The sequence below is a fragment of the Stylophora pistillata genome, chromosome 13, assembly GCF_964205215.1.
Source record: "Stylophora pistillata chromosome 13, jaStyPist1.2, whole genome shotgun sequence".
In the NCBI taxonomy this organism is placed as follows: Eukaryota; Metazoa; Cnidaria; class Anthozoa; order Scleractinia; family Pocilloporidae; genus Stylophora; species Stylophora pistillata.
This window is the reverse complement of record NC_142531.1, coordinates 18,095,479-18,167,567: the sequence shown is the minus strand read 5'-3', so window position 1 is coordinate 18,167,567 and position 72,089 is coordinate 18,095,479. Positions and strand designations below refer to the sequence as shown.

Genomic DNA, 72,089 nt, shown 5'->3' with positions numbered 1-72,089 from the left:
TTTATAAAGCAGCTCTGAAAGACAAAACAGAATCATTAGAGATGTTTGCCTGGGAGGATACTGAGACACACGATGCTGAAAAATGCCAGAAAACACATCCTCTGCCTAATGAAGCGAAGAGTTTGGAGATAGCAAAGGAGGATCTTACAATCGGAGTTGTGACATGCAAGCTTTATTGGGACTACTTCAGAAGTGGAGCACATCCTTTGATGATAACTGGAATGGTTGGTTTAAGTCTCATTACTCAAGGTAAACTTATTCTTATACTGAGTTACTAGCTTTGGCAAAGTATTCCATTACAACTGTCGTTTTAACCAACGTTATATGTTAAAAATAATAAATGGAAATGAACTTGCAATAAAACCTTGCTTGACACCTATAAAAAAGGGGGCTTTTTGAGGTTTTGTGAAGTGCAAGAACGAGTGTGAGGCGCGAACGAGGATAACGCGAAGGGCGAGACACGCGCGATTGGAGAAGCACCTCGTCTCGTTTGCGTCGTGCAGGCTTGTAATAAAAACACAAGAAAAGGCTGCCTGTTTTGTGAGCTACCTTACCAGCATTAGCTTCCCAGGGCAGTTTTCTTCTAATGTTTGCCATGATTAACCAATTCATCTACCCTCACATACTGCAGTGAGTACAGATACATTCTCAACCTGCAAACTATTAGTAGTATTTAATCCAGGCAGCTAATGTCTATGCCAAATAAATCTTACGGTGTTCAACTGAATGATCACATAGAAATACATTTCAATTACCGCATCTTGATGATGTCTTTTTCAGCCGTCATAGTTGCACCGGACTTTTGGCTCTCCTTTCTCGCAAGGTTAACCCCAGAGGATCAGAGGAACAAAACTTTTCTTTCTGTCTTCGCCTGTCTGGTTGGTGCGTGTTTTATATTTACTATCATTCGGGCTTATGGATTCCTCTTACTTTGTCTAAAAAGCGCCAAGCGTCTCCACAATAAAATGGTTGTGGCCATTTTACAAGCACCTGTTCTGTTCTTTGATTCAAATCCTGTGGGAAGAATCCTAAATCGCTTCTCGAATGATATTGGCTGCGTGGATGAGTTGTTACCCAAAACATTCCTGGCAGCAATGCAGATGCTCTTGCTGATATTTTTCCAAATTCTGGTTACAGTTGCCACAAATGTTTGGCTCGTTTTTGTTGTTTTTCCAATTTCCGTGCTGGTCGTTTTTTTATCCAATCATTACTTGAAAACGGCCAGACAACTGAAGAGGTTAGAGTCGATATCCCGCAGCCCAGTGTTCGCTCACTTTTCGGAGACTCTGGTTGGACTGGACACGATTCGTACAAGAGGAAGACAGACAGATTTTTTGCAGACACTGTACAGGTACGTTAGAGACATTGACTCAGGATGTGCTGCAAGAGCTGATTAATCCACAGAGCACGAATGAGTTTTTAATCTCAGTATTTCCACCTTAAATCACCAAATTGTTTTCTTTCTGACGTGTGCGAAGACACTGGTCAATAAGTGAACCTTTTAGCCCGGAAGCTAGGACTGGAAAATTGAGGTTTCGCGCAACCCACGAGTTAGAAAAGGCTTAATAGCAGGTTTTGATAGAGGAAGACCCTCTGATTAACGCTAGGTAGTTTTTAAAGTCAAATTGTGTATAGGTTTTGCGTTAAGAGGGTGTTTTCGTGGACAAACCACTGTTCAGCATGAAAACGAGGCTGACTTATAACACGGGATTCTCGGGCCTTTTGACCATGATTTTAAGACTAAACTTCTCATGTGAAGTCAGTTTCATAACAGGAACTTTGCTTACTCTTTAAATCCGTGAAACATGTACCCTGACTGGTCATGTGACTCTGAATATGCGAAAACACTCCTAGGTAAGTACTAATCACTATAGTTTACTTTCATTTACAAATGCTAGCCTATCATCTCAAGGGAAGAACGAACATTTTGTGTTAGAAAAGATAAATTTGCACTAAATTCTTATGTAAAAACTAGAATTGCTCTTTTAAAGTAAAGTTTAAATGGATTTTAAATAGTTATCCTCTCAGCATGAAAACGAGGCTAGATAGTGGGTAGCCCTTGTTCGCTCTCTTTTTCGGATTTCCTTAAAAGAGTTGCTATATGAACTAATATTAAAGCGACATACCTATCAGCATAGGTATTTTTAATTTACTTGGAGCTATTTTGACTCTCGAGCAGTCTATCAACGCGGATTCGAAGTCCAAGGGGGGGCATAGTAGGAATCTCCCAAAGCCCAGCTGCCCTCAAAAGGTGGTTCCTTACTGCTCATGAACGTGCTTCAGTCACAACCTCCCTAGGAGAGATGTGCGGTGATATCAAAGGCAATCAGGCTATTCATAAGGAGGCTGCTCCACAAAGAGTAAAGCGAAACGAAGAGGATGTAAGGAGGCTGACAAGTTTTTCATCAGGTCTGATGACCAACCCCTTCAATGTAGAAGAAGTACAGTCCCTTGTAAATATTGCTACGGGCTTTGTTTTACCACAGAAGATTGCAGAATCTCTTGCTTGCCGAAGAAAAGGTGAAGAACAGATGACGGAGTTTATAGAGGAGCGATTGAATACCAATGATGCTAGGTTTTGGGAACCTATTCTCAAGCTAAAGGTAAAGACCTTTAGTTCTCTGGCGAAGAAGGTGAAAGTGAAGGCCTCAGAAGATAAGATCACCACAATCAGTGCCGACAGGGACCTCTTTGGAAGGCTCCTAACTGTTGCCATTGCGCGTCAAATAAATCTAATAGAAGCTATGACCTATGAGTTGTCATCCATACCATGTGCAGTCGCCCATCAAGATGGGACTCATAGAAAGAACGCCAAGTGCTAATTAGCTAACATCATAGAGAAGCTTGTCAAAGTCGTCCGTCGACTTCTAGCAGCTCCTGAGAACACGGTATACATTATAGATAGAATGGCTGTTGCCGAGATGACAAAGTCGGGTGGGGCACCTTCGTTGGCGAACTGGCTACAAAGGATTACAGCATCTCTTCTTCACTCCTGTCCACCCGCAAGTGTGACTGCGTTTACCTCGTTTTTGACCGTACTTTGAGATGTCAATCAAAGCTGATGAGCGATCAAGGGGGGTACATCAGGTGCACTGGAAGTAATTGTTGGTGGACCTTCGACGCCAGTTCCCAAGCAATGGGCCAAGTACATTAACAACCCCAAGAATAAGGAGAACCTGTGTGACTTCATCTCAAAGTTTATGTGCATTCTTGACAAGGGGAGGCTCCCGGAGAATACCAAACTGATCGTCGCAGGAGGATTCAAGAATGGAAGGCGATGTGTGGCTATCACTAGAGATTCCCATGGTGATGTTGCAGATCTTGCATCCAATCACGAAGAAGCAGATACCCGGATGTTGTTTCAAGCTAAGTACGCTGTGAGCTCGGAAACAAGAATTATCATCCAATCACATGACACACACGCTCTTGTTTTGAGTGTGTTGATAGCGTGGTGCTCTCGTTAAAGTATTCCTTTAGTTGGGAAATGTCAAAGTGTTAAGTAACAAGCTAGATATGCTAATTTTTTACACATTGCAAATGCACATGCACTAAGCTATGTATGCTAATTTGTTGTGATTTACATGTGAACGTGCAACAAGTGCAACCCACTTTACGAGCATTACACGTCACCGAAAGAGCTGAGGTTCCGCACCGTTGTTGAAGATTAAATGGCTTTTGTACCAGTTCATGATGTTTGCCAGAAGCTTGGAGACAGGGTTCTTGCTGCTTTACCTGCTGTAGTACACAGCGGTTAAAATGAAATCGGTTTTATTCACGTACCTAAGAGAACTAACTAAATGCTTAAACACATGCTGTATATATGCAGGTCTCGAGGGTATTACATCACACATCACGCATCACATTATATCGCGCATATTACATGCTCGTTGGCATCCTATACACTACACCTGCCTTTCATACTCTCATTGGATGTGACATCAACAGTCCAATCTCAGGGATTGGTAAGACAAAAGCATGGAAAGCAATGATTCGAAGCCAAGTGCACCAGGGAAGTCTTGGTCTTCTGGGACAAGAAGAGCAAGAAGACGAAGAGACACTGAGAAAATAGGAAGCATTTATTTGTAACATCTATCCAGCCTCAAAGAAGAGACCACAGACAACTATCAGACATATATCTGGAGAGTTCTCTTGATGGCCTGGGAGAAATCCCTTCCCCAGTGGGACATGGATGGATAATAGAAGATGGGGAGCTAAAAAACCACACCTTATGACAAAGGATACCGTATCCAGCAGTTTACTAGAGCTGACAACTTGCACTTGCAAGATGTCTGAGTGTCGAAACAAGTGTTCCTGCAGCAATGTTGGTCCTTCCTGCACCGAGGCCTGTATTTGTATGGCAGAGGAAACATGTTCCAATCCACACGGGATACAATGGGAGGAATATGATTTCAGTGATTCTGATTGTGATGATTGAACAATGAAACTAAGTTTAAGTTCGGTAGATTTCCACTGTTCCATAACTTACAAAGCAGCAGCTTTCAAAAGAGACCACTTGCTCCATGAAGTATTAGTTATAAGTTAAGTGTAAGAGTTATCGTGATGTATCCCATAATACTAGTATGGGTAATATCTCAATTTGTTTTTAGAGAAAAATTCTCCTTTTCCGATTTTCTGATAAAAAGAATGAAATGAACGATTATAGACCTATCCAAAACAATAAGGATAACCCTCAGATGATTTATCACACAATTTGATAATTCTTAACGATTACCTTGTGTAAAAAGAAAACGAAAAGGGTTTACCCATTATTTAGCCTCGTTTTCATGCTGAGAGGATAACTTTTTAAAATTCATTTAAACTTTACTTTAAAAGAGCAATTCTAGTTTTTACATAAGAATTTAGTGCAAATTTGTCTTTTCTAACACAAAAACGTTCGTTCCTCCCATGAGATGATAGGCTAATGTTTATATATGAAAGTAAACTATAGTAATAAGTACTTACCTAAGAGTGTTTTTGCATATTCAGAGTCACATGACCAGTCAGGGTACATGTTTCACGGATTTAAAGAGTAAGCAAAGTTCCTGTTGTGAAACTGACTTCACGTAAGAAGTCTAGTCTTAAAATCGTGGTCAAAAGGCCTGGGAATCTCGTTTATAAGTCAGCCTCGTTTTCATGCTGAACAGTGGTTTGTCCACGAAAACACCCTCTTAACGCAAAACCTTTACCACAATTGGACTTTACGAACTACCTGGCATTAATCAGCAAGTCTTCCTCTATCAAAACCTACTATCAAACCTTTTCTAATTCGTGGGTTGTGCGAAACCTCAATTTTCCAGTCCTGGCTTCCGGACTATTTCGGGAGTTTCCTGGAGAGGAGTGTTGGTGGAAGGGGAGGGGGGGAGTGGAACTCTTTACAAGGCTCTATTCTATTATCAGGCGAAAGGGCCGTATTTTACCCAAGATATTCTCTTTAGAACGTTTTTAGACTAATCTCGAACAACAAAACCAAAGTAATCCCAACAAGCCAATCAGAACAAAAAGAAAAGGTCGCAACTTGTTAACGAGAACTAAAAGTAACAACAAGGTATCGGAATTGAGTGCAGGAAAACGGGAAGGACCAATAGGGCGGTTGGTTGCTTTTGCATCAGATCAATTTTGTTGAAAGGTGCGCTCGAGCTTTTTGGGCTAGTCACAGAACAAAGTAATACAATGCTAACGTAATGCATTTTTTTTGACAGTCATCTGAAAGTGTTTCCTTTATAAAAGCTAACTGTGATTAACTCTCGTCCCCTCAGATATCAAGATGTTCATAATCAGGCATACCTTATGGTGATGGCCAGCGGTAGATGGCTCGGTACACGTTTGGATTGTCTCGCTTCCCTGTTAGTCGGTGCAGTTGCTCTGGCTGCAGTCTTGGTATCTCAAGATGCCGGTAAGCTCAAGATTCTTAGGAACGTTTTCGAGTCTTCGTACTTATCACGAATCTGTATAGTCGTGTATTAACACAGCGTGCACTACAAAACTATTGAGTAAGTGACACTATACGCGCACTCTCATTGGTCGTTAGGTGTGTACGGGCAAGAGGTTGGACACTCCAGATTCGCAATAGTTCTTGGGAAATATTTTATAAATGCAAAGCGATAGAGGACTTTTTCTGCGTCTAAATAGTCTTATGTAAACAGAAGAGTGGCTGGGAGAGTAGTGTAACCGAAAGTTACGCAAACCCATCTGGCATCCAAAACCTAACCGTGGGTACTTTTTAAACACGAAAGAAACGTGAGGGTCACTCGGGCAGCTTTGGAGCTCACCAAACGTTCACGTGTCTTCTATGGTTGAGAAGTGAAATTTGGGGTTTTAACCTTAGGAAGACTAAAACAAAGAGCTGGCATATAATAATAATATAAAAAGTTTCTATATTTCCCATTAACTGATTGCCTTGACAAGACAAAGTGACCAACACCTTTTAAAGTTTCTCTCGAAGGTTCAAGCCAGCAGGAGACTGGTCTAGATTTTATGGAATAAAGTTCCAATTTTTTTTTTTTTTTTTTCAGGTTATGCTGGTCTCGCTCTTGTTTACGTCATCCAAACTCTGAACAGGACTCAATACGCAGTTAGAAAAACCTCTGAAGTAGAAACCTACATGACGTCAGTTGAGCGAGTTATGACCTACACCAAACTCGAACGGGAGCCTGGATACGAGGAGGAGCGACAACCTCAAAAAGATTGGCCTCGTAGAGGAAGTATTGTATTCAGAGATGTATCTCTGACTTACTATCCGGGAGGACCTCAAGTGCTGAAGAAAATGAATCTTAGCATTAAAGGGGGAGAAAAGATCGGAATTGCTGGCCGCACGGGAGCTGGCAAGTCATCTTTCGTAGCAGCTCTTATGCGCATGCCTGATGCTGATGGAGAGATAATCATCGACGATGTTCCAATTAAAGAGATAGGCCTCCAACAAGCCCGACGAGGTATCTCGGTTCTTGGCCAAAGTCCCGTTCTTTTTAGTGGATCATTAAGAAAAAATCTCGACATTTTAGACAAGTTTCAAGACGCCGAATTATGGCAGGCTTTGGAGGATGTGCAACTGAAAGATTTTGTTGAGAGACTTGAGGCCAAGCTCGATCACGAACTCCTGGAACATGGCGCTAATGTCAGTGTCGGAGAGCGGCAGTTAATATGCTTGGCTCGTGTGCTGCTACAGCGAAGTAAAATCGTCGTCTTGGACGAGCCAACTGCGCATGTAGACCCAGACACTGAGCAGACGATATGGAATGTAGTGCGGGACAAACTGAAGGAGTCCACTGTCATCACTATAGCTCACCGTTTGAACACGATAAGAGACTGCCAGAGGATTTTGGTGTTAAAAGATGGAAAAGTTGAAGGATTTGACAAATTTGATTCAATAATGAACAATAAGTGAGGTGCTCTCTAAGGCGAAAGACCTCGATTGTCAAGTTAGATCTGATCCTGTAGAGGTAAAGAAAAAGTCTTTAAATCTCTTGCAGGGCTCCTATTCAGCACTTCGTTTAAAAGAATGAGATCTGCCGCTTATTGTTCGGTTTTGGCTCCTATATTTTTTAGTGTTAATGAATTAGGGTTTAAATAATAGGAACCATCACTAGGTGTAATGTTACGTAAGATGCATGACATGAGAGGTCCCAGAGCGTAAACCCAAAGAGCTAAGTTACATGCATGTTTAGGTTCTGGGTATATTGTGTAACTTTAGTTTAGTTAGTGATTATTGAAGTTCGGTCGGCCGTTTTAACGAAGGATTGGCGTCACTTTTCGGCATTAAGACACAACACTATACACTCCTAAGCATCATGTTTCTAGGTGTCACGCGACGTCCATTTTTCCGCGGGTCTCTTCAGTAATTGATCACAGATAAAGTCATTATGTGGTGAGAACAAAAAATGCGGCACGCTAAAATCACTTCTTTCTCACCACACTCTGACGTCCTCTGTGATCTATTATTGAGTTGACCCACTGTGACGTAGAATACATTTGTTTACGTTGGGACGATAGGTTTTTCGGCCACAACTGAACGCTCGCAGGATAGGTAACAACAACGGGGGAAAACTAGGTCGGTAGAGACAAATTGGCAGCGGAAACGGAAACTCGTCACGTTTTCCTAGTACACGGAGATCTACTTCAAGGGAGCTTGTACGTCTCTGAGGATAACAGCGTTTGGTTCCAAAATAGTTTATTTTTAGGTCATCCCAACAAGCAACATGACCTTTAGCATACACAACTTCGCAATCGAATGTTTAATCGCAGGATGTAATCGCGGGATGTAACTCGAAAAAGACTTGCAACGTACTTGCTCAAGTACGAACCGGTGTGAGGTTCTATTGTGACACAAATTACAATATTTGTATAAGGACATAAAAGGTTGGAAAAAAAAAGCCTCTTTGAAGTTTGGCGATTCCCACTTAAATACTTCATCTGTTTCTACGGCTGAAAGAATGTCAAAATCAAGAAAGCGGATACAGTAGATTCTGGGCCAACCAAACTAAAGCGCGTGCCCTGATTGGTCAATTCAGTGTCCACCATTTGCCTATGGGTGTACGCTGCTGACGTGAGGAAATGCAAAAACTAGGTTTCCGCGCGCTTGTTTTTTTTTTTTTTTTTTTTTTTCTGGCACGCAAGATTTGTTAAATAGAAGAAAATTCTTTTGCTACAATGTATCAACGTTATGTTATGAAACAAATGGTAAACGCCACAGTGTACCACAGCGTACACTACTGAGTTATGGATGCACTTGGGAGGTTTGCTAAGCACTCAAGAAGCTAGAGTCACTCTCGGCTATCTCCTCGCGTGACTCTTACACTTCTTTCGTGCATAGCAACCTCCCGCGTGTATCCATAACTCAATAGTGTACGCTATGGTACGCTGTGGTGTTTCCCATTTGTTAAATGAAAATCCACAACTCTGATATCACAAATATACCTATCTTTATTATTTTAGAGTTGCCTAGGAAATAAAAGTGAGAAGTAATTAGAAATTTTTGTTTATCTACGCGATGTTGGTGTTAAGTTCGGTAAAAGGAAAAAATATCTTTTGAAAGGAAAGTAAAATGTACTAAGAAGGCAAGCAACAAAGCAAAATATATTAGTTGAGTATTTCAAAACTACTGTGGCTTTTTCTAAATTTTTTCAATTACTAAAAGGAACGAACTTGAGTGAACTCGAATAGATCAGAAACGTTTTAAAAAGTTTGTGACTAAATATATCCCAAAACAAACCCTCGGAAAACTTACTAAATTTCCCCGTGACAATATAATAAAGAAATGCACGTTTTTCATGTTGACGTCCGTTATCCGTCTGTCCCCCAGCTGATCATAAGAAAAAAAAAAACAATGCATGGAGATACCCCGTGAAAGACTCGTGTACGCCATTTACCACGCCAAAGTACCTTGTTTTTAAGAGGCTGTCCGTGTAAGAACCGACCACTCGAATTTCGGCCCATCACAGAATTCCCTCAAATTTTTACTGTGAGATATAGGTGGTTTGCACGTTACGTCATTGCGCCATTTTGGTGGACGTGAACAATAGATATCTCAGCTTCTTTTGTTCGTCCACCAGCATTTGTTCCTTTCACCATTGTTACCTTTGTCTCTAGAGATTGGTTGCAAACCACCTATTTGATCTGTTGTATCGCAAAAATTGCATTTATTTGGTTCGTAATGCTATTTTATCAAATTTTTGGCAACGAGATGTGAGGACAGTCAAAAACAAAGAAAATTGTTTATTTCAGCGTTCATTTGCAGCGTTTCGCTGGAGGCTCTAAAAACTTACTAATAGACATTTATTCAAAAAGCATGAATCGGGCATAGGTATTGTTTTACAACTCTTCTGTCGATTAATAGCAAAATATGTAAATTTTGACCAAACAATTAAGAATTACGTTATTTTGAAAATACAACACAAACCGCACTTTCCAAGTTTGAGCGAGTGTGCTGTTGTTCCAAGAAGCTTTTCTCAAAAGCATAACGGGATCTGGAGTCCTCACCACTGTCTGTGTTTAGTATTAGGGCTGGTGTACCGAAAACAACAACAACATTTTTTGCAACTAGTCTTTTATAGCTACAGGAGCTCGATGAACTTTACTAATTTTCAGCGATCAAAGAGCATGACTTAATTTATGCATATTTTTGGTTACTCCATTCCTCGCTAAAAATCAATATTAGGGACTTTAAGCAGTCAGGACGGCAACGCCACGGAAGACGTCGATTAAAAAATGAGTTTTTTCATTTAGTTAGAATTTCGAAAATGGCTGCATGTGTTTACCGTCTCAAAGGGCCCCAGACCTCAAACTCAACATAACGCATAAAAGTAGTGTTGATTTCCAAATGTAAATTAAAATAATTTGCCGCCGCGGTTTCGCTTCGCAGACGACGCAAATTTTGGTGATTTCACGTTGTTGTTTTGCAAAGGACGGCTAAGAAATGTACAAAGTTTTAAAACGCACGTGCTGGGCTATTGTTCTGCTGATTAGATCTATTGTTTTTCCATGTTCTCGTTGCCGTACCCGTCGTGGTTTGCTTAAAGTCCCTAATATTTCAGGCAGTGCCTATTTTCAAAATTAGCACGGTTGTTTTGTTCAAGTGCTACTGAGACCAAATTTAGCGTTTGCCTGATTTTTCACTTTTTAGAATCCTTACCGGATACTTACCACTCTCACGAAATTTGGAATGAAAATTCGAAGTGGAAGTCTGTTTTTTTTTTTAGACTTGTTTTCGTCGACGCAACGTCCGCCATTACTCAAACTGCGAAATGGCCGCGCGTTAGCCTGTGACGTCATATTATCCCCTTGACTTTTACGCAGGCTCTTAACCAAGAAATGGATAGAGATTGTTGTACTTGAATAGTTCTAGGAGAATCTATATCGTCGTTTTTAGGGCCGGGGTAGCATTAAATTATAATGAAGTTTTGCATACCAAGCAGATCAAGCATATCAAGCAGATGCATACGAAATTTCATAAATGCTTCCCTGTAAAAACAAATGTCATCATGTGTGATCAGACTCCTTTTTTTGTTTTCTCAATTCATTATCTTGATACATTCTGTAATTGATAACCATATCAACAGAAGATATTAAAAAAAGGGGCCAATGAGCTTAAAAAGTAGTACACCAGGTTGGATTTACACCTGATGCTTGACAAGGGGCCAGAGTAGCAAGCCATACAAAAGCTTTAATGATATCAATGAGTGTTCCAATGTACCCTGTGTAAACAGTGGTACTTGTACTGACTGAGTGAACAGTCATGTTTGTACTTGTCAGCGTGGATTCGATGGACTCCGTTGTGAAACAAGAAGCAAAAGAAGACTGTGATTTGTTGATAATGGTGATCTTGACAGTATTCCTTCTGAAGTTTTTCTCACTACACCCATCCATTACTGGTAACCCCATAATGTAGTGGATAAACAAGTGTTCAAATAAAAAAACAAATGAATGACTCAATAGTAATATTAGAATTGTCCTGCCCCACCAAATATTTAGAAACGTGATTACCTTAAAGTAAAATTAATTTAACCGCGTTGTTAAGATTTATGTCCTCTCATCTAAATTTTTGGAGGCACCTTCAAATACAAATAATTTGTAGAAGGCAGACCACCTGGCATATCTGAGGTTAGAGAAGGTGGTGAACTGCAGATTTGCAGCAGGCCATGTAACCACACTGTTTAATTACTTATTACTGTGAAACTAAGAAAGCTACAAACACTTTGATTTGATTCTCACAGGACAGTTGTGTATAGTTGAACACAAAATTCAGGAGTGAGCAAACTCCCTACTGCTGCTGTTTAGTTGTCTTGAATTGCAAGGACATTACATAAGTACATGTATTTCTGGAGTTCACAGTTTCTGGGTGTCACAGTAAAAGTGTGGAAAAAATAATTTTGTTCCCTGAGAATAACAAAAAGTAGTCCTTTGTAAAAGTTTTTCAGCATTCTGATTTTTTCCAAAGATAAAAAGCTGCACAAACACGAGTCCATAGTAGTAAGTTTTACTTATCTTTACCTATCCCTAAGTTTTACTTACTACTATAAGAGTTAGTAGAGGGGACTGCCAGTCCCCTCTACTAACTAACTAACTCAGAGTTAGTACTGGGGACTGGCCATTTCCCACTACTAACTAACTAACTCTGGTAAAACACAATTCATAGAAATAAACAGGCTATTGATTTTCTTCGAAACCATGGTATACCACAGTTTAGCTAGGAAAAGTGTTGCATAACGGCCTAAAGGCATTGCACGACAAAGGAAAAATATTTGAACTTCCAGCGAAATAAGAACAAGGGTAAACTGGCTGGAAGAGTACTGCTCGAAGACAACTTAAAACAATAAATATAGCCTTTCAAGAGATATTTTCATCTTGCTACAAAAAGCTTAACTAAGAACATATGTGCTAAAATTTGTATTATGAACTTCTTCGTCGCCAGTAAGCCACTTTTGAAGCTCTAGCTCCCTCATTTCTTCACTTAGTTAGTTAAGCCCCCTGGCTCCAGGTTGGAGCATGGGCCATCGACAAACTGCCGCCACTGACGCCTCTTTTCTGCCAGCTGTTGCAGCTCCTTCCAGTTCTTCCCGAGGACCTTCATCTCTTTTTCCGTATCCCTCCTCCAGGTATTCTTGGGGCGGCCCCTCTTTCGTTTTCCCTGTGGATTCCAAAGCAGGGCTTGCCTCGTAATGTTGTTTGAAGGTCTTCTCAGCGTGTGGCCTACCCACATCCATTTTTTCTTCCTCACTTGCTTGACCATCGGTATTTGACCTGTCCACTCCCAGAGCTCCTCGTTTGTGATCTTGTCTGACCAATGTATCTTCAGGATTCGATGCCAACAATGATTGACGTATGATTGTAACTTTCTTGCCGTTTTGACTGTCATCCTCCATGTCTCTGCCCCGTATAACAGCACAGCTTTTACATTAGAGTTGAAGATTTTCAGCTTAGTTGTTGTAGATATGCTGCCAGAGCTCCAGATCTTCTTAAGGGAGTGGAAGGCTCCTCTTGCTTTATTAATCCTGTTTGCAACGTCTGCGTCAGTTCCCCCACATGTGTCTACTACGCTCCCAAGGTCTTCTTCACTAGCCACGTTTAAATGTTTTCCTAAAAAGCGACAGCCTCTTCCTCGGTTGCACGTGGCTCTACTTCTTCGTCGCACGGAGCGTGATATATCCAATATTTCTCCTAGACACTACAACAATCATTCATAGACCCCTCATTGGAAGAAACAGAACCATTACTGTCGTTTAAAACAAACAGCAGCGACGATTTTCGAGCAAGATAGCCACTGAATTTGCTATTTACTTCGACAGAGCTTCGATGAAAGAAATAATATATAGATTTAGCCAAGCCTAAAAGCGGAGCTCCCAAGTTCGTAATATTAATGATAACATAAAAGATGTGCATTTGCCAAGACTCGCCTGAGACACCTCTCCCTTCGTTTTGATAGTCTCCCCTACCCTACCCGGCAATCTGAAGGCACGTACGTACGTACGTACGCTCGGTCAGTCACGTGACAACCAAACGAAAAGAGGTTCAATAATTCAGTTTTGTCTTTATTTAATTTAAGGCGATTAACCATCATCCAATGATTGATTTCATCCACACAGCTCTCGATGCTAGAAACCGCTAGATCCCTATCACCCAGTACGGTTGGTTTGAAAGACAAGTAAAGCTGTGAGTTGTCAGCATAAAAGTGATAGCTCAGGTTAAATTTCTTTACGATATCTGAAAGCGGTGAAGTATAAAGCAAATACAAAATGAGTCCTAAGACAGATCCTTGTGGCACTCCACATTTAAGGTCATGTTTCGTAGAAGTACCACCATCAACGGAGACATATAGCGTGCGATTCGAGAAATAAGATTGCAACCATAATAGAGGCTTTCCAGCATTCCCAAACCGTACACGTGAACAAGAGAGGAGGATGGTATGATCGACTGTATCGAAGGCAGCGGAAAGGTCTAACAACAGTAAAATTACGATTCGACGATTATCAATGGCAGAAAGAATATCTTTGTGAGCACAAATAAGTGCAGTTTCAATACTGTGATATTGCTTGTACGCCGACTGGAATGTCTCAATTAACTCATATTCATTAATGTAGGAGATAAGTTGATTAGCTACCAATTTTTCAATTGCTTTGCTAATAAATGAAAGATTCGATACAGGGCGATAATTGCAGAATTGAGTATGATCCAAAGAAGGTTTCTTAAGGAGCGGGCGTAAAATGGCAACCTTGAGTTGCGAAGGCATCTCATCAGATTCCAATGAGGTATTTATTATTTTGGAAATGAAATGCAAGAGAACACGAAGTGCATTTCTTGTAACATAACCAGGAAGAGGATCAAGAGCACATGACTTAGCAGCCAGATTCATGATACTTGTATGAACTTCGTCCGCTGTTACCATTTTGAAAATATAAATTTACATTTTTTTTGAAAATATCAATTTACATTTAAATAATCGGAAAAAAGATTAAAAGACTTAGGCGCCGTGAACTTTGTACTGTTCTTTGTTATAAAGCACTTTGCTAAGTTTCAACAATTCAAGGAATTTTTGTGTCACAATAGTTGATGTAGGACAATTTGAAGAAGTTGCAAAGAAAATCGCATCCTTTAAAACTAGATGTATAGTATATCACTCGTGTAAAGTCTTGTTTTTGTAGGATAGCTTTTAAATTTCTTTTAGTTGTCTGCACTCGAAGTCATGAAAGTCAAAATAAGGAATAATTTGCCGGGAGCTGCATTCCATTTCGCGTAGCACATGACAGAATTTTATTATTACTTTACTAAGTTCTTATAGCATGATTGGCGCAATCTTTCGATATCGCCCATACTCGACGTATTAAGACGATATATTTAAACATTATGATTTTTTGGTCTTATACTTGTGGCACTGAATGAAACAGCATCTTTAAACCACCACTAGTCACTGTAACTACTCTATGTAAAGTCTTCGGATAAAATAGCATGAAACTTTGCTATCAAATATCGCAAAAGTTGTAACTGCCTTTGCTTGTGGTTTAATCTGTTTTTAGTTGTTTCACTTCTTTTAATGTCTGTCAAAAATTGCGTTTTGTTGCTGCACCTCGCGAATCTTCAACATTTTGATCACTGTGATGACGAATGTCGTTGTCGATAAGAGTACAAACCATACTAGACCGCTGTGAATTTGTTAAATGTCGCCACGGCCGTGCGTCATGATAACAAGACGTGGGCTGTTTTACTCCAGCTGCAAATTTCCCATCATTTAAAGCCGCAAGGTTTTAAACCTTTTGAGTTCCATTTTATGATCCCGACTGAGATAAGCCTTTTAGAGCTCTCAGCGAAAAAATAATTACGCTAAATATAATACTGTGGGGTAGGGGAGTTAAAGACAGCTCAGTGATGCATTAACTTGGATAGGATTGCTAGAAAACCATGTAGCCAAGACTTCCATGTCGTTGTTCAGTAGATATTCGAAAGCAGCATGGGATTCATTAGATCCATATTGGGTTGTGTTCTCTGATTATATTCGAAGGGATGAGATATTGGCAATTGCATTGTTATTGTTGATGTCGTTAATGAATACGTTGACCCAGCAAGCTTCCCTGTGCGCATGTTATGTTGATCGGCTGTACTAGAAGTTTGTCGAAAACACACCATATTTATATATATCAACACTCCTCCGCCTATTTTTAGTTAGTATGAAAAAAAATATCATGGGAAAGAAGTTGGAAATTTGCGTTGAGCCGAGATTAAAAGTTGCATATTTACGGTCATGGCGGCAAAGGCAAAGTAGATGCTTTTTCGAACTGAGTTCTTTAGCCGACCAAAGTGTGAATGGCCAATTAGAACATGTCAACATGAATGACTCCCAAAGGGTTTCTTGCGGCAAAACATCCTGCCGTTTGCAATCGCGTAAACATCTCCTGATTTCGGTTTCACTTGGAGATCTTTGCTATCTCTGAGGGTCTGAATAGGGGTGCCTCGAAAATACTAAACACTAAAGTTTTTCCGTCTATAACATCAACAAAACAAGGAGTGGAACTTCTATTTCCCATTGATGTTGCGTAAAGATATGTAAATTCTTCGTTTTCCCCTGGGCATACCTGGCCAGCCGGTACAGTTTCAACTCGAAATTTCCCATCCCCAATGAGGTGGCCATTTGCGAAATACCAAGAAAGTTGATCAAATGCTTCTTTGCATCCGTTATATTTCTTTGCTCTTTACCGATTGGAATTCTGCTTCGATGCCTTTCAAAAGCATTTTCTTCGCCACATCTATAAAAGCTGACTAATACTTCCACAACTCCCACCGATGTGGACGTGGCGGCCATTTTGCATACAGAAGTCTGCTAGATACCACTGACCACAAAATGTCTGAAGAACTTATGCGCATGAGCACAAAGTATGCTCGCTGACCAGTTCGGTCAGTTCCGCGCAGGCTCTTCTCCTTTTGTTTCTAGTTTTGCACCCTTTATCATAAGAGCTAAGTTTGAAGAATCTTAGTCCTTTTTTTCTAACATTATTTCCTTCTCTATGAAACTTTTATTGATCTTTAATGAGTGAAATCACTGTTCTAACACCTTTTAACACTTAACAGTTAACTTTTTTAAAACACTAAACATTAAAATTTTACAAATGTTAACACTAAACATTAAAAAAGGCCAAATAACACTTAACAATAAACCCCATCCAGACCCTCTCTATTGTACCATTAAAAATAAACAAACAAAAATAATTTTATATTATCCTTATCATCATCTATTGTACCATTCAAACTAACAAACAAACTAAAATAGTTCTATAATATATCATTATCAGTCTCTATTGTATCATTAAAAACGAGTATTGAGAATTCGAACCCCGGTAATGATGGGCGGGAGGTAGGGGGCTCAAGCCCCGGCCGGACCAACACTCAAGGTCTATCTAAATATCTGCGCTACGAAGTTTAGCAGATTTTTGTTTTCTGCACGTTCTGTATGGAATGTGGTCCTCGCTAAGTACGCGTTCTGGTATGTCTCTTGCGTGTAGTTATTTACAAAGTGCGTAGAAACCAATCCCACGCCTCGCCCCAGTCCGAGCGCATAAATAGTATAAATAGATCCACTTTCGCGCGCGTTATTAAAATTGCAAGGACTTCGCTAGTTCAAAGTCGAGCAACGTTAGTTCTTTACGCAGTATTCCCAAATCGTCAGGTAATGTCTCCTATCTTCGCTTGTTTCACATTTCATCCTATGTTATCCGTATTTCCTATGCTATTTGATCCTTGTAATTAGTTGTTCTGCTCTTAATGTATTATGTCTGTAACCTTCGTTCTAGAAACCACTGGCAACTACATGTTTACTAAGAGTTTAAGAATATCAAATTTCTTTACGTATTCGAATATTTGCTGGTGCGTTGTTAACATAGTGGTATATAAGTCTGAGGTTAATTGGTATTCATTCTTCGGGTTGTGAACGCCATCGCATACAGAACTTTGATTTTGCGTTGTTTATCTTATAATGCGGGGAGTTTGGCCATTTGAGCGCCTTCTGTTCTAAGCCGTCTGTTGCGCCAAAGAGTGACTCGCGCCATTCTTGACTAGACGTGGATTCAAGCTCAGAGGACGTTCTTCAGCATTCAGTTTAGTTCGATTTTCTTCTTCCTTTTTTTTGGGTAGTTACGACGACTTTAATGTTAAAAGCACTAGCAGCGGTGTCAAAGGTCGTTTGAGCGCCTCCATTGAATTTTGGAAGAGTACCTTGAGTGCTCCTGAGTTTATGCTTGACACCATCAGGCGTGGGTACAGGCTTCCTTTCGCGGAATATCCGCCCTCGTGTTTTTTGGCTAATAATAGATCGGCCTTTCAGCATTCTGGATTTGTGACACAAGCCATCTCGGAGCTTTTAGCCAACGGTTGCATTATTGAGCACAGTGTTCCGCCATTTTGCGTTAACCCCTTGTCAGTCGCTAAAGGGAGGAAGCTGCGCTTAGTCATCGATCTCAGGCACGTTAACAGCTTCCTTGTGAGGTTTAAATTTAAGTACGAGGATCTTCACTCCCTATCTGAAGTCCTCGAGGAGGGGCACTGGTTCTTTACATGGGACCTTTAGTGCGGATAGCATCAGATTATCTCGGCTTTTCTTGGCGGTTCAACAATGTGCCAAAATATTTTACCTTCATAGTTTTGGCCTTCGGCCTTGGCCCTTAGGCCTTGACTTTATATTGAAATGATCGGAAAAAAGATTTAAAGACTTAAACGCCGCGAACTTTGTACTGTTCTTTGTTATAAAGCACATTGCTAAGTTTCAACAAATCAAGCAATTTTGTGCTAAGTAGGACGATTTGTAGAAGTTGCAAAGAAAATCGCATCCTTCGAAAATATATGTATAGCATATCACTTGGGAAAAGTGTTGTTTTTGTAGGATAGCTTTTAAATTTATTTTAGTAGTCTGCACTCGAACTCATGAAAGTCAAAATAAGGAATGTTTTGCCGGGAGCTGCATCCCATTTAGAGAAGCACATGGCGAAATTTTATTCTGTTTCTTTTTACCAAGTACTTATAGAGTGATTGGGGCAATCTTTCGATATCGCCCATACTCGACTTATTGAGAGGAAATATTTAAATATTATGAATTTTTGGTCTTATATTTGTGGCACTGAATGAAACAGCGTCTTTAAACCACCTCTAGTCACAGTAAATACTCTATGTAAAGTCGTCCTTCGGATAAAATAGCATGAAACTTTGCTATCAAATTTCGCAAGGGTTGTGACTGCCTTTGCTCGTCGGGTGTAATCTGTTTTTAGTTGTTTCACTTCTTTTAATGTATGTCAAACATTGCGTTTTGTTGCTGCGCCTCGTGAATCCTCAACCGATTTTGATCACTGTGATGACGAATGTCGTTGTCGATAAAAGTACAGACCACGCTAAACCGCTGGGAATTTGTCAAATGCAGCCACGGCCGTGCGTCCATAACAAGACGTGGGCAGTTTTACTCCAGCTGCAAATTTCCCTTTGTTTAAAGCCGCAAGGTTTCAAACCTTCTAAGTTCCATTTTATGATCCCGACTGAGATAAGCCTTTTAGAGCTCAAAGTGAAAAAATAAATACGCTAAATATAATACCGTGGGGTAGGGGAGTTAAAGACGCCTTCAACTAAACAACACATGAAAGTTTTACATAGAAGGTCCAGACAATTCTACTCTGATACCTGAGAAAATACGTATTGAACAAGAATGTATTAGAATTTCGGTCCAAGCATTTTTTCGATCGCCTGACAGACTTCTTTAATTATGTACGAAATTGCAGCCTTGGAGATTCAAAACTGAAAACTTGAAGATCTAAAAGTTTCTCCCGTGGCAAGAAAACGCAATGTCAATGTCAATCGTTCGGCTGCACCTATTGCCTTATGTCCTCCTTTTGGGACTTCACGAGGGGTGATATTCACTTCTATTTCTCGCAATATCACAGTGAAGTCCTCGAATGTCATTCTTATCATTTGGTGATAAGCAGGCGTGTCTTCGGCGGCCAGTTCTCGAACAATATGGGTAAAATAACCATTCTCTTGTCGTCTGCGAATCCATTCTCTTGTTTTCCCTCGCTTACTTGCTCTATCCTCGGTTTCTTCAAGCTCGTCAAGCACTAATAGCATTGATAAACAACGCTTAAATTCCTCTTTCCTCTCCGCCATGTTTCAAACATCCGTTGATATTACAACGTGGTGTGCGCTGGGAAATATCCTTGCCCACAACCCTATGCGTCCCATGTTTGATCAAACATGTTGAACGGATGTTTGGTATCGTTTGGCCACCCCCTAACTTACAACATGTTGGACTATCCAACATGTAACCAACATGTTGAATTGTCCAACATTTATCGTTTGGCCGGGCCTTTATGCTTCGTGGCCAAGCTTTTTTACTCCTTCTTTGAGGTAAGACAACTGTCTTTTATTTACTTTATCTCAGTTGAAATTATCGGAAAAACTAAAAAAACATAAGCGCTGTAATCAGTGAAAGACTGAAATTTCCGCCACATTTTATCTTTGTCGCACTTCCCCCTATCATTTTTTTAGAAGATCTTGGATGGAAAGCATCGGACAAGATTTCGTTCCATCGTCTACTCTCACCTCTTTGAGAAAGACTATTTTTAAGCTAAAACCATCACTCATGGCGAGAAATTTATTTTGCGTCCGTGCGTCGGTCCTACCTAAGAATGTCACACAAATTCTCATTAAGGAAACTTTACTCAAACGAATATTAAAAAAATACAAAGAAAACAAGCCTACTTCTTTACGGAATCTTGGTCAAAGGAATCCCGTTCATCCGTGTTATCCCACATTTCGCACAAAGCAATAGCACGCTTCTTTCTGAAAGCCTTTTAACCTCTGGAAAGTTTTGCATCGGAGTTTGACTGACTTCTTTGTGTGTTTTATTTTCTTTAATAAGACTCCTTATTTTAAAAAGTTGCTTTCCAAAAATTCTATGTTTATCTTAAAACGAGGATTCTGAAACGAGAGTCGATTCAAGGATTTCAAACAGAAAAAGGCTGACAGCCGATCAGAAGGGTTTTCAATGGCTTGTCAATCACAATCACGTGAGAAACGCCATTTCTCAATGCTTCGAAAAAAGTACCTTTTTCGCTTTTGATGACCACTTCTAACGTCGAAATAACGGGAACCATTTGCAGTTTCGATGACATTGCTTCTTAGCAATAAAAGGATAGACATTTTGATTTGAAATTTTGTGTGGGAAAAATGGGAAAGATTAAGATATAGACAGCTAAAGACTGCATGTGGCACTGGTATAGCACAATTTTTGTAGTATTGAATAAAACTAGAGGTTGTATAATGACGCTATAAGGTAGTGTCGCATCCCACATATTTATGAGTACCCTGATCCACAAGAGAAAGATAATTCAAGAATATATTGTCTAATGGTCCTTTTTACAGTTCCCGGCGCCATATTGGATTAGTAACCGTGCACACGCGATAACGAGGTTGGGGTTGACCCAGTGGTACTTTCAAATAGCTGATCTGCTGATATTTCGTGTTCGAATGCGCTTTTTAATGCGAGTTCTCCCTTAAAAGTAGTTTTCAAATACAAAAATATGGAGATTTCGTCCTTAGCTGACATCCAGAAACTCAAATCAAAAGATCTCAGGGAGGTTTTAAAAGTCTTCTTCAGAATCGACGGGTGGAATATTAATGAAAGCTGCCGCCTCAGTGTCCGCCGACTTAGCGTTTGAAGTTTATGCTTTGTGGATGCGACACGTCCTTCCTTCGAGCAGTGGAGGAAACCGAGAAAACCTTCTTTCAGATGTTAAGGACATAGAACAAAGAAGTCACTCACATCATTTTGTACGTAATGGACTTTTTGGGACAACGTGCCTTGCGTAAAGCAGAAGACATTAAAAGCCGGACTTTCTAGGTCTACTGCTTTAAAAGGCCTACGGTTTTACAAAAACACCCTGTCTTACTGACTTGTGAGTATGTTTTAAAAACTTGGTTCTAAAACCCTGGAGATACATACGCAGACGTTTGACCACTGCGTTGAACACGCTAGTCATGAATAAGATTAGTTTCTGAATATTTTGTAGATCTCAAGCGATGAAATCAAAAAACGGCTACAGCAAGATCTCCAGTGATGACGGCGATCAAGAAGTCAGTTTTGCATCTGCTCTTTTTTTCCGTTGGATGAACGGAGTTCTTAAGGAGGGTAGTCAGAGACCTTTGGATCAAAGTGACTTTTTACCCTTGTCAGACGAGACCTCTGGCCGTTTTGTCACCGAGAAGCTTCGAACAAGCTGGGAAAGCAAGAAACATCATTGCAAGACACATGGGAAAAGGCCTAAACTTTGGAGAAGCGTGTTTGATATGCTTTCTGTCAAAGACGTTATCATCATTTTGACGGGGAATGTATTGTATACAACTTCTCGCCTTCTGTTTCCACTGTTTCTCGGGTATTTCGTTTCAATGCTTATGTCAGCTGAGGCAGAGAATACTTACCTGATCTACGCCTGCGCACTAGCTATATGCCTCAATGGTTTGATCGGTAGTCTTGGTATGCACCACCAAGACTACAGAGGTGAAGTGTTGGGGATCAAAATAGGCAGCGCACTGAGGGGACTGGTATACCACAAGGTAAGCACGATCAATAAGCCTTTATCCATCCCATCTAGAATTACTTTTTCCAGAAACTTTAACCAATTGCAATCAACTTGTGCTATAGTGAGACCCAGAAGGAGAGGATCATTGAACATGATTACTAGTTGCTGCTTGTACGAGCAATTGTAGAACTCAAGTGATCCTACCCACCAACAAACAAACAATTAACAAACAGTAACTTAGCCTTACTCTAAAATTAATGGGAAAGTATGCTCTAAAAAATATAAACCAGGGCTCGAAACTTTTCAATTCATTAGCCCTAGCAATATCTTAGATGTTACGACAATTTCATTCTGTTTACTAGCCAAACTGGCTAATGGAAATCGAAAACCACCAGCCAAAACTGAATTTCTACTAATCTGTGGCTAGTTGGTCACCGTTAGTGTGGAGCCTTGTAAACCTTTTATTAAATCATGTAAAAGTATATTCAAAGTTGTAAACTCTTACGGCTTTAGAGCCTTCAAAGAGTGACCTTATCCTCCGAAAGTTTTCTTAAGAAATGTACTGATATCTCTCCATGGTCTTAGCCTGACCCAAAACGTTTCCTCTATGGCTATCACAAGAAATAATTAGTTGAATCAAGATTGCCTTTTCGCGTAGCTCCTTCGTGTTCAAGTAGATCCTGCCCTTGAGATGAAAAAAGGAGAATGTTACTTTCATACCTCACTAGTAAATGGCCGCCCTGCTGAGGGAGATTCAAATTTGCGACTGAGTTGTCGCATTCAGGACTCAATTGAAGATACTTTAAAAAGTTCGGTAGAAGCTCGACTATTCTCGTCTCGAAAAGTGGTTATCGTTATCTTTGTGAAGGAGACTAAGGCTTTCTAGGTTTTGAAACATACTTGCTCTTTAATGTCAAATCTTCACTCTCTTTCAGACGCTTCTTCTCAGCAAGCAGGTGTTACTGGAATTCACTGCAGGACGCTTATTCGACCTGATATCTAATGATGTTAAGAGAATGGAAGAAGAGACAGTCAAGTTTTTTTTCTTGACACCTTTTGCTGTCCTTTCGTATGCAGGAACAATATTCCTCATCTACACTTTGATTGGTTGGCAGGCTACTACGGGTGTGTTCTTTCTGTGTATTCTCATTCCATACTTTGCCGTCTTGTCCTATGCTAGTGCCAAGCTGCGCTTGCGCACAGCTACAGTGTCCGATCAGCGAATCTCTCTAATGAATCAAGTAGTTTCCGGAATCCGCGCGGTCAAAACGCAGGCGTGGGAGGACGAATATCAGAAAAAAACAAAAGATATACGAAGGTAAAGTAAATGATCATGTTTAGTCTTGAATTGGCTCCAACAACTATGTGGTGTAAGCTGCAGTAAATATATGTATGACTTACTTTAAACTTAATTATCATATCTCACAATTAGAAAGCACGCTATGATTGGCTAATTTAAGCGCGGATCAACTCGAAGCTCAAGCCCGGGCAACCTTCCGGGCATTTGACCTTTTGAACATTGGTTCGCTCAAATTCATGCTCCATTGAGCTTATAAATATGCACTGCATTTCAAAATGACTGATTCGCGTTTTTTCAAAGGTACCGAGGAAGGAATTTTTTTCTGTTATTGAATTGTTTTCTAGTGGAAAATGGCTCCTTAACTTGATGTAAGTAATCAAAACAATTGTATCAAAAACACGCAAAGTTTTCTTTATTTACAGAATGGTGTTAATAACAGAGTGAATTTGCAACAGAATTCCAAAGCTCCCGAGCAATTATACTAAAAACAATCATTCGCCTCAAGCTCACTAAATAGTTCGGAATAGTTCCCTCGAGTTCTTCTCGGGGATTTTCAAATGTATTTACTTCGCCTTCAACGAATCATTGTTAAACCATAATTGGTAGAATATTTTAATGAGCCAAACTCGTGTTCCGTGGTGCCTTTGATTTTCATACATGGTGCTTGGGTCACAGGAAACTAGCACATCTATAACGAAGAGGACGATGGGAAATTTTTCGAAGGCAGGGTACACTTCTCACGCGCCCACCTCATTAACATTTTTTATTAGAGGGTAGACTGGGGACGCGTAGGTTCGAGAGAATGCCCACATAACTTTCCATGATCTTTTATCTTCAGAAATGAAATCAGCGTCATTTCGAAGAGGACAGCCATTCAGTCAAGTCTTGATGCCTTGTTGTACAGTGCAACGCCATTAGCTACTCTGGTGTCAGTAATTACTATGGTGCTCAGCGGCCAGACCCTCACACCTGCTAATGTTTTTATGCTGCTGTCGTTTATGGGTTTTCTAAAACTTGGTGGCATGAGGAATGTGATATATGGTTTCCTGACAACATATGACGCGTACGTTTCCCTTGAAAGAATCGAAGAATTGCTTCTCTTAGAAAATTTATCGGGAGCCTCGGAGGGTGATGAAAGTAAGAAACGCCAACAAAAGGCCGAGAGTACCTTTAGTAAACAAAGTAGCGGCTGCTCGAGAAAAGAAGACGAAAATATGGAGAACATCTCACTCTCTTGTAAAGCAACAGAGCTAGGGCCAACTGATCTATACGTGTCAAATGTAACCTGCGCAAAAAACCATCGTGGAGATGAATTTATTCTTCAGGATATCAACTTTGTTGCACCTTCAAAGAGTTTAACAGTTATCACCGGGCCGGTTGGAAGTGGTAAGTCTACTTTACTCTCAGCGATCGCTGGTGAAATTTCCGATACTAGTGGGACGATTTTTTATCGAGGCAATGTCATTTACTTGCCTCAGACTGCTTGGGTGTTCTCGGGAACAGTAAAAGAAAACATTCTGTTTGGCCAGCCCTACGAGGAGTTCAGGTACGAAAGAATAATCGACGTCTGTGCTCTGAAAGAAGACTTTCAGCGGTTACCTGATGGTGACCAAACAGTTGTTGGAGAACACGGCGAGGTTCTGAGTGGAGGACAACAGGCAAGAGTAAGTTTGGCTCGCGCAGTTTATGCTAACGGAGATTTTTACCTGTTGGATGACCCACTAAGTGCCGTGGATTTCAAAGTTGGCCAACACATCTTTAACAAGTGCATCAAAAATCTACTGGCTGATAAAATTGTTCTGTTAACTTCTCATCAGCAACAGCACATGGAAAATGCCGATGATGTAATTGTGTTGTACAAAGGGCGTGTCCTAGAGAAGGGACGCTTTGTCGAGCTGCACGAAAAAGGTGTCATCAGTGCAACTGTTGACCCGCTCTACAAAGCAACTTTAAAGGACAAAACAGAATCATCTGAGACGTTTGCCTTGGAGGATACTGAGAAACACGGTGATGAAGAAAAATGCCAGAAAATACATCCCCTGCCTAATGAAGCGAGGAGTTTGGAGATAGCAAAGGAGGATCGCACGATCGGAGTTGTGACATCCAAGCTTTACTGGGACTACTTCAGAAGTGGAGCTCATCCTTTGATGATAACTGGAATGGTTGTTTTAATTCTCATTACTCAAGGTAAACTTATTGTTATACTGAGTTCCTAGCTTTGAGTCAGGCCCTTAAAGAAAATACAGCCATCTTTTTTCTATTACGTGCAAAGCATTCATTACAACTATCGATTTATCCAGGATTATGAGTTAAAAATAAAAAATGTAAATGAACTTGCATTAAAACCTTGCTTAACACATAAAAAGGGGGACTTTTAGCAGTTTTCTGCAGAACAAGAACGAGCGTGAGGCACAGACGAGGAAAACGCGAGGGGTTACACACGCGCGATTGGAGAAGCACGTGTCTAGCCGCTCTCGTTTGCCTCGCGCAGGCTTGCGCTGAAAAACAGGAGAAAAAGTGGGCTATTTTGCGGGCTACCTTATCAGTATTAAGCTTCCGAGGGCAGTTTTCTTTTAATGTATACCATGTTAACCTATTCATCTATCCTAACATACTGCAGTAGTTACAGAAACATCCTCAACCTGCAAAACTTTTAATAGTATTTAATCCAGGCAGCTAATGTCTAGACCAAATAAATCTTACGATGTTCAACTAAATGATCTCACAGAAATACATTTCAATTAACTCATCTTGATGATGTCTTCTTCAGCCGTCATAGTTGCCCCGGACTTGTGGCTCTCCTTTCTTGCAAGGCTAGTCCAAGAGGATCAGAAAAACAAGACTTTTCTTTCTGTCTTCGCCTGTCTGGTTGGCGCGTGTTTTATATTTACTATCATTCGGGCTTATGGATTCCTCCTACTTTCTCTAAAGTGCGCCGAGCGTCTCCACGATAAAATGGTTGTGGCCATTTTACAAGCACCTGTTCTGTTCTTTGATTCTAATCCTGTGGGAAGAATCCTAAATCGCTTCTCGAATGATATTGGCTGCGTGGATGAGTTGTTACCCAAAACATTCCTGTGGGCAATACAGGTGCTCTTGCTGATCTCTTTCCAAATTCTGGTTATAGTTGCCACAAATTTTTGGCTCGTCTTTATTGTTGTTCCAATTTCTATGCTGGTCTTTTTTCTTTCCAATTATTACTTGAAAACGGCCAGAGAACTAAAGAGGCTAGAGTCGATATCCCGCAGCCCAGTGTTCGCTCACTTTTCGGAGACTCTGGTTGGACTGGACACGATTCGTACAAGAGGAAGACAGACAGATTTTGTGGACGCACTATACAGGTACGTTGGAGACATTGACTCAGGATATACTGCATGAGATGATTAATCAACAGAGCACGAATGAGTCCTTATTGACACTATATCTAACTTAATTCACCAAATTGTTTTCTTTCTGACGTGTGCCAAGACACTGGTCAGCAAGTGAACCTTTCGGGAGTTTCTTGGAGAGTAGTGGGGGGAAGGGAGGGGAGTGGGATTCGTTGGAAGGCTCTATTCTATTATCAGGCAAAGGGCCGTATTTTACCCCAAATATTCTCCTTAGAACGTTTTTAGATTAATTTCGAACAAAAAACCCAAGTAATCGCAACAAGCCGATCAGAACAAAAAGAATAGATCACATCCAGTTAACGAGAACTAAAAGTAACAACAAAGAAACGGCATTGAGTACAGGAAAACGGAAGAGACCAATGGGGCGGTTGGTTTTGCTTTTGCAACGGATTAAATTTTTTGAGTGGTGCGCTCGAGTTTTTTTGGACCAGTCACAGAGAAAAGTGATACAATGCTGATGTAACACATATTTTTTTGACAGTCAACCAAAAATGTTTCCTCTATTAAAACTAACTGTGATTAGCATTCATCCCTTCAGATATCAAGATGTTCATAATCAGGCATATATTATGGTGATGGCCAGCGGCAGATGGCTGGGAACACGTTTGGATTTTCTCGCTTCCCTGTTAGTCGGTGCAGTTGCTCTGGCTGCAGTCTTGGTATCTCAAGATGCTGGTAAGCTCAAGATTCTTAGTAACGTTTTTGAGTCTTCCTATTTATCAGAAATCTGTATAGTCGTGTATTAACACAGCATACACTACTGAATAGTGAAATAATTGAGACTATACGCGCACTCACATAAGTCGTTAGGTGTGTACAGGTGAGTGTGAGGACATTTTAGATTCGCGATAGTTCTTGGGAAATATTTCATGAAGCAAACAAAAGAGGACTTTTTAATCGTCAAGATAGTCTCATCTAAACGCGAGAGTGGCTGGGAGAGTAGTGTACCCGAAAGTTACGCAAACCCATGTGGCATTCAAAATCTAACCGCGGGTGGTTTTTAGACACGAAAGAAACGTGAGGGTCACTCGGGCGGCTTAGGAGCTCAGCAAACTTTTACGTGTCTTATATGATTCACAAATGAAATTTGGGTCCTTAACCTTAAGAAGACTAAAACAAAGAGCTGTTATATAACAATCCAAAAGAAAGGTTTCTATATTTCCCATTAACTGACCGCTATGACAAGACAAAGTGACCAACGCCTTTTAAATTTTCTCTCGAAGGTTCGAGCCAGCGTGAGACTGGTCTAGAATTTATGGATTAAAGTTCCAATTTCTTGTTTTTCTCAGCTTCTGCTGGTCTCGCTCTCGTTTATGTCATCCAAACTCTGAACATGACTCAATACGCAGTTAGAAAAGCCTCTGAAGTAGAAAACTACATGACGTCAGTTGAACGAGTTATAACCTACACCAAACTTGACCGGGAGCCTGGATACCAGGAAGAGCGACAACCTCCAAAAGACTGGCCTCGAAGAGGAAGTATTGTATTCAGAGATGTATCTCTGACCTACTATCCCGGGGGACCTCAAGTGCTGAAGAAAATCAATCTTAGCATCAAAGGAGGAGAAAAGATTGGAGTTGCCGGCCGCACAGGAGCTGGGAAGTCATCCTTTGTAGCAGCTCTTATGCGCATGCCTGATGCTGACGGAGAGATAATCATCGACGATGTTCCAATTAAAGAGATAGGCCTCCAACAAGCCCGACGAGGTATCTCGGTTCTTGGCCAAAGTCCTGTTCTTTTTAGTGGATCACTGAGAAAAAATCTCGATATTTTAGACAAGTTTCAAGACGCTGAATTATGGCAGGCCTTAGAGGATGTGCAACTGAAAGATTTCGTCGAGAGACTTGAAGCCAAGCTTGATCACGAACTGCTGGAACAGGGCGCCAATGTCAGTGTCGGAGAGCGGCAGTTAATTTGCATGGCTCGAGTGCTGCTACGACGAAGTAAAATCGTCGTCTTGGACGAGCCAACTGCGCATGTAGACCCAGACACAGAGCAGACGATATGGAATGTAGTGCGGGAAAAACTGAAGGAGTCCACTGTCATCACTATAGCTCACCGTTTGAACACGATAAGAGACTGCCACAAGATTTTGGTCTTGAAAGATGGAAAAGTTGATGGATTTGACAAATTTGATTCAATAATGAACTATAACTGAGATGCACTCTTAGGCGAGAGACATCGATTGTCAGGTCAAATCTGACAAGTCCTGCAGAAGTGAAGAGATAATAACGTGATTTCGAGTGCGATTTTATGTTAATAATCACAAGTAAATTTTTCAAAGAAGACAAAAATTGCACGACCCAGGAGGGCGAGTGCAATTTGTTGTCTTTGAAAATTTTACAAATGCTTACTTTAACCAAATTGCATGAGAAATCATGGTGTTGCTAATTACTAATTTTCATGAAAAGTGTATCACAGAAAGTCAAGACAGGCGAAGTTTTTACAGGGTGTCGGCGCTCGTGTTACAACTTTGTTTTCGTGTAACAAAAACTGCACTCATTTTCAGCCATGTAAAAAAAGTGCTCGAATAGTACTCGATTTCTTTAAAAAAGTGCTTGAAACTCAGAAATAGGGCTCGAAAGTTGCTCGCAATTAGGTTTTTTATTTATTTATTTCTAGCGGAGGTTTTTTTCATATTCCTAGTTTTATCAACCTCTTAACTCTCGACTTTCTAATATACTGAGGTGACCATAAAGTGTAACAACGTTTGTCGAACAAAAACTCTTTATTTTCAGTCAAGTATAGTTTCTAAGGCACACAGTATCACAGAACTGTATCCAATCAACCGTATAGCTACAACTATTATTAGTATCTCTTCGATCTGTTGTATCGAAGCATTACAGAAGACAAAATATTGCATTTAACATATGGAAAATTGTGAAAAATGTGCTGAAAGGTTTCCCACAAAGCGACAAAATGCTCAAATTCTGCTCAAAAGTCAGACATTCCCCAATTTTTAATATCTGCGTTCACAAGGATAAGTGTTCGTTTAAAATGAGAGAGCGTTTAGTGATTGTTACAGAAGAAGCAGGAGATATTTGTTTGTTCATAAAGTATAATTTGTCCGTGGACGTTATATTATCTGTTCCTCGATAATGATTTATTATCCGCGGACAAATAATTAAAAAACGTTCTTTGTTCTTCTGTAAACTTAGAGCGAAACCACGAAATGCTTTTACAATAATCATTTCACTACAAATTTGCATCATTTTGTAGACAACAGCACTGATGCGTGAAATGGCACTGTTTTCGAGACCCTTTCAAGCTAATTTTCTTAGGAAAACAAATCTATCTACAGTCGAACTTGTATTAAGTGGCACTGTATTTAGAGGTCACCCTGTATCACGCGGTCGTTCCACAGTCCCGAAATTTTTCCCCTCAATTGTGTTACGGGAAAATTTATTGATTTTTATGTGTAGTTGTTTAAGCATATGAATTCTCGTATCTGTTCTGTACAAAAGAGCTATTATATGATACTTGCTCTTCACTGACACCATTTTTGGATTGAAAAAACTATATATATATATTGTGGGACTATCCCGTTAATTGACCTAAATATAAGAATTAGGGAATATATACAACGCCTTTGCTCTAATGATTGCATTGATGCTAAATTAAGCAGATCATCATAAGTTCTATTGGCGCCGGAATTTAAGATTGTTCTTAAGCCGTACTCTTTGGCTGACTCCAATCTGTTTTTCAGGGTTTTACTAATACCTAGCAAGTTGGGGCTACAATGTTCGAAATGTGGCAGCACGTGCGCTTTGTATATATTGACAATGGTGTGCTTCGGGACTAGGTGCTTAAGGCTGACCTAAGGCGGCCACAATTGTTTAGGATGGGTCTTTTTTAAAATATCATTAATATGAGGCTTGAAAGTGAGTTTATCAGATAAGCTAACCCCAAAGATTGTAAGTGTAGTTTGAGGCTGGATGTTGTTATTGCTGGAATTAAAGTCGTATTTGTATTGAAATCTACTGAAAGTCATTACTTGTGTTTTTGACGCATTAACTTGGATAGGATTGCTAGAAAGCCATGTCAGTCGCCAGACTTCAATGTCATTGTTCAGTAGAAATTCGTAAACAGCATGGGATTCATCAGAGCCATGTTGGGTTGTGTAATCTGTATATAGTCGAAGAGATGAGATATTGACATTTGCATTGTTGATATCGTTAATAAACTCTTTGACCCAGCAAGCTTCCCTGTGTGCATGGCAGTGAGTTCACCGGTTGTACTAGAAGTTCGCCGAAAACCACAACATATTTATATATTTCAACACTCCTCTAGCTACCTTTTCTTAGTTAGTATGAATAAAAATATCATAGGGAAGAAGTTGGAATTTTGCGCTGAGCCGAGATTAAAATTTGCATATTTACGGTTATGGCGGCAAAGGCAAAGTAGATGTATTTTTTTAACCGAATTCTTTAGCTCACCTAAGTGTGAATAGCCAATTAGAACATGTCAACATAAATGACTCCCAAAGAGTTTTTTTTGGCAAAACATCCTGCCCTTTGCAATCGCGTAAACATCTGATTTCGGTTGCACTTGGAGATCTTTGCTATCTCTACTTTTAAGGACATAACAGAACCTCACACCCGTTGGTACTTAAGCCAGTACATTGTAAAGCTTTTGCGATTACGTAGTTGAGTAAGCTGGAGGACACGTCTGTTTTCGGCATGAACTGAGAATGAAGTCACTGTGGTACCAAACGTTGTCTTGTCCCTCACGTCCGTATAAGTTCTCTCAAAGCAGATCTCCGTGTACCAGGAACTCGTGACGAGTTTCTGTTCCCGCTAGCAAGTTATCTCTACCGAGCTAGTTTCCATAAAAATGCGAAAAAAAAAAACTTGGCCAATATCCAGCCATCTTGACCTCACGCTTGGTCAATTACGCATATTTATTACTCGGGCTTTTCATGGAAAACTACTGAGGTTAAATTTCAGCTTGTTTTTTTTTTTTTCTTTTTTTGCGTTTCGTCTGTAATTTCAGGGTATGTCTTCAGCTATTGGAAGGCCGGACGGCAAAAGGTTGTAGTTCCCACCACTGGCCCGTTGACATGGAGGTGGGAGACTCTGGGTACCCGCCTACTGTGCCCCACCTAGGCAGGTTGCCCGGTCTGTCTGCTAAGGGTAACCCTGTTAAGTCACAACTTACCAAGTAAACGTGTCGAGATGGAGTTACCTGCCTAGCCAGGTTCGCGTTCGTGTTACATATGAAAGCGCCTCAACAACCTAATAATCTGAAAATTTGAACAATAACATTATGGCCGCTGCCTGTAAGGCAATTTTTGCTTTTAGACACAGCTGGTAAAGCAGAAAGTGGTCTATAATTAATAAACGGAGAGATGTAACTAGATTTAAGAAGAAGAATAACTCGTACTGTTTTCATTTGATCAGAACACATAAGGGACAGTTTGGGACATTAGGGACACACACCATTAAGTGTGTGTTAATGGTGGGTACATCTTTTGTTTCTTTTACGACATTCTTGGTATAATTTGCACATAGCCTGAAGCAGCTCCGGAGTGGAAACCACCAAAAGAAACCCTTTCTTTGGAGAGCTGTCTCAAAAAAGTTTGATGTGAGGTGTCGAGAGAGTTTGCTTTCTTCTGGTAAACATATCTGATAGTTTTTTTTTGTTCACTGAGAAGTAAACACCCCACGCACATCAAATACTTAACTGTTCGTAAACATTTCAGCCGCGCTTTGCAAAAATATTTGAAGGATAAAAAAGCACAAGAGCTTCCATTTGGTGCGAAAGTATGCTTGTACTTTGTCCTCGGACATATCACCATCTGTTGTATATTGTCACAAATAGAAATTTGTCTAAGATTGATGCGGAGTCTGCAAAGTGTTTTTTTGCTCTTTGGTAAGTTTATGATCATTAATATTTTATTTAAGAGCACCGACGAAGGGCTAACGCTCGAAACGTCAGCTTTTGTAATCGTTACGGTGGCCAATTTACCATTTCAACTTTGTTGAAATATCCAGATTACATTGAAAACTATAGTCGTATACAGCAGTCAAAGGGATTAATTAGCGCACCAAAAGTTCCAGGTCCTCGTTAGAGTCCTTGTTTTGTGTTTTTGTACATTGAAGACAATTTTATCTCAAAGTACAGCCAATGCAAGGACAAGGGGAGACAGTTATACCCCACGTATGACGGGGAAACTTAAGAAAAGGTGTAGGGTAAATTGTAGTCTCTCCCAAAGTAGAGCAGCGAACCTTAGAATAAAGGGAAGACCTTTGGAGGTTTATGTCACTTTTAAGGAACTTTTTTGTTTCAAATTATTGTAATTCGAGGTTGAGTCCCGAACTAAGTGCGATTAAATTTAAGATCCAGTCTACTATACTCGAGGAAAATTGTTTGAATGAATGATTTGCCGGACTCATTCGGAAACAAAAGAATTTATGGAGCGAAACCGTCATTCAGATAACAACTGAAGTCGAAAATTTAAATACAAACCATAAATTAAATGACATTTATTACCAAAGGGAATAAATTAATTCATGCAACTGCGCCGCGTTTTATCATTACCCGGGAAGGGTTACATCCGGGACTTACGATGGCAGATACGTAAACATCCGAACATCTGATTTCGGGCCTCTTTTAGTTAAGCTTCGGTGCAGGGCAAACATTTTACCAAAGACTGAAGGGCTTTTAGAAGGAATCCTCCTTATCTCCTTTCGGAAGGACTTCAAGAGAGTTGTCCATTTCACCGTCCAGTTAAGTAGGCTGTGTTTACTTGAATTTAGCGCAGTCAATCGCTATAACAAATCATACAGGCTAATCACGTGGCGGCGGGCGAACACCACGTGTACGCGTCTTAAAGATTAGTCTTTCGCCAGTATTTAGATTGCAGGAATAGCGATCCAAACATTACTTGGAAGGTTTCACGTAGACTGGTGTGCCTGTTTTTTCTTTGTGTTTTAGTAGTTCTTCTCGGACGGGGCGGCTTAGAGTGGATAAAATAATCTAGTACGATCCTGAAAACATTCGCAACACCGCCTCCATTTTAATTGCCTTAGCTGAGATCAGCGATTTGATTCAGGATAATACAAGCTACCTACGAGTTATCGGGCCCTCTGCTCTCGCTTCACCTTAGCTCGGACGTTAAAACTTAAGTCTTATTTTGAAGCTGTACGGACTCCTGTCCTAAAGCCTTGGTCAAGCGGCGCATGATAGTCGATGATAGTTGATTCTCTTCAAACTATCATCAACTATCACCAACTATCATTCGCATGGTCAAACGGCCAAAAAAGTTTGTGATAGTTGACGATAGTTCACCGGCAGTCACGCGAGCAAAGTCACGCGAGCAGCTAGTTCCAGGCTCTTTCCGCGTAAGATGTGAACACTAACATGACTTTGCGTGAGACAAACAAACTTGTTGAAGTATGAATTTACGACGAAAGAGGGCCGCAGCTTGCTCAATAGTAATCGATTTGTTGGAAGAATGTACGTCTATTAGACGTAATATCAGGTCATTACTCCATCTCGCCGTTGAACGTTTAGTGAAACGCTGTTTTTTCGGCGGTGTCTCTTCGAATTCCTGCGAGTTGACGCTTTCTCCAGATTCTTGGTTTTCATTATTTTCGTTCTCATTGGGTATAAAAACGAATTTCTGAAGCTAAAGCTGAGCCTCGCGGGGAGCTTTTGGCGACCATTTTAAACGAGTCCGCCGATTTTCTGGGAAAACAGCTGACCAAAAACTATCATGAACTATCATACGCGTGGTCAAACGAGAGAAACTATCATCGACTATCATGAAGAATTTGAACAAGCTCAAAATGAATGATAGTTGGTGATAGTCGATGATAGTGCATGATAGTTGGTGGTCAAACGAAAGCGCGCGCTTCAACTATCATCGACTATCATGCGCCGTTTGACCAGGGCTTAAGACGTATAAAAGAAAATATTCGGCATAACCAACAAGGCTGAACTCAATAGTCCCCTGAGGGAAGCATTCCACCGTGCGGCTCTAGGCAAAATTACAGTTGGTGCCAACGACTAGCTACACGCTCGTTGTAATACTTTCAATCGGCATGACTTAATATCAGTCAGCTAGTTGTGTTGCTCACCGAGACAGTCACAGTGCAGTCATTACTATTTGATTTCCCCAGTTGTTGTTACTTTTGTGTGGCCAGGTTGTCACCTCTCTGGTTGTGCATGGAAGGGATGTACAGTTCTGGCTTTGTCAGCATGGGTCATGATACTTACTCGGTGGGAGTGTTTTACTCTGTGCCATTCATGTACCATTTGTGCTGTTGCATCTTTTGTATGCCTATAACTACCTTGTGGTGTTATAGATAACTTATTTATGCCAGATTGTTTTTTACTGTCATCTCTCTTCCTTTTATTTCATTTAAGGATTTATTTAATGATTGCTTTCTTTTGGCCTTTGTTATGGGTCTCTGCTAGTGTATAGACTCTGTCAGACATGGCTTGATCCGGCCTTTTATTTTATTAGTCAGGTGTCCTTTATTTCAAAGCCTGTTTTTCCTTTTTACTAAGTTTGAAAGGATTGTATCTGCAGGATCCTCCTCTTTTTCCATTTGTTTGCAGATAATGCCACCTAAGAGGTCAAGAACCACCAAAAAGGTCAGTGCTGCTCTCGCTCAGGATACATGCACTAGAGAACCAGTGCAGTCCGGTGGTCTTCCTATTACCCCCGGCCTTACCTGCTGAGCTGGTCACCAAGATTTCAGACGAGGTCACAAGATGACTTGTGCCAACCTCCCCGTCTTCTCCTATGGCCACATCCTCCAAGGGGGATGACGTCACAGAAGCGCCAGCCGTTGGTGCCCCTCCTCAAGGTGCAAACCTGTTGACACCTGTCATCCAAACCACTGTGAGTCAAGTCCAGGAACATCTTTCAGTTTACTCTGTTAGTCCAACTTTTCCAAATACCTTCTTCGTCTCTTCAAGTTTACCTACTGATGCTCGGGTTTCTTCGAAACTCAGAGCAAAGATTCTCAACAATGAATTTAAGGACTGGGGGGCTTTGATCACCAAACTAATTTTAGATAACAAGTATCAAGTCAATTTACAGAATGACAATGGCTCTACTCCATCACTGGCATTAGAGCCTATTGCTAAATCGAAAAAGCTCCTAAATATTTCTTCGTGGACAAGCAGTTTTCTTATCTACGTTGAGTTGTATACTAGCCAGTTTCCTTCAGAGGCCGTTTCGCCTTATTCATCACTTGTCCTTTCCTAAGTGTTCAACTGTGAATGATGGTATTTCCCATTACTATATCACAGTTAAATACGCATCTATCAGGGATGCCATCCATTGTATCAAATTGGCTGGTCGCGGTTGTTTTTTAGCCAAAAGTGATGTATCATACCAATCCGACCAGATGATTATGGTCTCTTGGGTATGCAGTGGCGTGACCCCCCCCTTTTACTTTGACTGCTGTATTCCTATGGGTTGTGCAAGCTCTTGTAGGACATTTGAAATTCTTAGCACAGCAGTTGAATGGGTTGCCCATCATAAGCTAAAAATAGATCACATCATTCATCTGATGGATGATTTTCTAATTATTGCCCTTGAAAAGCAACTTTGTCTGACTCAGCTAGATTTGTTTATTGATCTTGGTTTATATGTTGGCATTCGCATAGCACCTGAGAAAACCTGCGGCCCTCTTACTACGTTATCTTTTGAAGGCATTGAACTAGATTCGGTGTTGCAGGAAGCTCGTTTGCCTCCTTAAAAAAAATACGTACATGTTCTTCTTTGATTTTAGAATGTTGCTTAGGAAGAAGGTCGCCCTTTCGGGAGAGACGATCTTTAACGGGCCTTTCAAATTTTGCTTGTTCCCATCGTTTAGCTTCTCTGCCTGACCCCACTAAATCTGAAATGATCAAACTCAGATTGCGGTTTACAGTAAAATGAACCCTTCGAAAGACACTCGGTTACCCATTACTTTACACATACTAGAAAATATCATCTTGGCCTGCGAACAAACTAAATCATCAAAAAGCAAAACAAAAAAATAGCTCAGGCCATGTATGCTGTTACGTTCTTTGCGGCCCTTAGACCCACAGATCAGCGATTATGGACGTGGAAACTCTAATGCATTTCTGCGATATATGTGAACCTTCACAATGGGTGCTCTGTCAGCCTTCCAGGCGTAGTTCAGTACCATTTGCCCATGCATGCAGGGGGATATCGTATAGACCTCGTAGACTTTCCCAAACATGGCACAGATCTGGTTTCCAGGGGCCACTGGTATCTGTGCTATGTTTGTCTTAATATTACAGTGAATATGGAATGCTAGAGTATGAACCACCTCTTAAATTTAGATACTTTAAATCTCCTGAGTATAGTACACTCTTATACTGCTTCATTAAACCATGTGTGCGGGGGCCACTTGGTAAATGGGTTACGCAAATATAATTCATTACCTTGTGGAGCTCCACAGTGTATTATCAGTCTTACCCTGAAGGGATTAGGTAGGGCCTACTTAGGAGCATTTGTGCAGGGGCCAACTGTTTCCTAAAATGGCAAATGTCCTGAGCATAAATTGAATGTGCAATCATAAGCCGCTGTAATTTAGAAATGGCTACTTAGCAAAGGCCAGCAGTTTGACTTTTTACGATAGGTTTAGTTAGTAGTGCTAGTTTCGGGGACATTGGGGTAAGGGCTCAATGTTTCCCCTCTGGGCCACTTTCTCTGGCCTCTAAGTAGGTGGGGTTCTTAAAGTATTTTATTTAACGGTAGGGCCTACTTAGGAGCATTTGTGCAGGGGCCAACTGTTTCCTAAAATGGGAAATGTCCTGAGCATAAACTGAAGGTGCAACCATAAGCCGCTGTAATTTAGAAATGGCTGCTGAGCAAGGGCCAGCAGTTTGACCTTTCACGATACATGTAGGTTTAGTTGGTAGTGCTAGTTTCGGGGACATTAGGGTAAGGGCCCAGTGTTTCCCCTCTGGGCCACTTTCTGTGGCCTGTAAGTAGATGGAGCTTTTAAAGTAATTTATTTAACGGTTTACCATCTCATTCTAGGATGACCTGCTTAAGTGGCGGTTGTGCAAGGGTCAACTATTTCACAAGCATGATAAAATCATCTGTGAAAGTTTGAGAGAAATCGGTGAGATGGCATGTGTCATGCCTGCCTGGTCCTCTCGTGGACAGACTCTTAAATCCTTAATCATTGAGTTGTTAAATTCTTTCCTGTCAGCTTAAATAAGCCTCTTGTTAACTCCAACATTATTTCATAATGCTGAAAAAATATTGGCCTGTTCATTTGAAATCCGTTGAACTGTCTCTTATAGGTAAACATTCTTGATGGATATGGCTGTTGCACTGCGGTACTACAAAAGATCTTGATGGACAGTTGTTTGGTTTTGGATCCCTGGCAGGTCAAGACTTTTTGTCAAGGAATCCCGAGTTGATGTTGAAATTCAGAAGCCATTTTGGTGGTAAGCTTTTCACTAATTTTTCGCTGTGTATTTCTGCCCTATTGTTTCAGTTCTGCAAAATCTAACACCTCCATGTAGGTCACAGGTAATAAAGTTTCATGAGTAACGTGTAAGATGCTGGGGGTTATCCCATATACTGACTTCCGGAATACGGGAATGATCTGCTGAACAGGGCATGGTTTTTCAAGCTTAAACTTTGTGTCATAAATAGGATATCCTTTTGAACTCCATTTCCAACTTTGTCTACAGTTCCTGTCAAGTAATTCAAGGTATTCATATACCATTACAATGCTAAATAACCAACTATCCTCAATGATATTGACCACCACCCAAGAATTAAACTCTTTCTGATCTGATAGCTTATTATCGAAAAATATTTTTATTTGTCACAAGGGTAATGGTATCAGGATCCTGTGGAACACCCATATTCCCTAAACCAGTTGGAATACCCCCTCAGGGTAGTTAGTAACATCTAAATTATGTTTATTTACAGGTGCAGACAACAAAGATGTTACATATAAAGACATAACAGCATTACTCAACCAAAAATACAGTAAGATTGCAATGATTATTGTATGCATGCATTTGTGTGATTCCATGCACGTTTTTGTGATTACAACTTTTTGGATTCCAGAACACACCTCTTCATTAATAATTATTAGTTAATTCTCTGGGAGTGTGTAATCCCGTGTATTGGCTATCATAGCAAATATATGAGAGTACACACTCCCAGATAATTAACTAATAATTGTTAATGAAAAGGTTTGTGCTGGAATCCAAAACTATGTAATGGTTTCAAGCTCTGTGTCAAATAACAGGGTATTGACTGTTCAAATCCATTTCCAATTTTTTTCTGTCACATTCAGAGTATAACTTTGTATACTAATTAAGCACTTTTAAATCTCAGCCTTTACCAAAAGAATAATATGTGGCCTCCACCCTACAATTGTTAAATTGTAAAAATATTTCTATTCTGGCAGTTATTTAGCAATAACTCTTTTTATTTGTCATAAATACGATATATGAATTTAAGATTTTCAGGGTGACCATTTCGGGGTTCTGGCTGAACACCCGAACCCAAGTCCACATGGAGTATACCCCATGAGTTAATCATTGTAAAGGCTACATTATTATTCATAGATGTTATAAAAGATATTGTTCTTTGGGTCTTGGGATCAACATCATTAAATACTACCAATATACTCAATCTTGTTATGGTTTGAAAATGTTTATATTAGCTTTTACATTATCATTAATATCATAATTACTCAAAAATGTCAATGATGTCATATTGCTATTTCCTATAAGGGCAAGCCATAATGAATAATTATTGGAGGTCCTCCAACGTTATATAAAACTTTCTGTTCTCAGTGATACAGGTTTCTTAATCATTCTATAGTTGCTTTTACCGATACAGCCAATTGAAAGCCCTTAGATTATTGTTATCAGGGGTATCTATGGGGCTATGCTAAATATATCACAAAAAACTCTAAAATAAAGGATACACCAGACAATATTTTCATCAAAACAGGCGAGTTTTGGGAAGTCTCAACAGCCCTAGAAAACTATTACATTCTCCGAAATCTTAGTGCTAAAATTGCAAAAAAGAACAGGTTCACAAATACTGGTAGTAATCAATTCGTTTTTCAACTTCAACTTTTTATTTGCTTACCCATATATTTTCTTTGATAGACTATTCACAATAGAAACAGAATTATTATATACAGAAGCTTGTTTTTAGGTTAAAATTATCTTGAGAGTTTGTAAGTGTATGAATCATGAATATGATGTATGTTAGCTACCATTAAAAGATCATGAAGAATGTATTTTAATCATCAAAAATAACACGTGTATGATGAAATCCATATGCACACATAATTATTATATACTGACTTTGTTTTCTCATTTCCTTTAGGTCAAATGGTTGGAAAACCTTCAAGAGTGCCATACCTCAAGGGTGGTTTTGAGGTTGAGGGACTTCCTGAAGATTTGCCTTTTCCAAAGCCTTTCATGTATGGCGGGAAGCAAATGAGGAGAATTCTTGAGGCTAAAGAAAGCATCATCTTCAAACCAACCCATTACAAGGAAATAGTGATGATGCTGTTGATACCAGTACTCCAATTGATCAAGAGCCCATCCCAACAGAAGCAACTCAACAAATACTGGCACCCCTGTTAGCCCATATTGCTAGAGACAGTGTCAAAGCATGCACTTAGTGGTGGTAGTGTCATAAAAGAAGAAGAAACCGAGGTTGTAGATCTCACATTCAGTAATTGTGAAATGTGGATCCTACAGTCATACAGCATCACATATTTTGAAACAGATGCATGGAAGGGGCTTTGGCACAATATTCAACATGACACAGAGCATGATGGTGGTGTCATCCTTCCTGTGCTGAGTGGAGGAGAGGATGAGAAGTTTTGGCTTTTTTTGTGCTCGCTGAAACTGGGCACTATTCTAAAAGCATCAAGTGGCAAAGCACTAAAAGGACACTGGCTAGACAGGATTACATCATCATCTAATGAATATCGACTACTCACTGACATGACCAACAGTGTCACCAAGCTTAATGCCATCAAGCTCGAGAATGGCACACCTCTCTACCACTTGTATAATGCAATGACATCCCAAAATGGCACAGACAAATTGGGTGCATTTTTTGAAACTGCCATAGAGCAAGCCGTAAGAAGATTAACTCGAGTCAACCCTGAATATTTTTTATTTATTTTGAGATAAAATTGCAGTACTTATAAGTTATGTATCAATTCTTATGAAACAAATCAAGCTTGATAACTAAATGTTTGTGTTAAAGGCAGTTACACAATTTCAATTTTAGTTCCTTCTACATGTACTCTTCTGAGATTATAAAATTTTCCAAAAATATCAAGATCAACATGTTATATATTGGTAAGCGTTCTTTCCTTGTATCTCAGTTTTATTGCTAATCTGGTACCCCTGGGAAACAGAGCTAGGAGAGGGCATCTTTGCATGGTTACCTGGGAGTGAGTGACTACCACTTTCATAATAAGCAAACATGGTTGTAAAACATTCTAGACCCAGTTTCTCACAATTTGCAAAAACATTTTCAATGGGTTATTATTGCTTATTTTGAAAAATAGCTACAGTAGCTAACTTATTTCTAACTTTTTAAACAAAATTTGGTTATTTGAAGAAAAATTGATTCATTGATATCTCCACTTTTGGAGTAAGTGAAATAAAAACTCTGAAACACCTACTTTTATACAGACAAAACTTTAATTTGCATTTTTTAAATATTTTCCATTCTTCTTTCTATGCTTCTATTGTAAGCTTCTATGTATTATATCTTCATTTAGGAAGTTACTATAACATTGAAAACTGCAACTTACACAAATATTGTACAAAATGTCCTATATTTTTCTGTCCACATTATTCTTTATAAAAGGTTTTCATACATTTTGTGATTGACAGGAATGCCTGATTGTGAAATTTAATTGCTGAAAACAATATGTATTTATTTATTTGTTTTTTTATTTTTTTTAATTTGCTGTTAATTGATATATTTTGGTCTGGGAGTATTTTGGATATTTTTCCAACACTTTGTCAGTATACATCTGTACTTGTGAATGAGATTGAGATAAGGGGTTCCTCTCTCCCTAGCTCTCAGACCTCTGATACCCGGGTTACTTAAAAACACACAATTTACACTTTTGGGTTTGCCATATCCAGCCTCAATAGTGTGCAATGTTTTCTTTAGGACTTGATTACTGTCTGTAGTTGTGCTGTCTGTAGTTGTGTGAAATGTGCATAGTTAGAAAGGATAGTGATAATAAAGGTTGCAGACAACGAATCATTTCAAGGCTGGAGATGATAAACTGATCACAGCTGCACAATTAATTATTGGCCACTATTGGTATCATTCACTCAAACAGTGCTTTCCATTTTGGTATTTGACTTTTTATTGGAGCTCATTTAACATTAACAATCTAAATAGAATAAAAGACAAGGAATAGTTCAGATGTTTGTCTTTTGCCGCATCAAATGTAATTGTTGAGTTTTGTAAATTAAAACTGCAGTGCCAGGATCAACAGAATTTGTCAAATGTTATTCCTGTGGACATTTTAAACTCATTGTCAGCCATAAGAAAGTTTCTTATCTTACCAGCAAATATTAATAAGACTACTAATAATCTAGTTGGGAAGCATGTACAAATTTTCATAGCTTATTTTCATGTTAGCATATAGCATTAATCATAGTTTTGCAGTAGCAACGGGCAAAACAATATATTATATTTTGTTGATACTGTTTGTTGTTCAATATTAAAGTAATAAATAATATGGAACTTGTGAAAATGCTCTACTGACGTACAATTATAATGTATAAATGTATTTGTAGTTGTGCATGCAATCAAAAATCAGTAAAATTATCAATAATTTATTATGATAGTTCATATTATTACATTGATATATGATTAATTTGAGAATTTCAAAGTAACTTTTCACAACTGTAAAAAAGATTTCCTTTCAATGACTAAAGAACAACTAGACAATTTCATTCCTTTCAACAAAAACATAATATACTCAGACTTACAAGACGGCAGAATATCCCTATTTGTGAAACAAATACACTGAAACAGTGGAAAATGAACTATATGTGTTATCAAAATAACTTATAAATTTATCTGACTTAAGTTTATTTTTGGTTTTGAAAACATGTACACTGTGCTTAAATTGAACAACAAAAATTTAACAATATTCGAATATTTCAACACAATGAAATAATTTGTCAGTCTATAAAATAGATCTTGGCACTTAGGTACATTAATTATGGTATTATGGATTTATTCACCATTATCATTACAGTGCAAATCAATGACATTTTTCAGGAATGTTGTTTGTCTGTGATTGGCCAAGGAACGATACAACCATTCCTGAAATATTTCTGTCTGGTCATGGTTTTGTGATTCTTACTGTAAAACATAATTTTATTTCCATTTTTGATATGAGCCTGAGGTATACTTGCATGCAGTCTCTGACTCATCAGTACAGTCTTTGATTTTTGGTTAAATTATAGAGAGGTAAGAGCCTTGTACCTTTTTGACCCTTTCTTTATGTTGTGCTTCTGTGGCAAATGATAATCCATTCGGTAACCTTCCCACTTGCATGACTTAACTGGGCAAGGTCGCAATGCAGGCCTCTTATTTCCACTCTTTGCTTCTCTAGAAGAGAAAACAATTTAAAATGGTTGTAATACCTGTTTGTTACTGAAGATGTAAGATGAATAATATGATTAGTGAAAAGGGATTTCTTGATACAAAGAATAGGCTGTTTTAGATAAAATTGGATATACAAAAAACACATTGGCCTTACAAAATCCACATTTGCATTTTCACAAAATATCTCTAAAGTATAGCTCTCTTTCACATACGCAATTTATCTAAAATCAAGAAATGTCTTACTCACAGAAAGATACTGAAACGTTAGCCATGCTTTTATAACATCTAAGCTGGACAATCGCTATTCTTTGTTGGGTGAATTGCCACAATACTTATTAGATATGGTTCAGCAGGTACAAAATGCTGCAGTGCGTCTCGTCTCCTGCACTCGAGAATATGACCGAATTACGCCAGTCCTTAAAGAGTTTCACTGGCTACCTGTAAAGCAACGTATAAACTTTAAAATATAAGTTTTTACCTATAAGGCCCTCAAAGCTTTCGCACCTCAACACATATCTGATTTTTTAGTACAATATAAACCACCTAGAGCTCTGCGTTCGTCCGATAAGAAACTGTTACAAGTTCCTTGTTTCAAGCTTAAGACTTATGGAGGCAGATCCTTCAGTTATATAGAGTAGACATCTATATTTATACAGAATAGCCCCTTCAGTGTAGTAAACACTGGTATCAACGGGGGTCCTGTTAGCCACTCATCCCACCCCAGGGGAGGACATCCATCACACAGTAATCTCGTGCGTGGGAAATTAACGTCTCCTGCCCCTAACCCTGCAGAAAACGGGACCTCCATTTATACGTCCCTATCTGAGAAGACTAGAATATCTAACCATTTCTTGATGTTAAAGGTAGCATGTTCTTCTCAATTATTTTAAGACCCTGAGTGTTGGTCCAGCTGGGGCTCGAACTCTCGACCTTTTGCACAACAGTCCAGCGCGCTATCCATTGAGCTAACCGGGATGCGGTTAGCTCAATGGATAGCTCCATATCTGTGGAATCAGCTCCATGTCTGTGGAATCAGTTTCCGGACGCCGTACGGCAAGCACCATCGCTTGTGACATTTAAATCCAACCTGAAGACTCATTTATTTGATCAAGTCTTTAATTAGTCATTAGGTTTTTGCTTAATACTTTTAGTAAGTTGTTTTACTGAGTTGTCTTTATCTTATTTTTTATCCATATAGCTGTACAGCGCTATGAACTCTAACATGGGCACTATAAAAGTCTTGTGTTATTATTATTATTATTTCTTTAACAAATCCTAACACATCTAAGGCGACTGTGCAATTTTCATTCGCACCCTAAAGCTCTAAATGTACGTAATAGATATCATGAATCTCGTGCATAATACTAGCGCCCGGACTAGATATTACGCAACAGATTGCACGCTAGATGCAGGCTGATTTCAAACATTTATAACCTTTCGACTATCGACATTAAAAAGTGCAATATCGCATTACGTATATTATCAATTTGGTATGTCTTGATTAATATGACACAACCTGAAACAACCCTGAGATCACTGAGTTGGGCTAATTTTGATTGTATGTGTGTGTCAATTTTGTTACTGATATTTTAAAAGTCAAAAATATGTCTTTCATTGCTAGTTCTTTAATATTAAATGGTGTAGACAGAATAAAAATGATGCCCTGATAAAAAGATTATTTTGAGGACATAGTATCATTTGCGCTATTTGGTCAGAAAGGCTGATGTAACAGTGTTGACTGAACGCAACTTCCGTGACATAAGCACGAGCGTTGCACAATTCCTCTAAAAAAATATAGCTAACAAAGCAAAAAATATTGAAAGACTGTTTTTGGTTTAAATATGTTGATGACATTCGCTCCAAATGATTTTCTTGTGTTAACGTGCTGATTTTGTATGTGTGCTAATTTTGTTTTCGGTGTGCTAATTTTGTTATCGATCTTCGCGAAATAACTTTGTTAATACATGCTAACATAGTCATATTGATCAGGACCGTATATCACCATAACGTGAACAGGTGATTTTCCCATGCTGATCATGTTAAAACGTATACAGTAAAATCAATGTTAACATTAACACACATTACCCGTAGAAAAGCTACCAGTAGGGACTTTAAGCAGTCAGGACGGCAACGCCACGGAAGACGTCGATTAAAAACTGAGTTTCTACTTTTAGTTAGAATTTCGAAAATGGCTGCATGTGTTTACCGTCTCATAGGGCGCCAGACCTCAAACTCAACATAACGCATACAACTAGCGTTGAGTTCCAAATGTAAATCAAAATAATTTTCCGCCGCGGTGTCGCTTCGCAGACGACGCAAATTTTGGTGATTTCACGTTGTTGTTTTGCAAAGGACGGCTAAGAAATGTACAAAGTTTTAAAACGCACGTACTGGGCTATTGTTCTGCCAATTAGATCTATTGTTTTTCCATGTTCTCGTTGCCGTAGCCGTCGTGGTTTGTTTAAAGTCCCTAGTATTAGTTAGTAATTATAGTTATAAAATATTCTCTTTTATGAGGTATCGACTATGCATCGTCACCAAATGGCTTCTTATTATTATCATAACAACAATTTTTACAATGAAAATGCACCATCATTGATCTAGATTGTCTGTTTGTTCGTTCTCATCAGCTTCAGTTTCATCCCTAACACTACTGACATCATCAACATCATCATTATCATTTACAGCTTCATCTTCAAGTAAAGACAGTGTTGATTCTCCACTTCCATCCAAAATTCTTTTCAGCAATTCTTCATAATCTGTTTCAAACAAGACTTCTTCCTTCCAAAGTCTTTGCAGGCTTGCTAGTTCTGGATTAAGGATGCTCACTTCACTAGAAGAAGGTTCTTGTGACTTGGATTATTTTGAGTGGGAGCCTTATCGATCCAAGAATCAACTTTCTGTACTTCCTCAAAAAGAAAGGTCTGAAACCTTTCAACCTCTGCTTTAAGAAGAGTGATTTCTTCGTTGGCCCTTTTTTTCAACAAAAACACATTTATGATTTGTATTTTTGTAGAATGGGCTAGGGTGTTACGTTGAGGATCCACGTTGACTGAACTGTAAATGGTTGATTGCGGATCTTTCACTATAACAAAGACTTCATCATCTGACAGATCACCAAATTGGGCTGTTCTCAAAGCTTTCAGTTGGGGTATGAGCAGTTTGACACTGGCTGTTATCTTGGTAAGTTCTTTTTTCAGCTTTTTAGCAATAGCTTGTCCATCTGCAAAGACAGATTAGAAAATAAGGTAAATAAATGTCAAGTAAATAAATATTCTGATTACACTGGAACCTATCCAAGCCCACACCCAGATAAGCCAGACACTTCCTGAGCCTCTGTTTTAATCATTCTGTGCACCTGTCTAAGACACACACATAAAGCTGGTCTTCAGAGTGTTTATCACCATTATCATGTCATATCAAGAACCTATCATTCACCTGCATACTTTTTCTTCATTTCCAGAACAAAAATCCGTTCCGCTGCTAGGTGGTGTAGTTTTTTGAGTAACTGACACCCTCGTTTAAGCTTGAGGCGAGCAAGAACTTCTTTGTACAAAGAACTTGCCACAGTCCACTTCCTTTGAATTCCTTGTTGCCTCTCAATAGATGTTTGCAACTTCTCAAGCCTAAATAATATATTACAAACAAGGATATCAGAAAGAAATATCACAACTGGCACTGAGTTTAAAATAATGAAGCAAGCATGCAATTACTTTTTAAGATACTTTTCCTTGACACAAAATTTGATTCCTTAGAAGAACCATAAAGGGATTAAATACCATACACATGAGTATGCAGTTGAAGAATTTAATGAATCTGATATTAAATAATAATTTGTTTATACATCAGTGTCAAATTTTTTTTGCATTTTACTGTTTTGATTTTGATTCACACTTATTTCCTACCTATAAACATTTTTTGTTACACAAAGGTTACGCTAGAAAGTGAAAAGTTCTCGAAGACAAAGAGTTGCTTATCAAGCCCAGATAGCTTACCATTTAAAGAAATAGGCTTTAGTTGTGCTGTGATCGATCTTGTGATGAAAACTGATTTCTCCGTTCAAAGCGATGGACATTGAAACCTGATGCTCCCTATTAAACAAGAATAGATGTTTCAGTTTTTCATTCTCAATTTTGTCACTAGATATAAAAGTGTGTAGTACGAGACCGAAATAGATTTACTCCGGAGTCCACTGCTGACTAGATTTTCATATCAGTTCACGCACAGATAGCTTACCGTTTAAAGAAAGAGGCTTTAGTTGTAAGGTGATCGATCCTGTGATGAAAATCCAACCTCACTAAAGGTATATATAAACACTGTGGCCTGACTTTCCCTATTAAAAAAAAAAACAACAAAATGTTTCATTTTTATATGTTCAAATTTACCATTAGTTATAAACGTTTGACGCATGAAACTGAAATACACTCGCCAAGGTTGGCTCTTTTTTTTATTTTATTTAATACTTTTTCGAGGGTCTTAGTTTTCATAACACCCAATAAATATCCACAAAATTCGCCCGCACTGAAATAACAATTTGGCGTGTTGGATAATTAATAACTTATTAGATCAATTTGGTGTCATATCTCTGAGTACTGTTACTTGTTACTTGTATTTTGACTCACCCTACAGGCTTGTCAAAATGCAGCACAAATCGTAAAAATACTCAAGATACTACATAACAAAACTTCTATTAAAGTGCCTATGCAGTAAATGGTTTGAACCCGGGGGTAACATGTGAAGGTGTAGTCTGATCGTCCGGGTGAGTGTAGTCCTGAGAAGGACTGTTGTCGGTGGCAGTGACTGACGTTTCGACAACCTGTGCGGAAGTCATCATCAGAGTCAAGTGAAGTCATCATCACTTGACTCTGATGATGACTTCTTATTATGGTCTAATAAGTTATTAATTATGCGGAAGTTATCATCACTTGACTCTGATGATGACTTCCGCACAGGTTGTCGAAACGTCAGTCACTACCACCGACAACAGTCCTTCTCAGGACTACACTCACCCGGACGATCAGACTACACCTTCACATAAAGTGCCTATGACACTTATTTTTTTTTTTCTATTCTACATAAAAATATCATGACTCTTAAACATGTTTTCGCAACATTTGTAGTATTTTTCCCTTTTCTGAATTTTTTATCAAGCTCTATAATCCGCAGATAAAATGTCTGGCCGAGCAAAGAGGGACTAAGCGCCGTGACGTCACGGTAGTAACCATGCGTTCTTATCGAATTGAATTTTTAATTGAATGTTTATTAAGGCATAAGATAAATAATCACATATCCTATGTTACAACATTAAAAGAAGCTATATATATACATTACAGAGAAAGTCAAGATAAAAATTATAAGACTAGATTATGTTTAAAAATTAAGCGATTGACAAACGTGTTTTTGAACCTATCAGTGTTTATTTTAGGATGGTGACTTGTCTCTTTCCTCAGATTATACTTGGTTGATTTCTTTTTTGGCATTATAGCTCTTAAAGGGTGTATTGTATTATTAAAAACATTCTTGAAGATACGTGTGTCTTGGTGATCTAACAATTCATAGACATTAATTTGGTCGGATGTATACTTGCGCTTATAACATCGATCTAAGAAACATTGGATTGTTGTTAATTCGGAATTTACAGCGCCAAATACGGACAGCCCGTAAAATATATTTGGTAGAACCAGATTTAGAAACAGATGGTCTACTTCGGCCTGATTGTACCCTTCTTTCCTTAAAGATCTTAAAATGAACAGGCACTTGTTTGCTTTGATTAGTTTCTCCCGAATATGTGTTATAAACCTACTATCTTCCTGAAATGTTACCCCTAAAAGAGTAAGCTCTTTTGTCTGTGGTATTCCAGACACAATCGGAAACTCTATTGTACAACCTTTCTTGCGGAAAATGATTCCTTGCACTTAGATGGATTGCTACTCATACCATTACTTCTAGACCACTGGGAAAACTGATTATTCAGTGCGATAGAATTGTCATTATCACCTATCACAGGCGAGATAATGGTTGTATCATCTGCATATTTTACCAGCACGCTCTTATTGTCCAAGTGTATCTCTAAATCACTGAGAAAGACATTGAACAAGTGCGGCCCGCTGACACTTCCTTGGGTGGTACCTTTGTTGACACTTTTCCATTTACCAATAAACCCATTTCTAATGACTCTCTGCTGCCTGTCTTCCAAAAAGCTTAGATACCAGTTAACTATATAAGGATTTAGGGGGAGTTGCTTCAATTTGTGTGAGAGGAGATCGTGTTTCACACTATCAAAGCCTTGCTGAAATCCATAGTCAATAGGCGTACCGCTTTGCACTCTGGGATATCAATATATTGATTGACAGTATGTTGGATAGTCAGTAGAGCATTGGTACAGCTCCCTCCATCTATGTATGCAAACTGTGAGATCCCAGAATGTTCATCGAAGGTCTCCCTTGCGTGTGTTCCCAAGACAGCTTTCTCAAAGCACCTTGCGATGACAGGTGTCACATTTATTCCGCGAAAGTCTGATATTCCCTTAGGTAGATCAACCTTCGGCAAGGGGTTCAGGTCTGACTATCAGGTCTGAATATCAGGTCTGAATATCAGGTCTGACTATCAGGTCTGACTATCAGGTCTGACTATCAGGTCTGACTATCAGGTCTGAATATCGTACAAACGAGTGCTCCATGCTCTATAATTAGTAATTTGTCTGAATTTTTAATGATTTTAATGATATTTAAAGATTGTAAACAATAGATTTCATAGGCCAGGTTTATCAGAGAAGCAAAGTGAGTTACTACCGTGACGTCACGGGTATTTGAGTACCAGTACTCTTTCACACGGCCAGAGAGATAAGAGAAGCCTAAGTTCCATACAAATTCGGACTTTTATCGCCTCCTAAAATAACACAGACGCATCAGAATCACTAACAAATCTTACCAGACACCCTCTACAGGCTTCTATTTTTATACTTGAATGCAAAAAAATTGGTGTCATAGGCACTTTAAGACCCCTATTAACATAAATACAATCAACTGTTACCCTTGAGTCCAAACCATAATTATACTGCAGTGTTCCTAAACACCATCTAACAGAACAACTGAGCCACTCACCTCATAAATAGACTTCTTTGTTGATTTCTCTTTAGGTCCCCTTGGTGCACATCCTCTGTGCCATCTTCATAATCTTCCTCTTAACCTCTATTGAATAGAAGTCGTCTCTACCATACTTTTCAAATTCATCAAAGTCAAAGTCAAGACCAAAGATATCTTGGGCTTCTAACAAAGCACTATGAATGAACAAGACAGAAACTCTATCATTGAACTCAGAAAAACAAAGCTAAAACAAAACACCATGAAGAGCAAATTGTTCACAATTGTTTCTTTTACAACAGTTTCCTTTCATGACATAATGGCAAAGAAAAATGTTACTTAGGCTAGGTTAAAACCATGTCAATACAAACCGGATGGAAATAACAAGTCCTCCCTAAAGATTACGAAGCAGTGCTCTCAACAAAAATTTCCAAACTACTTCCAAATCTTGAAGAGTTCCTGGAATTCTCCTTCTTTCCCTTTTTTAAAGCCTATTAATAGGATTCTCATCCTCAAATTACAAACAGCTGATAAGAAACTTCGCAACACCTTATCCAGTCTAGAACCCTCCGCTGTTTCACCCCGGAAAGCTGCTTAATCCACTGATTTTTCTGTCCTCTCAATTCGAAGATTGCACGTTAACCACAGTTCAACCGATGTTAGTGTTAAATCCAAATGAAACTCCGCTTAGGATTACAAAGACTGCTCAGAGTAACCAGTCCTCTAACAATGCAGTGGATTTCTGTATTCTGCATGCGCAACTCCTACGCACGATGAATTCCCCGTGGGTGGTGGTGATGGTATAAACAGTTCTCCCCGTGCTTAGACGGGTACGAAGGATTCCTCTCATCCTTCCCGCCATTGGAGCCAGCCATAATTTTATGGCTATTTTTTTCTTCCAATTTAATTATTTCCTTTTTGTCTTGTTCAAAGAGTCTCCAGTAAGATCATTCCTTTTATACAGCCATTTTGTTTGACTGTTCAACAATCGATCGGAAAAGGACTGGATAGGGGAATTAAACTGCTAACTTCGGTGAAGAAGAAACGAGAAAACATACCCTGAGTAAAAACTAAAACTTGTATTTTTATATACTTTCTTCTTTGACCGCATATCAATTACAGAAAAAAATGGGTCTAGGAGAAAAGTTAAGACAAAATTGAAATCTAAAAAAGCCCAGTTCAAATTGTGTTACTCAAGTTTCCCTGGTAACGGGTACATGCACGAAGTCAATTTGTTAAGTCCCTTTATAACCTTTGACGTTCTCTCTGTAATCCGAACATTACTGAATTTTAAGCTGCTTCTCTAACTAGTATCTGCTTCGGTACTTTGTTAAAATTTTATTTCACCGGCGTCACACCACGAGCTCCCCGATTGATATCTCGCTTTCTTTCTTCCCTTTATGTCCAAAATTTCGAAAAGGCTTACAGGAATTAAGTTTAATTAATTGGAATGTCGGTCGGAAAACGGCGATGACCAGCGACTATCTTGCTTTTCGATCGTTCGACGATGATGTAAACCGACGATGATATGAAACCAGTACGAGACTCATGGCGCGAAGTCGAGCTTGTCCTTGTTCCAAGCTTTTCTTAACTTTTCTAGCGGTGACTTCATTGTCTTTGAGTGAAAATACATTGGGAAGCCTTTGGAATGGTTCCTTTCACACTCGGTGAAACTCTGCTGGCGACACAGAGAGAATCCCACCACAGAAGCAGTATGCATGTCTTCTGAAACATGTCCGCCATCTTCTATCCTTCCCTCGTGGCAAAGGATACTTTGCTTCTAGAGTCAACTACTACTCAAACTCGAATTGCAATTTTCATCTAATTCGTCTGATTGTCAGCGGTGATATCACTGTGAACCCAGGACCAGAAAAGTAATACGTTTGCCTTAAAACCGTTGCTCGAAACCATCGAGCATTGAGTTGTGACCATTGCGACTCCTGGTGCCACATTAAGTGTGGTAATGTTACTCCAAAACAGTACAGAGAATTCCAACAGATGGATAGCTTTAACTGGATCTATCCACCCTGTTTATCATAAGTTTCTCCCTCCTCTAATACTTTACTGAACTCGACAATCAGTAATTCTTCTATAAATAGTCCATGAGCCCCTAATGTGACACCAGTGGAGAAATGTGCTACGAACTACAGCAGCAGAATCCACGATGATCTCAAAGTTAAAATTACAACCGACCACAAAGGCCTAAAGATAGCACATCTGAACGTGAGAGGAATCATCAGAAAGATCAATGAGATAAGACTGCTGCTCTTGGACAGCAGACTGGATGTCTTGGCCATTACTGAGACCCACTTACGAGGCGATATTAATTCAAGCGAAATTTCGGTTAATGGTTACAAAATTGCCAGACTTGACAGAGCGTATGAGAGCGGTGGTGAGTGTGTAATATTTTTCTCAAATAATCTCTGTTACTACGAAAGGCCCGACCTATTATCTGCCATCGAAGCTGTCTGGATAGACATTACCTGTGACTCACAAAAACTTCTCGTTGGATGCATCTATAGACCTCCAGACGACTCTCATTTTTACCAAGCCTTCTACAGCATGCTGGAGGGCATTTGGATGAAAAGAAAAAATATTCTACTGATGGGGGACTTTAATGCTGACCTACTCTTCAAAAGTGACTCTGAACTGAACTCTGAGGGTAAAAGCCTCTCTAAAATACTCTGAAGCTTTAATTTACACAACGTCATCGCACAACCTACGAGGATAACCAGTTCCTCAAGTACTTTGATTGATCTAGTCATAACTAGTAATACCTCAAAGATTTTCAACTCTGGTGCCTATGACCCTGGGATGTCCGACCACTGCTTAGTTTTTGCAGTGGTTAGGTTAAATAGAGATAAAGTTCCACCTAAAATAATTATCACTAGAAACTATAAACAGGTGGACACTAAAGCACTTCAGCAGGACATGAAAAGCGCTCCTTGGTCTGTTATAAACATCTTCGATGACATTGATAATGTTAAGTATGCCTTTAACACACTGTATAACAACATCATAAAGGCCCACATACCAGAGAGAAAAGAGAAGTTAGATCAAATCCCCTGCCCTGGATCACCTCGAACATCAGAAAACTTATGAACAAGCGATACAAGCTACTGCAGCAAGCTAAAAGAACGCAAAGTGAGGATCTATGGCAAGAGTGTAAAAAAGCAAGAAACGAGGTTACCCGTCAGTTAAGAATGACAGAAGCTTTATACTGGAAGAATGAATTTGGAAAAACTCAAAACAGCAGAGATTTCTGGAACCTTGTAAAAAAAGCTAGGAAGCAGGAAAGTAAACAAAATACTACTGGCCCTATAAGAGATGACCAAGATAAGATCATTTTGGAGGACAATGTGAAAGCCAGGCTTATGAATGATTACTTTTCGACTATTGGAGAAAACTTAATGGCCAATCTTCAACCAACGCAGGATCACTCGACCATACATCATTTCTACAGGATCTCTCCCACATGCCCTGACCTCACCCTGCACTACCCCACGCTCCGTATGGATATATTAACTATCAACCCAAGAAAGGCAACAGGCCCTGAGTGCGTTTTTCCCAGAGATCTCAAGCTGTGTGGTGAATCCATCATTAGAGGCCTTCAACCTTTATTTAAACTTTACCTTGAGCATTCCAGGGTGCCCTCCCTGTGGAAGACATCACGAATGCACACTGTTATAAAGAAGGGCGATTCTGCAGATAGAAGTAACTACAGGCCACTTCAAATGCTAAGCATTCCCAGTAAAATCTTGGAGGCCATCGTATGCCGAAACATCGACAACTTTATCAATGAAAATGGCCCTTCCAACGAAAATCAATGGGGATTCATAAAAGGGCGATCGACGGAAGGGCTGCTGACATACTTAACAGAGAAATGGAAAATAGCCCTAGATAATGGAGACGTAGAGGGTGTTGTATTCATCGACTTTATAAAAGCATTTGACTGTGTCTCACACGCGGTACTCGATTTAAAGCTTCAGGCCCTTGGCTACAGTGGCTCTGCACTGGAGTGGATAAGATACTATCTTAAAGACCGGAAACAGTTCGCAGTTGTTAATGGATGTAAATCACAACTTAATGTCGTGAAATGTGGCATCCCACAGGGATCTCTGCTGGGCCCAAGACTTTTCTCCTTTTATGTAAATGACTTGCCTGATCAGATTAGGGAAGTGGAAATGGATATGTATGCAGACAACACAAAATTATTTTACATAGGCCCCTCAGTCGATGTAGTGTGTGATGCTCTAAACCGTATATTGGGGGATGTATATAACTGGTGCAGAAATAATAAGTTAACTATTCATAGTGGGAAATCGGAGGTCATGGTACTCAATAGAAACAGCTTTTGTGACCCCCTGAAACCGGTTATACTCGGAGACAAGATCCTAAGTAATGTTAATTCAAGTGTCTGCTTGGGGGTAGTAATTGACTCTAAACTGTCATGGCAGCGCCAGATCACCGCTGTCTGTAAGAGCTTTAGTCGAAAAGTCAAATATCTAAAGCGATTGAGGGTCCTTCCCAAGAAGTTACTGGAGGCCATTTACTTTAGAAGCATTGTCCCTGGTGTTACTTATCGTATGCTAGTCCGGGGAACTTGTTCCCCTTGCTATATGACATTTTGCTGATCCACTTAAGAGCAGCTAAGATTATACGCGGTCTTGCAGAAGTTAACCTGGAAACCTTGAAACGCATTCACTGGCAGCCCTTAACTAATTTTTACAAACTAAAGTTAATCTCATTCATGTACTCAGCTTATCACGGTTTAGTACCTAAACCAATACGTGATTTATTCCACAAAACTGAGCAGCGACCCTATAATCTAAGAAGAGGGGATGGATTTAAGGTACCAGAGTACAATTAATCCACAGGAAGAACAAGCTTATCCTATAGAGGGCCTACCGTGTGGAATACCCTGCCTGAATCATATAAACTTTCTACGCTAGCTTTCTACGTTAGCTACGCAACAGAAAGTTTATATTCTTTGGTTCTCATGTTCAGATGTTCAGAATAATGGCGGGCTATCGATGTTGTCTGATATTCTTGGCTTGGCTACTTATCACAATTGTCCTACACTCTCTAAAACCTAACCGTGGTTTCGGTAAGACGTCCTGCAGTATCGCTGTGTCGACGGGTTTGGATATTAAGCAGTATCCAACGCGAAATTCTAGTCCGACTCGGAGGTTCCGACGTGAAGCACTTGTGCCGCCATCTTTGAAATGTATGGCCGCACTGAAATTTGCAAATATCACTGTCTGTGCAACTTACATGGTTCTGTTAGCAGGAGATATACAGGAGAATCCAGGGCCGGTGACGGATGCTTGTGCTGTTTGCACTAAAAGATGCCGAAAGAATCAGATGGCGATACAATGCGATTCATGCGACAAGTGGTTTCATGCTAGGTGTATCAGTATGAAGAGAACGGAATATGATGAACTTTGCGAACCTTCTCTGGCTTGGGAATGCATAACTTGTTTATCACCTGGCTTTGATACACCGGTCCGCAAGTCACATGAAACAGTTAACACAGGAGTAAAAGAAGGAAAGCCCAGTGGAAGGATAAATAAAGATCTTCTTGCAAATCTTAAGAAGAGAGGAATGAAATTTGCTCATGTAAATATTGCAACTTTGCCGGGACACTGTGCCGACGCCGAAGTACTAATGGAGAAAGCAGCATTGGATGTGTTTGCGGTGACAGAATCGCGTATGGACTGTACATTGCTCGATAGTAAGATATGTCCTTCGGGTTATACTTGCTACAGAAAAGATAGAAATCGAAATGGTGGTGGTTGCGCCGTTTTTGTAAGGAGCAAATGGCCAAGCAAGCGGAGAAGTGACTTAGAATCTGACTGTTTAGAAATGGTATGCGTAGAAATATGTCCAGAAAAAGCTAAGAACACGATATTTGCTGTGATGTATAAACCACCGAGTATGAATCAAGAGAAATTTATCTCAGGCCTGGAACAGGAGTTTCTCGCTAAATTGGACGACGAAATGGTAAAGGATTTGATCATGATGGGAGATTTCAACGCGGATGTTATTGCCCTGAAACCATGCAAATATACCAGAAAATTGATGCAAACCACTCGTCTCCATGGTCTGAGTCAACTCGTCAAAGAGCCCACAAGCGTGACAGGTTGACTATAAATGTCAAGAAGACCAAATTTATGCTGGCAGGCAGTAAAAGGATGCTATCCTTATTTGAAGACTTTGAGTTGCAACCAAATGGTACGCAAATCGATCGCGTGCAGACATTCAAATATATGGGAGGGACAACGGATGCAAAATGGAGCTGGTAGCCACATATCAGCAATTTGCTAAAGAGATTAGGTCATCGTCTTTCTTTGTTTAATCGCATATTTCATATGTTAGACAATAGAACTCGCATAGCTTTCTACAATGGGCTAGTGCTGCCACACCTAGACTATGCCGACACAGTGTGAGGAGATCAACCCGGTCTAAAATCAGAAATGGAAAAATTGCAAAGTTTTCTGAACAAATTTGCGAAGAAAATTAAATTAGGCAAGATGTCTTCTTCAGAAGCTCTGAAGTGTCTGAATTGGCTCCCTCTGGCTGGATGACGTCTATTTCATCGTTGTACCATCGTAGAAAATGCAATCAAAGGAGACATTCCGCAACATTTTGAAAGTTTTAAATCGACATTGAGAAGTTCGCATGGCTACAACACTAGAAATGGCTACTTACCTAGACTGCCTAAACCTAAAACGGAATGCGGAAAGAGGGTGTCCTACTTCCGTTTTATAAATGACTGGATGTCCCTCCCAGTATTTTAAGAAGGCCAATGCCATGCACAATTTTTAAGGAAACCCTTACAAGATTCTTAATGGATAAATATTTTAAATGATGGATAAAACTTTAGATATACGCCGTTTTAGATCTGCGACAATTGTATTTCTTATTTTAGCTTTTAATACTTTTTATTTTTACGGAGGACCTCCCTGAAAACCACGTATTTACGTGACGGGCGCTTCCTCCTTAAAGATTGTTTATTATTGTTATTATTATTATTATTATAGTTTTAAGAACAACACAAAAAAAGATAAGACACTACTAGATAAATTAAGTTTCGCGAAGGAATCATGCCTGATTACAAACAAGGATGATGACTTTTATTATTTCTGAACAATTTATTCAATTTATTTAATTCAACTCATCTATTTATCCTTTCAGTTACTGATATAGATTACAATGGACATAGTAATTTTTACATACTCTTAATTCCTTATGTACCTTACACCTGTATTTATCCTAGTTAATGTAATTAGACCTTAATGTTTTAGATAGGCAGGTCCACATCAGCCATTGGCTGACTTTTACCAACGTGCATTAACAAATAAACTATGTATGTATGTATGTAAACAAACTGGAGTTTCTTCAGCCAAGTTCACAGCTCTTGCCAAACCAAGTGGCAGGGGCTTAGAAGTGCCGTAAAAAGATTCTTTACTACCCCTTGTTTTACCGAAAAAGTGATCATAAAAAGCCAACACGACACTGTAAACGTTGCCGCAAATCGAGCCAGTTCGCAACCGCATTAAAACTTTGCACAAAAGACCGTTTTTGGGCGCGAGAACAATTTTTTTACAATTTGTACACCCTCTCAATTTTTTAAAATTCTTTTCTTCTTTTCAAAAATGAGAATTAAAACCTTATCTTTTGAACGGCTTTCTTATTTTTTAAACTTTTGCAACGGCTGTTCGTTTCCCCGCAAAATTTATTGAGTTTATATAAGAACGCGTCTGAGCCCGCGTTTCGTACCGCGGGTCTCTGGCGCACGCGCAGAAGTTCTTCATCCCTGTCCCACTCCACGCGATGAACAGCTTCAGTACAGCGGAAATCCGCTTAAAAATCTAGGTTACATAGCCCTTCAAAGATGGCGACTATTTGTGAATTTCAAGACTACACCAAATTCGACTTATTTTTTCGCTTAGACAAGCGCTCGTTTCCCCAAAGAGGTCAATACCTGGAAAAACATGAAATACGGGATCTTGTCAGCTATTTCGGCCGAACATAAACGGCTCTCTGTGCCTTGAAATATGTCTCAAATGGACGATCGATTATCGTAGACGACGTTCTGACGTGGGCAATTTGGAAACACTACCTTACATCGGTGTGGTGAGACATGGAAAATGGTAAACACGGGCGGATTTGAGAGATCAGAGAGGCCATAAGAAGTAAAACAAATGACCGTCCAGGGCCAAACTTAGCTACATCGGGGGATCGTAGGAATTCTTGTGAGTGTTGTTTATGTTGTTTTTAAATGATTTAGACGTGGGCATTTCGACTATCCACTTTATCTTCAAAAATATAGCCGCATTTTATTCATTTCTCAATCAAAGGTTTGTACGGCAACCATATTTAAAGTCCGCAAATCTTTCACACTGCGTATACTCCGCCGCCATTTTGTATTCTATTTTTCGGCATGTCAATTCGTGAGAATCGAAGACGCTATTTCTGATCCATTACCTTTAAATGTCGGGGTTCCCCAAGGCTCCATCCTGGGTCCTGTACTATTCACAACGTATGTTAACGATTTATTGTCGATTCGTAAGCACTGCAAATCTTCAGGTTACGTAGACGACACAAAAGTTTTCTTATCTTTTCTTTCTCGTGATATTACTGACGGAAGCAATGCGTTAAATGAAGACCTTTTGGAAATATCCCGTTGGTGCTGCAACAATTCACTACTGATTAACCCTGACAAGACTAAACTCTTGGTTATTGGCGTTCCACAACTCTTGCGTAATTTGCCATGTCTATCGGTTACCATCCTTGGAAAAGAGATTGAACCTGTTTCTGTTGCCAGAGACCTGAGTGTCTATATTGACCAAACTCTCAGTTACAATGAACATATATCAAAGCTAGTTTCGAGCTGTGTTCACAAACTTGTTCAAATAAATAGGATAAAACACTTATTAGATCGGAAAACTCTACTCTTAACGATTAATGCCTTTGTATTTAGTAAGCTCTTTTATTGTTCGACTGTTTGGGGAAACACATCCAAGTCAAATATAAAGAAGCTGCAACTGGTTCAGAACTTCGCGGGAAAGAATGTACTCGGCCTGAAAAAGTTCGATCACATCTCTCAGGGCCTTAAATCACTTAGGTGGCTTAGCATAGAGGATAAATTGCGATTAAACACAGCCGTCATGGTGCATAAATGCTTACACCATTGGGTGCCCATCTATTTGAAAAACAAATTTGTATATAGGTCACAAGTTAATAATAGACAACTTAGATCTGTTGATAATAATTATCTCAACTTGCCACACTGTCGACTTTCTACTGGCCAAAGGTCATTCGCCTTTCGGGGAGCAAAAGTTTGGAACTCACTCCCCTTGGACCTAAAGTTAACCCCTTCACTGAGGACTTTTAAAAAGAATGTATGCGAACTGCTTTTTTAAATAATTCATCATGAAACGTTGTATTTAATAGTTAATATTTGATTTTATCTTTTATTTCATTAAGATCATTAAGTTTTTTAACTGAATAGCTTCTCCAGTTGCATCCATTAAAGAAACCGGCTTGTGTTCGAAACAACTATCGTCAAAGTGAGCGGAACACAGGCATTACGACTTCTTCGGCACGAAATCTTTCCGATTTATCCGGACAAATCGCGTCCATTTCTGCCGCACACTTTCCTCCTTGGGAAAGTAATGCATGGAAATTTCAGGTGTTCCGGTTTTGTTGGAGCAATTCACTTTATTAGGGCCACCAGCCGAGCAATAATTCTTAGCTCCCTTCTTTGCTCCCTTGTCCGCGATGAAACTGTCGTCTTCAGAACCATCAACTACGTCACTTCCTGTGTAAGATGAGAGATTTGACCGCGCGTAAAATGGATCCATTTCAGATTGCGAAATCCAAACTTTGAGGCTCAAAAAATAATACAAGAAAGTGCTTTTGGTCGGTCAAAATCGCTTAGCTGTGTTCATCAAGACATAAGCAAACAAATAGGGCAAAAAACTTTTTTACTTCATTGGCACTTTAAGAGTGACTAGCATCTAATTTCTCCTTACAATATCACCACAGAATCACACATTTAAGTCACAAGAATAAAGGAAATATCATTGCCAACTGAAGAAGCTCTTTAATGTGTTAACCAAATTCTCCTTGTCAGCACCTTAAGAAATGTATAGATAAACAGTTAGGAGAATATGCATACTGATGTTAGTTTTGTGAAGGGTTAATTGGGTTACAAGTCCAATCCACATTACCCAGAGAATTTTTGAGAAAACAAGTGTCCCTGAGGTAAAAATTTGTCTTGAAAGAAGTCACAAAATATAAAGCTGGTACTCAGTGTTTGTGGAATGATAGCTACAATGATATGGATCATGCAGTAACTTGTTTTGGAGGCAATACTCACAGAGAAGTTTGAAACAAAGACCTGTTGCCTGTGTATGCCAAACCTTTTCATCCCATTCCCAGATCTTCCACAGGTCTTCAATATTCATGCAGTTCTGGGGCCAATTCAACAAAACTTTTACACTATTTGTAGATTTTCATAAGTGTAGTGTCTTACAAGTGTAACCTACAAAATTAATGTAGCACTGCTGACAGGTGTAAACTACAGGTCTTTACACTTGCGAGGGACAAGCGCAGCTCTGAAGAACTAGTGACTTATTCTCGAAACGACACTTTTTTAGGATTCAGCTTTTTACTATGCTTTCTAAACAATAAAAACTGTTGCTGGCACAGCTTGTGAGAGATATTAAATCGGTCCTGCTGCAACCATTTTCTTCGACGGTAACCAAAAAGAAAAAGCAAGAGGTGTATTAGAACATTCGTGTTCAAATGAATGGCGTGGGTGCTGGAATAGAGAGTGCTGCAAGTTTGCAAGATGTTCGGTGGGCAAACATTCGGCGGGCGACCATAGGGAAGGCCAGTCAGCAAAAGAAGACGGGAAGTGGAGGCAGCGGCCAGCTTACTAAGTTGAACGAAACTATTCTGGACATACTGTTGGACATGAGAGTGCCAATTTAAAGTCCGCTCAGGCCCCAGACACAGACATTGTCATTGCAGAAATTGCACAAGAATTCCACACATGCACTACACATTCCTGTCTAATGATTTTCTGTACAATGTCTTTGTTATAAATGCAGAAGGGCCAAGTACTAGTGGAGCCGCTCCAGCTGAAGAAATTCAAGGGATGCCAGAGTTGGATGAGACAATAGCGGTAATAACTGAGCCTACTGAAGAGGACTCACGATCCTCTTCAATGGGCAGCCTGGGCCATTTGTGAATGTTTCCTCACCCCAAATTAACAGCGAACAACAAGCAAAGGAGGCTCAAAGGGAATTAAAGAGCTGCCTTAGGAGAACTGGCCGTAGAAGAGCTTATGCGATTGAAAAAGGGAAACTCCATCTAGAATGCAAAAAACTATGTCTGGAAATAAAAAAATTAAGGAGAGGTTTACTTACACGACAAAATGATAAGGCAAAAGTTATCATATCGTGACTTATTGTTGTGTTAACAAATACCCTGCAAGCGAATAATTGAACCATTAAGATGACCCAAATAAACTAGTGGATTTGCAATGTCAAACAGCCATCTTTTCTCAAAATTTCGAGGCTGACCAATGATTTGTTGTTTTATAAATTCTCCCAGTCCTTCATCGCTGGAAGAGAGCATGATTTCATTTAATACTGAACGATTTTTACCATTGTATACAAATTTTACAAGGGACTTATGACTTGTAAATTTGCACTTGTAATTTACAAGTCGAATTATCTCAGAAATACAAGTTGGACAGTGGTAAAACGTTTCTTGAAATGGATATCTACTGAATTCTAGCTACAAGAGTAGTGCTAGCACCACACCTAAAATAAAATAAAAATTTGAAAATAAAAATTTGGCGTGTTGGATAATTAATAACTTATTAGACCATTTTGGTGTCATATCGCTGAGTACTGTTACTTGTTGCTGTTACTCCACTTTATTTAAAATCACCAAAAATATTTACAAAAGTTTGATAAAAACTCTAAAAATCAAAAAAAAAAAAATTAAAATGTCCATCAGAAGCTAAGAAAAACACACCTCGTCTATATTTACTTCTCGAGCTTTTCGATAATAATAAAGATGATAATAATAATGATAATAAAAATGATTATTGTGATAACAATGATAACAGTAATTTTAAGTCTCTTGACAAAGGAAATGCAAAGTCTTCATAAGTTCAACGCAAAAGAATAAGAAAAGTTTAATATAAAAATAATAAAAATAATCTATAACTGATAAGTTTAAGGAAGTCTTGCTCGACCCTTCTCTAAGTTCCTCCTTCTCGGGGGTTCTAGTTAACAAATAGAGAAGCCTTGACTGTGCTCTGTTCTGTAGTAAAGCACGCAGGAAGCGGCTAGAGCACGAAAGAAGTGTAGGGAGAAACACGAGACGTAGTCGAGTGTTTCTCCCCACTTCTTCTGCATGTAAACACCCCAAGTAAAATTCACGATCTCCCAAGTTGTAGCTCCTCCAGGTCATAGTTCCTTCTATTGTCCAAGTTGTAAAGATCACTTTAACGTCTTCTTTCTTTTAAAATATTCCGTACCCAAAAGTTTTTCGATGGGTCTTAGTTTTCGAGGGGTCTTAGTTTTCAAGGCCTTAGGTCTTAGGTCTTACGTCTTAGGTCTTAGGTCTTAGTTTTCGTGACACCCGACCAAAGATATATTGGGCTTCCAGCAAAGCACTATGAATGAACAAGACAGAAACGCTATCATTGAACTCAGAAAAACAAAGCTAAAACAAAACACCATGAAGAGGAAATTGTTCACAATTGTTTCACTCACAACAGTTTCCTTTCATGACATAATGGCATGGGAAAATGTTACTTAGGCAAGGTTAAAACCGTGTCAATACAAACGGGATGGAAATAACAAGTCCTCCCCTAAAGATTGTACGAAGCAGTGCTCTCAATAAAAATTTCTAAACTACTTCCAAATCTTGAAGAGTTCCTGGAATTCTCCTTCTTTCCGTTTTTGTAAGCCTATTAATAGGATTCCCATCCTCAAATTACAAACAGCTGATGAGAAACTTCGCAACACCTTATCCAGTCTAGAACCCTCCGCCGTTTCACCCCGGAAAGCTGCTTGATCCGCTGATTTTTCTGTCTTCTATATTCACAGACTGCACGTTAGCCACAGTTCAACCGATGTTAGTGTTAAATCCAAAAGAAACTCCGCTTAGGATTACAAAGACTGCTCAGATTAACCAGTCCTCTAACAATGCAGTGGATTTCTGTATTCAGTGCAACTCCTACGCACGATGAACTCCCCGTGGGTGGGGGTGATGGTATAAATAGTTCTCCCCGTGCTTAGACGGGTACGAAGGATTCCTCTCATCCTTCCCGCCATTGGAGCCAGCCATAATTTTATGGCTATTTTTTCTTTCATTTTAATTATTTCCTTTTTGTCTTGTTCAAAAAGTCTCCAGTAAGATCATTCCTTTTATTCAGCCGTTTTGTTTGACTGTTCAACAATCGATCGGAAAAGGACTGGGTAGGAGGATTGAAGTGCTAACTTGGGTGAAGAAGAAACGAGAAAACGTACCCTGAGTAAAAACTAAAACTTGTATTTTTATTTACTTTCTTCTTTGAACGCATATCAATTACGGCAAAAAATGGATCTATGGGAAAGTTAAGACAAAATTGAAATCTAAAAAAGCCCAGTTCAAATTGTGTTACTGAAGTTTCACTGGTAACCGGTACATGCACGAAATCAATTTGTGAAGTCCTTATATAACCTTAGAAGTTCTTCCTGCAATCCGAACATTACTGAATTTTAAGCTGCTTCTCTAATTAGTAGCTTAAACCTTTATCGCTCGTAAAAAAAGTTATTTCCCGAAGATTTAATTCCGTCACATCAAAAAGATAGTAGTAAATAAATCGAGTACGGAAGGCACTTAAAAAAAAATCTTAAATATCATTACGTATTTCCTTCCAAAAGAAAAATCATAAAAACTTTACATAATGATACTCCAATGGGGTTAAACTTTTTTTATTATACTTGAGGTGCCATATGATACCTTCTCAAAAAATTACAAAAAATTTAAAATATGTTTGGTGTTACAAATATATCTTTCGAAAAAAGTACCCAATGTGTCCTTAGGCAATCATAGGCATCACTTAAGAAAATAATTTACTTTCAATTTTCTTGGCTTCATTGACTAATCGCTGTCGAAAAGAAAATTTTGAAAATTTTGCTTATTTTGACTCCTTAACAATTCGCTTTTCGAAAAATAAAGTTCTTGAAGTTTGTTCTCTGTAAAATTTTAACTCTGCGTTATAAACTGTTCTGTTCCGTATTATATATTACAACCTCTTTGACGAGATGCTCGCGACAATGGCGGATTACCACCAGTTTATCTCGAAGAAAATTTAGTCTACCGTTTTATACATGAACCTCTGGCTCGGGCAATTGGGCAACCATGCCTCACGTTAGACAATAAACTTTGATTGATTGATTGATTGATTGAAGATCTCTTTCACAATGGAGTCATTTTCCATTAAGGAAGGGGGGCGATTGAAATGAACAAGCTTTCCTCAGTCCCAGTACTTTCTGATGCACAGAGTTTACTCGACTCATGGCTCTTTGGGTGTAGCAGACTTTGGCCACTTTCCAAAATCAAAACTCACGTTGTCGCCAATTAGCATGAACGAGGCCCACTTAGAAATGTCTTCAAAGCCGTTATTCCTCATCCACTTCCTGGCCTCGTAAAGAGATTCACTGGCACTTTCACCACGGAACAAATGTTGGTAAAAACAACTCATGAACGTCTCTGTGGCTCTGTCATCCAAGGCCCATCGTGCCGCCAACACTGAGCGAGCACCGGATCCTATGAACGCTCGAGCGATTCCAATAACTCCCTCAGCTCTAATCTGCCCACGAGCACTGTGACAACAGCTAAGTACCACCAGTTTAGCTCGCAGCTTAATTTGTGAGATGTCCGCCATTGTCAAAAGGTAGGCTTCTTCTAGTGGAATAAAGGGTGTTGGGCGCTTAGGAGAAAGAAGAATCTCTCCTCTTTCGGCATCTCCATGTGCAGCAAGATGAATTAGACTCACTGAGTTAATCACTTGAAGTACAGCTTCCTTTGTTGCATGGTGTGCAGTCAGAGGTGTTACGCCAAGAAGTCTTCCAATCATCTCTGCCTCATTTCTTGCACATGGCAATGGCTCTATTGTCCTGCGTCTTCCTTTGTAAATCACCTCTCCAACCTCAGGGTCACCTACTATCAATGCCCCGGCCTGACTGTGATACTCTGGGGGGCTCTCCTGAATAATCTTGAGAGTCGTTAAAGAGGGAACGATACGGATCCTAGCCGTCTCCGAGAAATACTTGCCTCCTTCTTCACGTAAGGCTGCAAATGGAACTTGGTACATACAGGAATCGGGGACAATTATGACCTCGGACTCCTTCAGTAAATCAGCCACAGGAGCGAGGATTATCTTGTGGCATAAGTGAAGATTCGGTTTGATAACTTTAACAGCATCATCGTCACGAATCAGCGCGCAATTTTCATGGACAAGCGACATCGACTCGGTATCGTCAAACGATCGATCTTCGCATTTCTCTTCGGGTAAAATGCCTAGGAAGCTTCCTGAGAAAAACTCATCTAAGGAAGGGACTAGTCCAGTCACCTCGCTTGGGTGAAGATTCACTTCTCTTTCTAAAAAAAGAATGGCTCTCGTTGCTTTGAGAATCCAAAACCGAACAGATTCTTCATCAATCGAAATATACAGGCATATACCGTCTCCTTCTCTTGGAATAACATTCTGAATGCCACACCACGTTTCTCGACTGCCTGTAATCTGCTCTTTGAAAGAGTATTGAGTCGCCATCAAGTCGGCCAAGCCTCTTGCCCGTCTTAGTTCCTCGACATAAAGAGCGTCTTCGGGCTTCGCAGTGGAAGAAAGCAACTGACTGAGCATCTCGTAGGGAAAGGTACCGTGCTTCTCTAAAAGTGACGTTTTAAGCTGATCGTTTTCTTTAAGGGAACCTCTTAAAATGTCGAACTTTTCAATGCTTTGAAATAGGTACGAAAAGGCGGCTTTAAAATCAACTTTTGATAGTTTCAACACCGTTAGCTGACAAAGGATTTGAAACTCGTACAAAATGTGTCCAATATCTCTACTGAGTCGGAGGGCCTTGCTGAAGTATTCTTCGGCCATGTCATATTTACCAAGGGATTGGAAACATGATCCCATGTTTGCGTAGCTGTTTACCACTCCTTCTCTCCTGCCAGCCTCCATCCGAATTGCAAGTGCTCTTTCGTGATATTCCTGAGACTTCTCATACAAACCACGCTTATGAGCGATTATTCCAAGATTTGTTAAATCATCTGCTTCTCCTATTCGGTCACCGACTTTCATTCTAATTGCCATTGCTCTTTCAAGACATTTGTCAGCCTCCCCATATTTACCGAGAGACAGATAAAGTGCCGATAAGCTTCCGTAACTTGCTCCTTCTCCAACTCTGTCGCCAACAGCTTTTTTGATAGCGAGTGCTTTCTCCAGATGCTCTCGGGCCTTGTCGTGTTGACCAAGCGCTATACACAATGTTCCTAAGTTTCCGTAGTTTGCTGCTTCTCCACCTCTGTCACCAACGGCTTTTTTGATAGTGAGTGCTTTCTCCAGATACTCTCGGGCCTTGTCGTATTGACCAAGCGCTATGAACAATGTTCCCAAGTTTCCGTAGCTTGTTGCTTCTCCATCTCTGTCGCCAACAGCTCTTTTGATAGCGAGTGCTTTCTCCAGGTACTCTCGGGCCTTGTCGTATTGACCAAGCGATCGGAACAATGCTCCTAAGTTTTCGTAGGTTGTTGCTTCTCCATCTCTTTGGCCAACAGCTTTTTTGATAGTGAGTGCTTTCTCCAGATACTCTCGGGACTTGTCGTATTGACCAAGCGATCGGAACAATGTTCCTAAGTTTCCGTAGTTTGCTGCTTCTCCAACTCTGTCGCCAACAGCTCTTTTGATAGCGAGTGCTTTCTCCAGATACTCTCGGGCCTTGTCGTAGTGACCAAGCGATAAGAACAATGCTCCTAAGTTTCCGTAGTTTGTTGCTTCTCCATCTCTATCCCCAACAGCTTTTTTGATAGCGAGTGCTTTCTCCAGATACTCTCGGGCCTTGTCGTATTGACCAAGCGATCGGAACAATGTTCCTAAGTTTCCGTAGATTGTTGCTTCTCCATCTCTGTTGCCAACAGTTTTTGTGATAGCGAGTGCTTTTTGAAGATACTCTCCGGCCTTGTCATATTGACCAAGCGATTGGAACAATGTTCCTAAGCTTCCGTAGTTTGCTGCTTCTCCATGTCTATCGCCAACAGCTTTTTTGATAGCGAGTGCTTTCTCCAGATACTCTCGGGCCTTGTCATATTGACCAAGCGATATGAACAATGTTCCTAAGCTTCCGTAGATAGTTGCCTCTCCTTCTCTATCGCCAACAGCTTTTTTGATAGCGAGTGCTTTCTCCAGATACTCTCGGGCCTTGTCGTATTGACCAACCGATCGGAACAATGTTCCTAAGCTTCCGTAGATTGTTGCTTCTCCAACTCTGTCACCAATAGCTTTTTTGATAGCGAGTGCTTTCTCCAGATACTCTCGGGCCTTGTCATATTGACCAAGCAATAAGAAAAGCATTCCTAAGTTTCCGTAGTTTGTTGCTTCTCCATCTCTACCCCCAACAGCTTTTTTGATAGCGAGTGCTTTCTCCAGATACCCTCGGGCCTTTTCATATTGACCAAGCGATATGAACAGTATTCCTAAGCTTCCGTAGATAGTTGCCTCTCCATCTCTGTCGCTAACAGCTTTTTTGATAGCGAGTGCTTTCTCCAGGTACTCTCGGGCCTTGTCGTATTGACCAAGTGATCGGAACAATGTTCCTAAGTTTCCGTAGATTTATGTATATGAGAACGATCCTTCGCAGTAAAGCACTATTTGAGCAATAGTGAAAATCAGACCTGAAAAAAATTTCAGGCCTGTACGGGATTCGAACCACTGACCTCTGCGATACTAGTGCAGCGCTCTACCAATTGAGCTAACAAGCCAACTGGGAGCAGGCCATCAAATTAATTCGATATAAACCCGTAGATGATAAATCAAACAACAACAAACATATGAAACATATGTGTGAACTGCGGTTATGAGACGTATATGAGAACGATCCTTCGCAGTAAAGCACTATTTGAGCAATATAGTGCTTTACTGCGAAGGATCGTTCTCATATACGTCTCATAACCGCAGTTCACACATATGTTTCATATGTTTGTTGTTGTTTCCGTAGATTGTTGCTTCTCCATCTCTGTCGCCAACAGCTTTTTTGATAGCGAGTGCTTTTTCCAGATATTCTCGGGCCTTGTTATGTTCACTAAGCAACTCGAATAATGTTCCCAGTTCCCTGTAGCATTCTGCTTCTTCTTTTGCACTGCCAGATGCATTCATGATGTTTTTTGCCGTCTCATAAAATTTTACTGCCTCCCTAAGATTATTTTGAGCTCTAAGTATTCTAGCAAGAACTAAATTTAGGTAACCTTTATGGAAGTTGCCATCAGAGTCCTGACACAAGAGTAATACTTTGGACACCACATTTCTCCTTAAATTTAAAATGCTTTGGTGAAGTAATTTCCAAACTGGACTGTTATTGCTGAATTTCTATTGTTCAATAGAACTGAGCATTCTTCGCACAATAGGATGGCTCTTCTAACGAAACCAGTGTTGAGAAGGAAAGTGACGACAGCTAAACCTATGCTGATAGCTAACGTGATAAACTCTTCTTCTGTTTTGTCCATCACAGCTCTCTTCGCTGTTATTGAGAAAAAAAATGAGAGTTAACTACTACACATCTGAGGCGAATAATTTAGAAGATTTAAAAGAAACCTTGGTTTCGTTGTCTGAACAATTTGAGCACCCAAACCCAGTATATGATCAGCCTTAATGATGCCTTTAAGAGGGTCTCCATGGAGTGATGGCTTTTGCGGCTAACCGTTAACGTTTTGGCCATTTGACGGCTAACTGTTAATATCATTCGGTTTTTTTTTTTACAGTTAACTTTTTTTTACGACTATCGGCTTAAATTTTTGGCCGATTTACGACCAGTGATTAACCTCATGGGAACCCTCTCTTAAAGGTCAGTAGCTACAGTATCTGATGGCTATACGAGGAGCCATTGGTTTGAAAGTATCCCAGGGATCTGGGTATGAATTCTGTTATGGTGTTCAAGTCACGGAAGTTTGAGCTACACGTTTCCCCCGTTTGCGTAAGAAGTTTTAGCTCTAGTTAAACTTGACGGAACAGTATTTTGATATCCAGAACTTCATAGCTTATGAAATTAAAGATCGGCAATTAATAGGGAATAATATACTGGAAACGTGATTATTTCATCAATTTCTCACCAACTGTTTGCTGATTGACTGATTTCAGTGAACATGGTCAAATTAGGTTGACCTCATCTTTTATGTGGCGACGTAATGTCGATTGGTATCGTTTTTGTGCATGTATTCCATTTCCCGTAATATCTCAGCTTAGACAAAAAAACAGCGAACTTTACTTTCCCTAAAATATGTTTTACAACTCTATTAGTCGATGCACTTAACGTATATGAACTGCTCTTGTTTAGTTTCCGCTTCCTGGTCATCAGATATTTCAAATCACTTGATGTTTGTTTACAAACTTGATTTGGATTACTTTGCTTAAGAGTTTTCTGTTTTCTTTCAGAAGGAAGGTTATAACAGGTACAAAAATGTAGAAAACCCCTGCACAATAGGCAGAACCAAGTTCGATACAAGATTCTTTGTGCACAAAAGAGTTCCTTCGAAGGAGGAACACATAATCGGTTAAGAGATGCGTGGAATAGAATACCGTAAAATTCCGGTCATAAGCCCCCTCGCTTATAAGCCCCGCTGGTTATAGACCCTTCTTTTTGGAAACAAAAATAAATATTAATCCGGTTATAAGCCCCCTGCCCCCCCCCCCCCCGCCACCATTGATATTAGCCCCCTCCAGTTTTCCTTCTCTTTTTAAACTAAGATGACGTCAAATCAACTGAGAGAATTAAGGGCAGGAAGCCTGGCCGCCGCGAACTAGACATTAAAAATTTTAACAATGTAGCGAAGATGAACTCTGAGCTTCCGGTTTGTTGCGTTCCGTTCACGTTCACGTTGTTAAGGTTTGAATTTGTTCATAAAATTGAAATGCATTCGATTTATAATAACGCTTGAAAGTTTAATTGAAAATTAGTAAATTAAAAAGTATACCATTGACGCTGCTGTGGCTCATTTTGACAGGTATTTTTATTCCGCTTTTATTCCGCTTGAATGATAAATGTTTTATATTCGTTTGAGCGGGGTAGCGAATTAGAATATAAACTTCTAGGAAGAAAACAGTGCAACTGGTCGAACTCTGAGGAAAAGTCCAAAAGAATTGGAAAAATTAGGTAGTCTACAACATCTTTATTTATAATCACAATTTAACTTCTAGATTAAGTCTACCAGCAGTATAGCGAAGCTAATCGAGGCAGGTAGTATGAGAAACGTGTCAATTACATATTAAAAATAACATTATTCTAATGACAAAAAATAAATAACAATTACAAAGGTACAGATGTCAATTACAAAAGTGAATAAAAAAATATAGGTATACTAATTACGAAGCCACGAGCACATAATTAAAAACAGGAAAAGCTCAAAATCCTCTTTATTTTAACGAAATCTAGTTTCATGTCATTTCATTTATTAACGTATCAATATCAGGATAAGAATCCTGGTTTAGAAGGATTTGAAGTAAAGATTCGGTTATTTTTTTCTTGAAACTATATTTTGGGAGCTGTCTCAAAGCATCACGAATACAGTTCCCAATTTTTGCGCCCATAGAGGAGAAAGAATTCTTATAGTGATTTAGTCGAGAGTAGTTTACATAGAAGTTACCAGCGGTAGAAGATCGTGTGTTATAGTGATAAGCATCTTTAATGGGTCTAAAGAGAGCAGAGATGTTAGATGGCACAACTTTGTTATAGACATCATGCATTAAGATAGAGCAATTTTTAAAGTAGATTAAAGGTAAAGGCAGAATATTGGTAGAGATAAAAAGTGCAACAGCGTGAACATTAAACTTAGAGAAATTCATCAAGCGGACTACCCGTTTTTCAAAATGGAGTATCTTAACTTGTTTAGGTGCATTTTGGCTACCTGTCCCCAGGCAGTAAGGCCATAGGAGATATATGGAAAAAGAAGAGATCTATAAGTATTAAGCGAAGTCACGAAGGGAGCGAAATGCCTTAATCTAGATATTATACCTATATGACTACTGATCTTTGACGCGATGCAGCTGATATGATATTTCCAACAGAGATTACTATCCATTAGTACCCCCAAGTACTTAACACATGATTTACGCTCTATACTTAGCAGTCTCTTACTTTGGTTGTCATATATTAAGTTTAACTTCATAATATAAGCGTTTTTGGTATGGATGAAAGATAACAAAATTAGTTTTCTTTATATTTAAGGAGAGTTTATTAGCGCTTAGCCAGTCACATACATTAAGTAGCTCCACGTTTACAACAGATTCAAGTGATTTTAAATTCTTATCAGCAAATAACAGGTTTGTATCATCAGCGAATAGGTAGAATCCTAGTTTGTTTGAAGCCTTGTAAATAT

The 72,089-nt window shown here is 39.4% G+C and overlaps 5 protein-coding genes across 5 annotated transcripts in view; 3 read left to right on the top strand and 2 right to left on the bottom strand.

The window, feature by feature from the left end:
* LOC111333522 (ATP-binding cassette sub-family C member 4) overlaps positions 1-8,979 on the top strand; it is a 23,378-nt gene extending 14,399 nt beyond the window's left edge. The window contains exons 6-9 of the mRNA XM_088742657.1: positions 1-249; positions 781-1,351; positions 5,757-5,893; positions 6,513-8,979. The exon at positions 1-249 is cut by the window's left edge and continues 1,097 nt beyond it. Of these exons, the coding sequence (XP_088598783.1) occupies positions 1-249; positions 781-1,351; positions 5,757-5,893; positions 6,513-7,381 (1,826 nt within the window). The 3' untranslated portion in view covers positions 7,382-8,979. The remainder of the gene's footprint in view (positions 250-780; positions 1,352-5,756; positions 5,894-6,512) is intronic.
* Positions 8,980-20,589: 11,610 nt separating this feature from the next.
* LOC111333512 (ATP-binding cassette sub-family C member 4) lies at positions 20,590-30,700 on the top strand. The gene is made up of 6 exons (XM_088742656.1): positions 20,590-22,065; positions 22,967-23,349; positions 24,170-25,518; positions 26,102-26,672; positions 27,259-27,395; positions 28,010-30,700. Exons 1-6 carry the CDS (start codon positions 21,532-21,534, stop codon positions 28,876-28,878), a joined length of 3,843 nt encoding a protein of 1,280 aa, XP_088598782.1. The 5' UTR covers positions 20,590-21,531; the 3' UTR covers positions 28,879-30,700.
* A 7,180-nt stretch (positions 30,701-37,880) lies between these two features.
* LOC148717957 (general transcription factor II-I repeat domain-containing protein 1-like) lies at positions 37,881-42,413 on the top strand. The gene is made up of 3 exons (XM_088743887.1): positions 37,881-38,147; positions 38,641-38,700; positions 40,063-42,413. Exons 1-3 carry the CDS (start codon positions 38,120-38,122, stop codon positions 40,323-40,325), a joined length of 351 nt encoding a protein of 116 aa, XP_088600013.1. The 5' UTR covers positions 37,881-38,119; the 3' UTR covers positions 40,326-42,413.
* Positions 42,414-45,870: 3,457 nt separating this feature from the next.
* On the bottom strand, positions 45,871-47,034 carry LOC148717956 (uncharacterized). Its single transcript, XM_088742261.1, has 2 exons — positions 46,780-47,034; positions 45,871-46,564 (listed from the first exon to the last, which is right to left on the bottom strand). Exons 1-2 carry the CDS (start codon positions 46,796-46,798, stop codon positions 46,167-46,169), a joined length of 417 nt encoding a protein of 138 aa, XP_088598387.1. The 5' UTR covers positions 46,799-47,034; the 3' UTR covers positions 45,871-46,166.
* A 16,957-nt stretch (positions 47,035-63,991) lies between these two features.
* LOC148717955 (uncharacterized) lies at positions 63,992-68,619 on the bottom strand. The gene has a single exon (XM_088744069.1). It carries the CDS (start codon positions 68,074-68,076, stop codon positions 65,017-65,019), a length of 3,060 nt encoding a protein of 1,019 aa, XP_088600195.1. The 5' UTR covers positions 68,077-68,619; the 3' UTR covers positions 63,992-65,016.
* Positions 68,620-72,089: the final 3,470 nt, after the last annotated feature.

Bases quoted from the DNA above. Each gene is read 5' to 3' on its own strand.
- LOC148717957 (XM_088743887.1), top strand. From the start codon at position 38,120: ATGTTGAAATTCAGAAGCCATTTTGGTG. The intron at 38,148-38,640 runs GTAAGCTTTTCA...GTTTATTTACAG, and splicing joins ATTCAGAAGCCATTTTGGTG to GTGCAGACAACAAAGATGTT. The intron at 38,701-40,062 runs GTAAGATTGCAA...CATTTCCTTTAG, and splicing joins ATTACTCAACCAAAAATACA to GTCAAATGGTTGGAAAACCT.
- LOC148717955 (XM_088744069.1), bottom strand. From the start codon at position 68,076: ATGCTTTTCTTATTGCTTGGTCAATATGACAAGGCCCGAGAGTATCTG.
- LOC111333512 (XM_088742656.1), top strand. From the start codon at position 21,532: ATGAAATCAAAAAACGGCTACAGCAAGATCTCCAGTGATGACGGCGAT. The intron at 23,350-24,169 runs GTAAAGTAAATG...TTTTATCTTCAG, and splicing joins AAAACAAAAGATATACGAAG to AAATGAAATCAGCGTCATTT. The intron at 26,673-27,258 runs GTACGTTGGAGA...TCATCCCTTCAG, and splicing joins TTTGTGGACGCACTATACAG to ATATCAAGATGTTCATAATC.